The sequence below is a fragment of the Polypterus senegalus genome, chromosome 4, assembly GCF_016835505.1.
Source record: "Polypterus senegalus isolate Bchr_013 chromosome 4, ASM1683550v1, whole genome shotgun sequence".
NCBI lineage: Eukaryota > Metazoa > Chordata > Cladistia > Polypteriformes > Polypteridae > Polypterus > Polypterus senegalus.
Window position 1 is genome coordinate 172,829,765 of NC_053157.1, and position 72,089 is coordinate 172,901,853.

Genomic DNA, 72,089 nt, shown 5'->3' on the forward strand with positions numbered 1-72,089 from the left:
CATATCAGAAACACAGTCCTTGAGTCTAACAAACTTTGGTTTGCCTGACAGATAACCCATTGTTCAGGATCTCATCCACCTGCATATAACTGTGGTTACCCGTTAATAGGGATGGCGGGATGGTATTGAAGACACTGGAGAAATCAAAAAAATATAGTCCAGGTGAGAATAAGCCTTGGTGAAAAGATAAATAATTGCAAACTGTACTCCAATCTTTGTCCGACAGGCAAACTGTAGTGGGTCCAGGTGGACTCATATAGTCCAGGACCATTCTCTTAAAGGTCTTCATGATGTGAGACGTAAGTGCCTTTGGTGAGTAGTCATTAGGTGAAGAGGTGTCTTCTGTCTATGGAACAGGAACAATGCAGGATGTTTTCCAAAGTAGTGGCACTTTCTGGAGCCTTAGAGACAGGCTGAACAGGTGACAGAGGACACCACAAAGTTGGTCAGCACAGGCCTTAAGAACTTGAGGACTGACTTTTCTGGAACGCAGCTTTTTCTATGTGAAGCTTCCTTAGTTGTCTACTTACTTGGTCTTTGGTTATGGACAACCCATACTGGTGGTCAAAGGTGGACTCGTAACTGGCCATTCCAGTTGATATAATTGGAGTTGCTGATGTAGTAGGGATGGTGTGGGAAAACTGGTTATTGGAAGAATGTGGCAGTGGAAGGGATAAAAGGATTTAGGGGCAATTTTTCACCTGTGCCCAGTCCATTTCAGACATCTTTGATGTTATTCTGAGTGGATATGTTTTCGATTTTAGCTTTCCTTCACTCAGCTTTTTCTTAAGCACTGACTTTGTGCCCTTTAGACCCCTTTCCTTCATTTCTTGAAGATGCAATTGCAATTCTCTGTTCCTTTTCTTGTGAATTTGATTGGACTCGTCTGTGTTTGTCGGCATTGTACGCATTGTGCTTCCAGCCGAGTGCTCATTGGTTGTCATCTCTCACATGCACAGGAGCCTGCCCTAAGGCAAGTTCATTGTACGACGTGAACGTCACTGACAGAATATAACTGAATAATAAAAAAGTGCTGTAACAGACTCAAATCAAATGTATGTTTTTATTATATTACAGTAATAATAATAGCTCACTATTCAAAATGAGGAGTACTTGGGGACTCGAACCCGAGCCTTTTGGTTATTAGCCAGCAGCTCTTACCTCTACTTCACTCAAGAATACATATCAATGTTTTGTCAATTAACATTTGAGCTTGGGTTTTCAACTCATTGACAGCAACATAAATTGAATAATTATTTTTTATTTGGTTATTTACTTGAATAAACGCGCACGTGTTTATTTGATATTTGGACTAAAGTCTTCACACGTTATACACTTCACGTCATTATTAGTATAACATGGAAAAAGGTTCTGTTTTAGGTATGTGTTCAGCATTTCTTGCCTCACATTTCCTGCCATCCTACACTTTCCCAGATCTTTGTAGACAAGGAACACACATGAAATGTATGTATTCCAAATAAAGATATATTATTTACCCTATACAACTCCAGGCACCTTATATCACGACAAAACAGTTTGAGCTGGGAGAACTTCAGTTCCATATTGCAGGGGTGGCGGGTTGTGTGGGCAGGGATGGGATAGCAGGCTGTTTGCTGGTTGTACTGATCAACACATTTACTAAACAAAAGATGCTGATGACAAGAGGTGCAAAGGAATTTAAGGTGGGCTGGGATTATGAGTTTTTTTGTATTTTTCAGGGATTCTAGTGTTAAATGACTGGTAGTCACAAGCATGTCCACAACTTGGTAAAATTATGTAAATAACTAAAAACTACTAAAGTTACTTAAATAACTTAAAATCAATGGAAAAGTCATGCACGTGTGATGGTTTGAAGGGCGTTATACAAGTACATCATGTAGATATGATCTTGTGAAGATAAAATAAGAAGTTCTCACCATTGCTTAAACATTGAGGCCTATAAGGTATGCCCTTCATTTGATAGATCTTTCTTTACAAGCTGAGACCCACACAGCATACCTTCCATTTAATAAGACTTCATTACTTTATTTGTAATAATTTTCTATTATAAAGTATATACTATTAATTTGGACAGTTTTAGCATAGATCAAAAAGGATGATTTGCTAAAAGCCAAACAGTGAATTATCAGTGTAATTTTAAACTTAAGTCATGTTATTTTAAGCCCTGACAGTGGTTTCTAAGTTTTAGCATTCGTAGGCTTGGGTAACTCTTTCTACACTACCTCATTATAACTAACAACAAAAGTTAAAGATAAACTCAAACTTTATTATAAGCAAGCATGTCAGTCTGAGAACAGGATATGTTATGAAGCAGTAAAAGGTAAAGAAAAATGTCTGTATATGATGTACAATAATGGTGCTTTAATTTCATATTTTGGAAACAGAATACACCTGCTAAGTTGTTCTGTTTTTTTTTTAAAAAAAGAGATAACAAGTTTGGAGACTGCTGTGTCAGCTCCTATGTGAGCACCTTCCCTATTTATGAGTAGTGTAAAACATTATAATGTCAGAAGTACTCATTTTTTTTCTATAAAGAACAAACGTCTCACTCTTCTATGGTTGTGGTTTTAGGACCGCAGGTGCAGTGCATGGGTTGCCATAGCAACCCAATTTGGAGTGGAAGTGCAGCTGCAGCTCATTACCCAATTAATCCCAGGGGTAAAAGGATAACAAGCTTTAAAGCTATTTTCGTAAACAGTCTTGGCATCCTGTAAAGAGTCTGCTGCCCAAAAGATGTAGCCACATGCAAAAGAGTATAGAGTGATTTTTCTTAAAAAAAGGAAGAAACTATACTTCACAGCTTGGCTGTACAGCACAGAAGATATTTTCCAAATACTTGGAAAGACAATGAATAACAAACAGGATTATGACAGTTTTGGCTACTTATGTTTTCTTAAGGGTAAGAAATACCACTTCTTTGTTCAGTTATAAATAACTTTTTTTTTGTTTTAGACTTTTGTTGTAATATTTGTCCAGTGGCATACAAAACTGTTCAAATGCTTACATTTTAAAGTTGCCATTTCAACTCTTTAATTTTTATATATTAACTTGGAAAATAAGTGTTAATGAGCAACAACATGTGTCTGACATGTGACATAATGTCTATGATGCCAAATTGTTCCCCTGGGGACAAATAAAGATCTATCTATCTATCTATCTATCTATCTATCTATCTATCTATCTATCTATCTATCTATCTATCTATCTGTTGTGCCCTGTAGGGGATACCACTCAGCCCCAAACCCCCAGACACCCTAACCCTAACCCCAACAGTCCCACCTTAACAAAAATGCCTTCATACAGGTTTCTTTTGTTCACAATATAGCACTTTCTCTTCTTTTCTTTCTTCCTTTACTCTTTTCTTTTTCTATACTTCCACTCTCAGAAGGAGCTGGAGTTGGGTGTGGAGGAGTCTCTTTTAACTCCAGACCCAGGAGTACTTCTGGTGGTTAATCTATTGCACTTCTGGGTCAGGTAGGACTATCATGGTCCTTGAAACATCAGTATCCATGAGCTCTTCCTGGAGGCCCATACAGAACCCGATAAGGTAGGCCCATGGGACCACAAGTCACATGCTGACCCGTGGCCATCCATACTTGGTTTTGCCAGACGGGATGCTGATACCATGACTACTGTGCGGACCTTACAGTTTCCCAAGTTTATCCTAGATGCTGCTCAGTGGTTGCCACTTCCAATGTAGCTGCAGTAATATCCTTCCACCACTGCATCCTGGCATGGAAAGAAAATATCACGCCCTCCTCACTACACTTCCAATATCAAGGCCTCCTAGCCAGGTAAGGGACTGGTGCCTACACCCCTGGGACGCCGGTTCATCTATCTATCTATCTATCTATCTATCTATCTATCTATCTATCTATCTATCTATCTATCTATCTATCTGCTACCATATAGCTAATACTGAGTGTGTGAGTGCAAAGTAATCATTGTTATGCACTCTGTGGCAGTAAGCAGTGGCGCTCATGATATTCTCACTATGGTCAGCTAATGTAGTTTTTTTATTTTTTTTGATGGGTGGATGGATGGATGGATGGATTTGAAATGAAGAACTAATTACATGATTGAAGTGTAGACTTTCGTCATTAATTCAAAGGGTTTAATAGAATATTGTATGAGCCATTTACGAATGACACCCATGTTTATACATAGTACCCCCCATTTTCTAAGGCTGAAAAGTATTTGAACAATTGACTGACAAGCTGTTCCATAGCCTGGTGTGAGCAGTTCCCTTTTTATTTCATTATTAAGCAGGTAGAAGGCCTGGAGTTGATTCCAAGTGTGGAAGTTGCATTTGGTAGCTGTCTCATTGAACTCTCAATATGAGGTCCAAAGAGCCACCCATTAAAGAAAAAACAGCCCCACCCCGACTCCTTCAAGAATGTCACATATTTGAACATGCAAATCAATATACATAGCCTCTTCCATTCAGTGTTTTGTTAAAAGACAATGGCAAAAGCACATAGAAGAAAGAAGAATTTCAGTTAATGTGAAGTGGAGGCAAGGAAAAACATACTATTAGTTGGCACAAACAATGGTAAAATCAAAAAAAAGGAAATTGATAGAGTGATACAATGTAGTGGAGAGACTTGAAAGTTCAAGTTCAGAAAGTCGCACAGTGCCCAAAATAAAAAAAAGTGGTCAGATTTCAAAGTCGACATGAAAAGGCAAGTCGCAGCCTATCATCTGTTTATTCTGTTTCAGACAATATTAGAAAAGCTGACCCCTGTGCTAAGGATGTGAATCAATGCGGTGACGGTGCTGCTGTACCCAGCACATCTTTGGGCACAGGCTGTGCACACACCTCTGCCTCGGAAACCACTGGGTGGCCATCTGGCCATGTGCTGATGGATGCTGTTCTGGAGTAACAAAATGCAAGAGTGGATGCTGTAAGAGATGTGGCTAATAAATTAAGAAATATAAGGGTTACTATGTGATATTGACCATAAATTAATCACATTGTTTAAAAAATAAATGCTGCATCTGATTACCTGTTTTTACATTCTGCTAATTACATTCAAATGAAGTTGTAACTCTATCTGATTTGGCTTATCATTTGGTGGGTCATGGTCAGGTTCATCATACCTCATCTCTTCAGGTATGGGCAAGCCACTATTGTGTGCCACATTATGCAACACACTACATGCTTGCACAATGCAACACACTTTCTATGGACTATACAGCAGCACATTAATAGAGTGGAAATGCTTTCTTTCATATAAGCAATTGCATTGGCACCGAGCACCACAATGGATATATTCCTTGCTCTTTACATATCTCTTAGAGATGATTTGTTATCCTTAAAAGGATTGTTTGCCTTTTGCCATACTAGCTGGAAAAGCACCTGTGACTATGTGGAGTTGCTGTTTTTTTAGGCTCTCCTGCTATAGATAATGCAATGCCAGTTTGTTCTTTTGGTGACACATCCCTGGCTGATGTAACTTGTCCAATGGTGTTGCTTTAGCAATGTGCGTGCAGGTGATGGCTCTGATTACATTTGGAAAACTGGAAATTGCTGCAAATTCTTTTTTGATGTTTCCCAGTTCAGTCACAGTGTGAGGAAATCTTATATATGTGGATGACAAGTGGATAATACCATCCCATACAGCTGGCATGATGCGACTCAGTAATGTTTGTGAAGAATGGACAGAACATGCGAAGGAGCAGGTAGAGCACAATTCCTCAAAGTCTGCCTATGTAAAAAGCATGCCAGTTCAGCACACAGCTCTAAGAGGGTAGCTCTTGGAAATCAAAATGAACTTAGAAGCCAGTCATTGTCCTCTATAAATACACACTCTTTTCTAATTCTTCCATTTGCGATGTCTTCTATATGATTATGATTATGATTACATCTTGCATGAAGAAGGGGCCTGAGTTGCCTCGAAAGCTTGCATATTGTAATCTTTTTTAGTTAGCCAATAAAAGGTGTCATTTTACTTGACTTGTCATGATGTTGGAAAGAATGACTACAGATACCAAAGAGAGATAGAGTGAAATAATAAAAGGGGTTTAAAAACAAATTGACATTTAGAGAATGAATGTTTCTGAAAAATTCTGTCATTAGTATGTTGGATGTTGTTCCAAATATAATGGGTAGCATAAACATGGCACTTTTGTGTTTCTAATAGTTCTAATAGTTTTTAATAGATGATTTTTTCAGCTTGACTATTGTTTTCTGGATGACATTTCTACATTAACATTAATTAAAGACCAGAAAAATATTTTTGCATAAATTCCTTAGAGAGAGAGAGAGAGGTTATAACACGTGCTGATACGGCACATTGCCGCACCCACCACATGACAAATCAACTCAGGATCCCAGATTAAGATACGAGTGCAGCCATGCAATGGGTGACACATCAGCACCACTCTAGTACAGATGGAATGGAACCAGTGTGAGGTTTTTATATTGAGGCTGGAGTTCTAATTTGTAACGTCACAGTGACTGACAAGCAATGGGATAAATTGTTCCAGCATTTACACTAGAGATGTCTCCTTTTAAATGAAACTGCATTATGATGTCGAGGTGGCACAGAACTTGTGCAGTGGTGAGCTTTGTGATCGGATGTATCACGTGATTTTAATTTGGCTAAATATTATAACTATTTATAGCTATTTGTTCACTTCAATTCATATTTATAACTCTCTTTTATTCATACATTAGTTTTACAGTACTTACCTTGAGTATGTCAGAAGAAGAATGAGAAGACTCCAAGAAGATAGGCTGAGCATGAACACACACTCTTCAGGAGGAGGTGTAATCAGCCTGTTGTGTTGGTCTGGGGAGGCACACCCAACTGCACAAACCCCAGTTGCAAAAGTGTTACTATCCTGGTGTTATGCCATAGCCTCAGGACATCTGCTAAATCAGCCCGAACTGTGGTGATACAGGCAAGGAGAGAGCATGTATGGTGGTATTGTAAAGAGCTGTACAAAAAAATGTTAAGGGCCCAGTTGAAGTTCAGGAAAAAGATATCAGAAAAAAAGAGTTGTATGCATGTACACGTGCTGGCAAGTATGCATTCATGAAAGGGTACCTAAAGATACAGAAAGCTTTCACCTGGAAAAAAAGTAGCATGAGGTGGATGTTGCATCATCTTTGATAATTGAAATAGACTGGGAGATGTTAAGAAAGACTGGCCAGATAAGTTGTACTTTGATAAAAAAAAAAACGGGTTTGCATCCTGTTTGCTAGGCTTGTCCTCAACCATTAATCCATTTGGCTACGATTACAGATGCCCAGATTCTAAGCATGTGCAAGAGTGTTAGCACATGGGGGATCCATAACCTTGTGTCTAGTAAAAATATTTTCTGCTTCTTGAGTTGAAATTATATCTCTTAGAAGCTTCTTAGTGAAGTTCGCATTTGGCAAAATTATTATGCTAGCATTCTTAATAATCCCTCTGTAACAATTTGCAAATTGAACAAAACTTTGTAGCTGTTTAACAAAATTTTGAATTGGACAATCTTTTATAGCTTGGGCAGTAGACATAGCCATACTTTCTGTGAAATTTGATAACCAAGAAACTGATGTTTGGCAAAATTTACACTGCTCTGATTCGGCAAACAAGTAATTTTTTTGGTATTGGAGAAGACTTTAATTTTTTTTTTTTAATATGACGAACAAATGTAAACAAACTAATATATGTTAAGTCATAAATTGTGTTGGAATACTTCATTTACAAATGATTGGAACATAGTGGGTGTATTAGCTAAGCCATATGGTAGTTCCAAGGGACTTGTAATCCCCAACAGCAGCATAGACAACCATTCATTAGTCAACATCCAAATTTCTAATTTATCTATATCAACTTGTTTGGTGTGCTTCTTAGAATTAATTTGATAATATTGTTTTAGTTTCAATGCCTTGCTTCTTTTTTTTTACAGTAATGTGTATTTAGTTTTAGTTTCATGATCATTGTTAGGCGCATCATATAAAATAAACTATTCCAGAACAAGGAGGATATTGGCCCTCGTGCTAAGGTTGCTGGGCGTAAATTCATAATCTTAGTGGTAGTAGTTAGGCTGAATCTTCAAATCTGTAGCATTATTCTATGCTGGAAACACTGCATTTACTTTTGCCTGAGTGTGTTTCAAAAATAAAATATTCCAAGAAAGAACTTTCTCTTTTTCACATCCACCAAAAAATGATTTCTCTGTATTCCTATTTACTCCAATTGTCCCTCATTTATTTAAAGTAAATACATACACCGTATGTACTGTAGTACCCTGCCCAGGTTGTCACAAGAATTTTCTCTAGGTCTACTTATTTCTTTTTACAGTCTGAAGACATACAATCTAAAAAATGTTTAGGAAAAATTTTATATTTAAATGTTATAGTTGTTAATGTTTACTATTTCCAGTGCTTTGTTTGTCATAAAATATTTATCGTAATTACTTTATAGTATGTGTGTAATTTTTTTTAATCCACTCATCTGAAGATACATTTTTAATTTTGGCAATTTACTTTTTTGGCTGATTTGCTTCATAATGATAATCATCATGGTGATAAGGTGGCCTCGCTTGTCAGGGCAACATATGGTAGGTAAAAGTATCATTAACCATGGGAAGTAATGAAGCATTTCAAAATAATGCCTAATATAAATAGTTGCTCTTTGGTTTCCTAGATGAAGACAATTATAGTTCAAAGAAATTATACTTATCCCTAATCAAAAAAGATCAATGGGGTATTATATTTTCCTAAGACAGATAACATTATAAACAAAAGCATCACAATATTTAACATTAAAGAAGCTGCAGTATATATAATTATTCTGAAGTTATGTATGTAAATATAACAGCATACCTTCATATGATTACAAAATACAAATTAAATTCTGAATATTGGAATTGATTCCCCTTTTCTTTCAGTATTATGTAAACTAAAGGCTACACACATGCTGCATCTATGTAAATATTTAATGACGGTAATAAACATTTAAAGAAAATTGTATCTGACATGGTTAAATGACTCCAATTATTGTGTATCTAATATGTGGTTTAAAATATAGTTATTGGGTTAAAATGTAAGATAAATACAAATATTTCTCAGACAATAGGTAGTATTTACTAGTTAATGATGCATAATTTAAAAGTGTAATATAGAAAATGTTAAATTATTTGTTTAATGCTTATTCCTTATGGATGCTTATTCCTTTTCATATTAGAAAATATTAAATATATGTGAAAATAATTCTACAGTCCACTCTACCAGAGTAGCTTTACTTGATTGCTATAACCATACCAGATACATAGAATTTGATTTGGCGAAGCTCATATTAACAAAGCAAAGCCAAACTACTACATTATAACAGTAGGAATCATTATATCTTAACAAGCAACAAAAAATAATTTTGAAAAAGGTATTTAAACATACTATATGATTCAGCAGACTCTAAGATCAATTTGTTGAGTTAATGCATCATACACATGTGATTAGTTTTGACAGATCAAAGCCATTTACTAGGTGGAGAGACTGAACATAATGTGGTGCAGGTAAGATCTTTAAGCTTTTTACATTTCAGTCAGGTAGCACAGACTAAATCCACTGGACAATGATTTACAAATCTGACAACCCATTTCTATATAATCTGTGTTTTTGTTCTAAGCCATTATTGTCCATGTCTCAAATTTAAAAGATTTCATGTAATGGTATCTTTTTATATATTTGTCCTATTTCATGGCCACCTTGACCCCAATGCATGCAAGTTAGACATTGCATGACTGAACTGAAAGAAGAACTTAGACTCCTAATGCCAATCATCTTGCAAATATCCTATAGCTGACAATAACAAAGGAAACAGTTGCATTTAAAAATAGCTACTTACTGACACACAAAATACTAGGAATATGTTCCCATCAGTAATGTGACCTATTTTTGCACAGTACCTCACCAAACCTATAACCTCATTTGCTTGATAATGTCCTTTCGCCTCTCACCTCACTATAATACCTATACAACCTTGTCATTGTATTTAAGTTGGCAAATGGGTGACCATATTTGCATTCATTTTGGGACTTGCTGATGTAGGTATCAGTCAGGGAAGAAAGTTCCAGTGGTGTGTTTTGATCTCAAATCTGTAGAACTGTGAGAAAGTATATTTTTCACCTTGCTAATCTTAGTATTAACATAAACATGCAAAGCTGATATTTGTTGGCAATCAAAGTAAACAAAAAAAATATAATGATAATTAGCAGTATTTTCTGGTAGTGACTTGCATACTTTGTAGAGTTTTACATTTAGAAAATACAGTATTAGAACAATAGGTTTTTATTTGTGATGAAAGAAACTTTGTGTTGTTACACAAAGATAACTGAATGAAGTTTTACCCCTCTTGTGAAAATACACAGTGAAGATTAAAAATGATGTAGTTTTTGACCTAACTAGAAACTGATTTTACTTAAATTTGGATTAAGACTCCTTTTGCTATGTTTCACTGCAGAAATATAATGTTGAATTTTTTCTACATCATGCAGAATGGGTGAAACTGTTATCACTCCTCTTGTTCATGGCTCCAAGCACCTGGCTTTGAAAATGCTTGTTCAGCTACTGTTTGTATGGATTTTACACACTCTTCCACTGCATAGTGGTGCTCCAGTCCCCTACAAATTCTGAAGATGTGAATTATGTTGATTGCAATGTCTAAAATGACCTTGTATGAGTAAGAGTAAGTGGTCTTAGACTGGTGGCTGGTTTTTGCCTTTCGTCCAACTTAGTTAAGACAGGTTATTCCTCAACAGCACCCACTGATAAAGTAAGCTATTTCATAAAATGGAAAGGAGAACAGCCAATGCAACATTACAGCCATGCAACCAAGCTACATTGTAAATTATTTATTTCTCTGAAAATAATAACTACCATTATGGGGTGATGCTACTGCATCAAAGCTCTGTTAATATTAGCATGTGGCCTTTTAAATGGATAAACATTTTGGCCATTGTATAGTCCAAAACTAACCTAGTCGCACAATTCAGATCATGGTCTGTGGTGTATTTGCACAATATCTTCCTTAGCTTTTTCCCCTTTCCTGGCTACTTCAGATTTTGAAGCATCATCTACCAGATGGGGTGACTTTCCCATTTGCTCACCAGTATCACAGATGCACTCTCTCCTATTCCATCTCCTGTCTGTCTCCTTCACACATTGCTCTTCTCTGGGTTCTTCCTCCTACCACAGACCATATGCAAAATCTCCTCCATGCTCCAGACTTAAGTGTGGCTATGGTATGAGATGGCTCTAAATCCACTCATTTTTTGATATCTGGGCAAGATTCCGATTACAGTAATCAAGGAAGCCTTGCCTTAGTTAAGGAAACTATAAAGAATGAAGTGTCGTTTACAGTTCTTGCATTCCTGAGCATTCTTCTGTATCTCTTCAAAAGCTAAATGTCTATGGCAGCGTGCCAACTGTCCATTCTTTTTAAATGGAAAACACTTTTCCACTACTCTAGCTCAGGAACCTTCCAGAGCCTCATTTTAGTTGGATGTACTGATTTCCTACCAGTCATTGTTGACCTTTTTCTCTCACTCTGAGTATGGAACCAGACCAATGCTAAGTAAAATGTATCTATCCAAGGTTCTATCAGTGACACTGGATAATTTTTTTTTAGGCTTCGCAAATATCAGAGGCAACAGAATGCACTTGTGTGAATGATGGTACCTCCAAGCACATTAGAGGCTGACTGTTTAAACTTCAAACCATTCATTGCATCAATGCTCAGATCATTCCCAGTCGTATTATGCAATCAGCCATTTTGATAAGCACAAACTCCTTCAGCAGCTTTCTTTTTGTTTGTAAAATGAGTAGTATATGTTTTCATATAAATTAGCTGTGTAGTCTAATAATTCTGAACCATGTTTTTGTATATAATTTTCAATTGTTACCAAATGGACATTCAGGCTCACAAGTATATAACAGATCTTTTTAAAAATATCCTTAAATTAGTTCCATAACCTTTATAGATCAGATAAAGATGTGTACTACCACTATTCAGATTACTCAGATGCTGCTGTTAAAGAAATAAAAACATTATTGTTCCTGAAATACTGTTTTACTGTGTGACACACAATTGGTCATCTGCTTTACTGGTCCAGTGTCAAAAAATAGTTACAAGAATTGTCCTTTTTGCTTGGAGCTGGATGTGTGTGTGTTTGGTGGTTTTTTAATGGTTACTAATCAGATGGAAGTGGTGTGTGACATCACATGGTCCATGCTGTGCACTTCCAAAATATTAAATAATGGATAAAAAAACTTTCAAGTAGCGAGTGCTTTGGGTTGTGTATTGACTTTCAGTAAAATGACTCATTAAAGACAATAGATATTTGGTTTCCATCCATCCATCCATTATCCAACCCTCTATATCCTAACTACAGGGTCACAGGGCCAACACAGCCAACACAGGGCGCAAGGCAGGAAACAGACCCTGGGCAGGGCTCCAGCCCAACGCAGGGCGTACACACACCCACCAAGCACACACTAGAGAAAATTTAGAATCGCCAGTCCACCTAACCTGCATATCTGTGGACTGTGGGAGGAAACCGGAGTACCCGAAGGAAACCCACACAGACACGGGGAGAACATGCAAACTCCATGCAGGGAGGACCCGAGAAGCGAACCCGGGTCTCCTAACTGCGAGGCAGAGGTAGTTGGTTTCTGATTTGAAAAATAAGACAGATATTTTAGTTTTGAACTTCACTCCATTTCTCACAACATTTCTGTTACCACATCTAAACATTATAGATGGTGTCCAGCTGTCCATTTATTTTCTGACCGACTATATCCAAGTCAGTCACAGAGGTTGAAGCCTACTCCAACAGCATTAGAAACAAACTGGGAGCCATTAATACACAGGACAGCAGGACATTTCAGGTTACACACACTCATGCTGGGCCAGTTTGGAGTCACACATTTTTCTAACACACGTCTTTCAGATAAGGAGGGAAAACAGAAGCACTCCGAGAAGAGCCCGAATAGATATGGTAAGAAGAAGATCTCTGGGTCAGAATAATGCAATAGAGCTTCAATTTTGTTAGCCTCAATTTCAATAATAATACTGAAGAACCTTTATTATGTAAATTAAATAGAGTGTTCCAGTAATTGGGAACCACAAAGCTAAATGGGCATTCACTGAAAGTTGTGTAGAACAGCTTATGAATAGCCAGATGAGAACTGTGCCACAGGTTTATAGGGATAAGCAAATCATAACAGTGTACTAGAGGCCAAATCTTACTAATGTTATTTAATCAATTACTAAGAAAGTTAAAACTTGTGGAGATCCAACAATACTTAATTTTGTTTACTTCTTTGTGGTTGTTTATATGTAACATAACATTCTCAAACCCACTCAATCCATCAGGGATGCTGGGAGACAGAGCAATTCCTAACAGTGCTGGGTAGAAGACAAGAATCAACCCTGGACAGAATGTCAGTTCATTCAATGCCCTAATTACACATGGCAAGTTTAGTGTCATGATTTGATTAAATGTGGTTAGAAATGTTGGTGGAAAACATAAAGTACCTGAAATAATTCCTACATAGACCGAAACAGGGACCAAGTGCAAACCCCACATGGATAATGACCAGGTATGGGATTCAAAACTGAGCTGCTCAGTTTCTTATAACATGGTTTATTGAAATAACAGGATAAACTCTGACCCCCACTGAACTGGATTCAGTGAGTTTGAGAATATCATGTTTTTAAATCTAACCAATGCATTTCATATGTAATATGGAAGTAATAAATGATGGTAGCAACAGAGTGCATCTGCAAAAGGTAAAAAAAAAAAGCAAAACAGAAAAAACTAAAGATTGTTTCTATGCTGAAAAAATAAAATAAGGTTTAGAGCCAAAATGTTACAGCTGTGCTATGCATTGTATAAAATTATATCCATGGCTTTATTTTAATATTTTTCATCATAGATATACCTTTTAGCTATTGTTATAAGTGTAACATGCCTGTTTATATCTTCATTTTACAAAAGTGATATTTTTATTTAGGATTTGAGGGAGCTGACAAATTAACACTCATTCATACCAAACCAGTTTGGAATCATCAGTCAGTCTAACAAACACCTCTGGGATCTGGGAATAAAACCGAGTACCTGGAGAAACACACCCACACACCATATCAGTTTTATGATCCACATATTTATGAATCAATACAGTTCAGGGCCACAGGGATCCTCTCTTAACAGAATGGGGCACTTGCAGGGTACAAACATAAACTCTTGAGTTGTCCAATTTATTTAACATGCACTTCATGTCTTTAATCTGTGGGAGTAAAACTGGAGAACAAAAAATGACTAATTTATTTTCCTTTGGAAGCCTGTTGAGTGTTATTTTTGCTCATTGGTGACATTAAAATTGCAGTTGCAAAGAAAACACACACAAATACAAGGAATATGTGCAACATGTACACAGACCTATGATGGATTTTGAACCCAGACCCCTTTAACTTTGCATTAGTAGTGCCAATCACTGCAATACTGTATGGTACATAAAATTGACATATGCTCAAATAAAATCAATGAAAGTAAATTTTTGCCTGTTTTTCAGTTCAGTGAAATATTATAAGTCCAAATGAAAATCAGCTAATTCCCCTTTTCTGTCAAAAAGTGAAATTAATCTTAAGAACATGATTACTAGAACTGGTCTATTTAAAGAAATAAATAATAATTAAAAACATTTAATTCAAGGAGAAAATGTTATTGAACTTTTTCCCTTGTGTAATTTTTTTCTAACCCTACATGGAAGATAAGAGCTAGATTCAAATTAATTCAGCTCTTTATTCAAGAAATAGGAAACGTTTGCATTACAAATTTAATTACCTAATTTTAAAGTAGATTAAACGTTTTGGCTCAGGGGTCTTCGTCGCCCTTGTGGGGAACAGCATTTGAGAGGTGAGGTTTAATAGCAGCCAGAATGTTGTAATGGGGTAAAATATGCATGATCCTGGGGGTATGGTGAGGAAATGAAAGCAAATGTGGAAGCAAAAAAAAAACATGCAGAAAAAGAAGGGAAGGCTAATCTTTCATTTAATTAGGTGGCTAATTACAAATTAGTAGGTGATGGGATAAGGTGGGTAATTAAGGCAAAGACTTGACCCCAAAAGCAAAATTACACACTGAGAGAAAGCAAAATTCTCAAAGCTATTTGTAAGCATGTGTTGAGGCTGTTTTTAGCTTGAAGTTACACACACACACACACACACACATATATATATGTATATGTATATATATATGTATTATTCAAACAAGACATCAACATTTATTAAGAGATTGATGTTTGCTAGTATTTTTTTTGTGTTACTACAGCATTTTTCATATATCATATATGCTTTTTTTTATCAATTTATTTTGCTTAGCTATAAAGGAGAAAAATAGATATCCCTTAAAGGGAAGGTTCCTACCGTGTACCTCATGTTGACAGCATACTGCTAATCTACACTAAATTGACATTTGGAAAATAAAATACTAGGTATGTAGAAAACCAAGTACAAACAAACATAGAAAAACAAATGAGAGCCAAGTATAAATGTAAATACTGAAGGTTAAACAAATTACATTTTATTTTCGTCTTCTGCTTTATAAATTTAGTTTAGAGATAGTAAGAATGAAATTGCTTATATGTTTTGTATTGTACTTGACCTGTTTTAACCCCCATTGTTTTTGCAAATTAGAAATCCTACACTGTTAATTTACACACAGCTTCAGCCATTGTGTTCATTCATTTTTAATATTTGAGCTGCTGCTGAGTTTATAAGTATCTTGTATATTAAAAATATTTCAGTATTTGCACTTTTGCATAAAAATTCAGTTTTAATAAAATATTATTTGACATTCCTTTTTAAAGTGACACTTTTATTTAGCATTGCAATTACAGGTTACTTGAAGAGCAAAGGCGGCAGTCTTGAAGTTGGTTTGACTTTCTTTTAGCTACATTTTGGTCTGTTCTAGTTTCAGAACTGGCTAATCCCAATACATACGACACTCAAGTCTATCCCACTGGTTTTCGATGTACGTTTTGAATCAGCCCAGGAAGAAGCACCAGTTTCTTACACACATACTCAGCTTGGAGTTATTAAACAACAAGTTTCACAAATTTAAAATATTACAGGCAACTGAATATTTACATAAAGCTTAACCATTGTACTATACAATGAAGGAAATATTATTTTTTTTTTAGAAATTAGACACATTTATGACAAAAAACAGAAACTTTTCCTAATGAGTTTCTGTTTGAAGCTGGATAAAAACTGCATAATGTAGGAAGTATTTGTTTTTTTTATATTGAACAAAATGGAAATTACTTTTAATAATAAGTGGGAAATGTTACCCTGACTCTAGCCCCCACAGTTACTCAATCCATTTAAACAAATCACTGGTACAGTTAGTCCAATCTATTTTAGGTCAAGCCTACTTCTTTCTGACCAGTTTAGAAACTCCCTTTATCTTAAACTGCATATCTTTGGTATGATAAATGGAAGAGTAACTTGAGAAAGAACAGACAGATTCACATGAAAACTCCATACAGACAAGACCACAACCTGAGTTATGAAGCAGGAGCTCTGCTGTTCTTTTTATGTAGTACTTGATTTTCATAGGTTTCTTAAAAGGGATTAAGGTAACATAATAAGCATAACACATATTAAAAAATTTAAGTTCAACATCAATTTTTAATCAATATATGCTTATTGGTCGACTAAAAATACTAATCAACCCTAACCCACCCCCTTCTGGGTAGGGTGGGGGGTGATCTTGCGGTCATGTATGCATATTATCATCCTGTTGACACTCAGAAGGACCACCACAGGGCGAACTGGAGGTGACTGGCAACATTCTTTATGTTTGAGCACCACCGCGCCCCTGTTGCTTTTGAAGTTAATTAATAATTTAAAAGCATATGAAGTGTTATTAAGCATTCAGTCTGTCACAACTGATTAGTTAGAGCAAATTTGACAAGAACAGGTCATACAGCTTAGCAAAGCGTGTCATTCCTGTCCACCTAATTTTTCCAAAATAGGTCCCCAAAGTCCTATTGCCTAACACACTACCTAGTAACCACGTATCTAAAGTTCGCTGTATGAAAAAAAAAAACTTTCTAACATTTGTGCAAATTTGACCCTTTAGTAAGAGTTCATCTGTATCCTGTGTTCTTGTTAAAGAACTCAATTTAAAATAACAGCTTCTATCCGCTGTTCTATTTGTTTTCCTAAATTTGAACAACTCAATAATGTCACTTCTTAATCTGTTTGTTTAAACTGAAAAGGCTCAGGTCCTTCAATGTTTCCTTATAAATCATATCTCACACTCCTGGAATCAATCTAGTTGCTCTTCTCTGGATGTCCTCTGGACTTCTTGTTTGGACTTTCTCTAGCACTGCTATGTTTGTTTGTTTTTGTGTGTGTGTGTGTGTGTAATATGAGAACAACACCGCATACAATACAATAGTACATTATATAAATTAAGCACAACTTCTTTTGACTTGTACTTCACACATCAGACTATATAACCTTACACAGTGGTTCTCAACCTGTGGGGTAGGCCCCCCTAGGAGGGTGCAAAGTAACAAAAAGGTGGGCGCGAAGATGTGAAAAAAGAAAACAAGAATCAAAAATATGAAAAAAACATCTGTTGAAACCAAAACAAATGAACTTAAACTACATTCTGATACTAGAACAATAAATATAGAGTTAGATAAATGTTGATAAAAGTTCAGTAGGTATAATAAAATATGCATCTACATTTCAAAAAAATGTTAGGGGGGCGCGATTAAAACTGTTATGAAAACTTGGATCGCAAATACTTAAAGGTTGAGAAACGCTGACCCAACATCCTATTAGCTTTCTTGATCATTTCACTGGCTGGATGTAGATAGTGAAGAGTCCACTATGACTCCAGGGTCCTTCTCATATAGTGAAGTTTCAAGTATCCAATTCTTACTTTCTATTTGTAATAATTTACATTCAGTTATATTAAATTTCATTAGCCATGAACTATGAATTGTGCCAGGTTCCATCAGTGGTAATTTAACTGATTCTAGATTCACTGCTTTTCCACCTACTTTTGTATTATTTATAGACTTATTTGTTATCAAGATCATGTATATTAAAACCTGACCTTCGAGAGAAACCATTTCTAACGTTGTCTATTTCAGAGAAAGGTTTTCTCATCATACCACTTTGTATCTATCTATACACTTAGCTTGAATTACCATTTCATTTTATTTAATCACCAGCCTCTCATGTGAAAACATCAAGTATCAAGATAAATAATATATAGTATGCTTTTGATGCTTTCTCATATAATTCCAGATCTCCTCTATCTAAACTCATATTGACATTTTACTAATACATATTTTTTCTTTAATTATTTGCTTTCATTAATTTACCTGTAATGTATTTTAAAGTGACTGGCCTATAGTATTTGGATGAGCCCAATTATCTGTTTTGTATAATTAGACAACATTTGCTATCTTCCCATCTGTAAGAATTTCCCCCAAGTGTAGAGATTTTTGAAAAATACATGGTTTTACATATCTACTCAATTACTTTTTTAAATACTCTAGAATAAATGTTATCTGGTCGCAACAATTTGCTTAATTTCAGCCCTTGTTTTAATCCAAGCAGAATTTCTCTATCTACAATTTCAAAGTTACACTTTACAGTATATTAATAGCTAATGGGAGGCTATGAGCTTCTGTACATGTAGACACCTCAGAAAAATGGTAATTTAGAGCATTTGTTATTTCACTCTGTATATTTTAGTTTGGAGATATGCTCTAGAGAGGAGAGGAATGAAGGTCAGTAGGAACAAGACAGAATACATGTGTGTAAATGAGAGGGAGGTCAGTGGAATGGTGAGGATATGGGGCGTAGAGTTGGCAAAGGTGGATGAGTTTAAATACTTGGGATCAACAGTACAGAGTAATGGGGATTCTGGAAGAGAGGTGAAAAAGAGAGTGCAGGCAGGGTGGAATGGGTGGAGAAGAGTGTCAGGAGTAATCTGTGACAGACCGGTATCAGCAAGAGTGAAAGGGAAGGTCTACAGAACAGTAGTGAGACCAGCTATGTTATATGGGTTGGAGGCGGTGGCACTGACTAGAAAGCAGGAGACAGAGCTGGAGGTAGCAGAGTTAAAGATGGTAAGATTTGCATTGGGTGTGATGAGGATGGATAGGATTAGAAATGAGTACATTAGAGGGTCAGCTCAAGTTGGACGGTTGGGTGATTAAGTCAGAGAGGTGAGATTGCATTGGTTTGGACATGTGCAGAGGAGAGATGCTGGGTATATTGGGAGAAGAATGCTAAGGACAGAGCTGCCAGAGAAGAAAAAAAGAAGGATGCCTAAAAGAAGGTTTATGGATGTTGTGAGAGAGGACAAGCAGGTGATGGGTGTAACAGAACAAGATGCAGAGGACAGAAAGATATGGAAGAAGATGATCCGCTGTGGCATCCCCAAATGGGAGCAGCCGAAAGAACAAGAAGAAGATATTTTAGTTTGCCTTTACAATTCCTAATACACTACAGCTCCTCCTTTGCTGCTCTTTCCCTATTATAATACCAAAGAATTTTTAACATAGTGAAAGATTGATTTGTAGTTAAATTTTTCACTTTGTGCAATATTTCTTTCACACTTTCAGAAGTCTATGCTTAATTAGTTATCTTGTATGTATTATAAAGCTTTTTTCTTCTTTGCAACTTCTTTATTTTAGCTCATAGTGTACCCATCAAGGAATTCACTTTAATTTCTTTCTACTTTTAAATTTCAGGATGTATTTGTCCTTGCTTAAATGTAAAACACTTTCAAAACTGCACCACTGCTCCTTAACTGTGTGAACAAGTACTGTAAAAGTTTCTCCCAGTTTATCTTTTTTAGATTTTTTTTCACATTTGGTCAACATTTGCCCTACTAAAGTTATTGAGTTGGTGATTTGCCAAAACACTGTTAAATATACTATACTATGGTCAAAAGATCTTAAAGGTCCTCATTGATCATTACAGAATAATCAATCTAAACAGGCATTTTCTCTTGTTCTAAGTTGTGCAAGTGTTTAGTATGACAAAACTAACAGTTATCAGAGTTTTTGTTTAAGTCCTGTTATGGATAAACACCCCATTAAGAGTTTGTTATTGGCTTGCACTTGATCTTGTCAGGACAGGCTCTGGTAATACATGCCCCAGAATTCTGAAGACATTTGCTACGCCAACTGATGATAAAGCTATTTCACATGAGAAACGAGTGTACCAGATTTCAAATTCATTTCATAAAGCAGATATTAGTCGCTAAACTTGACAATGATGACCCTATGACCTGTGCAATACATTAAAAGAAGCACTTTAGAATGCATTCCCATTTATTCTATATTTCACAGCCGAATATAGTATTTTCTATGTTAAATTCTTTTAAGAATGGTATTGATTCATTCTCTCTGCATGCCTTCCTCATCATTCTTATTTAACTATGGAAATAAAAATGTATGTCTTTTAGGCTTGAAAAAGAATTCAAGAAATTCTCACATTGTAAATATCTTGTATGAGAGTTTTAATTAAAAGCTGATCTAGAGATGCTCATTGGGGAGATGAAAAGCAGCTTTTTAAACATATTCTCATATGGCCTTCAGGCTTTGGCCATAAACATTTAAAGAGAATCGCAAATGCATGATCGCCACAACATATGTAATATATGGAAATGAAAATTATTTTAAGTATTTTTGGTTTTCTGTCTGCAGTTTTAAATTATGTATTTCAGATAACAGAATGTTTAGGCATAAATACCCAGTGGACAAGGGAACTGTATTTTGAATGGAGCTATGAAGCAGGCATTTAGAAGGGGTGACAATTCCCAGAATGAGCCTATAAAAAAAATGTTTGCATATGTGTGCACTAACGGCTATTTTCACCTATGAAGCAATTTCCTTCTGCAGCTGTGCATTTAGTTAGACAACATTACCATTACTGGAATCATAACTGAACAGCCAGAAATCACAGGGTGGCTGTTCACAAGTCAGGTGAATAGATTAGATGATCCAATCTGGTAATTTAATTCTTAGTCAGGAAGTCGCAACTAGTGAGCGCGTCATGGCTTGTGGCATTGTCATGAAGGATGATCCACTTCTGTTGTCGCCATTCACATCTTCTCGCCCTTCTTTGAACTTCTCATACCACTCAAAGACACTTGACTTTTTCATAGTATCCTTACCTTACGCCACTTTCAACATTGCTAACATTTCAGTAGCAATATGTAGCACGAGAGACATTACACAGAGGTTCTGGGAGTTAAATTGTCACACCTTGTACATGCAGCAGACAAAAAAGTCAAAGTTAGGAGATCATGACTGAATCTGATAAAAATTTGTGAGAAGGAATTAGTCCATAATACAGGGTTTTCCTAGTACTGTTTTTATGTTAATAATGATGGATCTGCTTGTGCCTTCTGTCCTGGATAATCGGTGAGGGGACCTAAATTAATGTGACAGTAATGAAATGAATAGATTAGATTAGATAGATTATAAATGCAAGAAAAGAGTTGAAATCTGTGAAGTTAACAGAAATTCCCATGGTATGTTATCCCAAGCAGGAGAAAATACCATTATAACCAATACTACTTCAGTTTTACAGTTCAGGACCAAGCTTCTGAGAGAAGGCAAAAATGTTTCTATCCAATAGATAAAGATATTAGGTTTCACCCAGTTGTCCATAGCAACTTTCCAAACTGTCATAAAAGCTGCAGGGTATCAACTCTGTCAATGCAGTGAGGCTTAGTGTGGAAGCTCCCAGCATTTTCATTTGTTAAACACTTATCTTAGAGGCCTTCATCATTGAGAAAGATGGTGCACAAAATACTGTGGCAATGTTAGTGAAGGTAAAAAGTTAGAACTGACAAATTGACTAAGTGGTGTGAAGAACCTTCCAAGGAACACATAATATGAGATGTGAGACAGTCAAAGACAGAACTGTTTATTTTGTGGATTTTGAGAAGACAGAAGTGCTGTTTCTGTAGGTTCTATGTAAGTGAAAGAAAGGAAACTGTGTTGCAGCTTTGTTTAAAATCCTTTGGTATATACATGTCCTTCACCTTGAACATCTGTGCATGTTTTTAGATTTAGCAGCAGAAGTGGGGAGTGTGTTGTGATCCAGGCCTAAAAACCTCAAACGTCAAACATCATTATATCAACACACTTCAAAAAGGCCTCAGGAATATAAATCAAAATAAGACCTAAAACAAGCCAGCTTAAAAGGGAGTGGAGAACTACCAAAACCTCTGGCAAAACCGCTGGCACAATGAAAAAAATATTTTCTTAATTTTCTGTATTAAATGAAGTAAAGTCCAAAAAAGAAAAATGCATTAAAAGTTTCAAAGAAGTACAAAGCAAAATAATAAATTATCAAATAATACCAAAAACAAACTAAATACTAAATAAATTAAAGAAAAGGTAAACCTATTAGTAAGCAAAACCATTCCACTAAATCAGGAGAAAGTGCTAAGAATGAGAACAAAATGTCTAAACCAGGAAATCCAACAGAAGGCTAGCAAAACTTAATAAACAAACAGGAAAACATAAAAAATGTTGAACTGCTGGTGTTTGAAGTAGAAGCACCTCCATTTACCCAGGCATTGGACAGAGCTCTCTCATAAAGTGCGTAATAGATGGGATGCTTCTATGTTCTTCACTGTCAAAGAGGTAGCTACTTTAGCTCAATAGGTGCATGATTCTATTATAGTATCCAGATGCTCTTGAAAAGCATTCAGAACATAATTCCAAGGCGGAAAACTTAAAGCTAGTACCATTCATTCTTTTTATAATGTAACTGTACATAATGTAGCACTAAGTACTCCACAGTACAGTTACTCTTTAATTTACATGATTTTAGATAGATAGATACTTTATTAATCCCAAGAGGAAATCCACATACTTCAGCAGCAGCATACTGATAAAGAACAATATTAAATTAAAGAGTGATAACAATAAAGGTATAACAGACAGACAATAATTTTGTATAATATTAACGTTTACCCCCACCCCCCGGGTGGAATTGAAGAGTCGCATAGTGTGCGGGAGGAACGATATACTCAGTCTGTCAGTAGAGCAGGACAGTGACAGCAGTCTGTCGCTGAAGATGCTCCTCTGTCAGGAGCTGATCCTGTTCAGTGGATGCAGTGGATTTTCCATTAATGACAGGAGCCTGCTCAGTGCTGGTCGCTCTGCCATGGATGTCAAACTGTCCAGCTCCGTGTCTACAATAGAGCCTGCCTTCCTCACCAGTTTGTCCAGGCGTGAGGCATCCCTCTACTTTATGCTGCCTCCCCAGCACACCACCGCGTAGAAAAGAGCACTTGCCACAACCGTCTGATAGAACATCTGCAGCATCTTATTGCAGATGTTGAAGGATGCCAGCCTTGTAAGGAAGTATAGTCAGCTCTGTCCTTTTTTACACAGACCATCAGTATTGGCAGTCCAGTACAATTTATCATCCAGCTACACTCCCAGGTATTTATAGGTCTGCACCCTCTGCACACAGTCACCTCTGATGATCACGGGGTCCATGAGGGGCCTGGGCCTCCTAAAATCCACCACCACCTCCTTTGTTTTGCTGGTGTTCAGTTGTAGGTGGTTTGAGTTGCACCATTTAACAAAGTCCTTGATTAGGTTCCTATACTCCTCCTCCTGCCCACTCCTGATGCAGCCCACAATAGCAGTGTCATCTGCAAACTTTTGCATGTGGCAGGACTCCGAATCGTATTGGAACTCTGATGTATATAGGCTGAACAGGACCGGAGAAAGTACAGTCCCCTGCGGCACTCCTGTGTTGCTGACCACAATGTCAGACCTGCAGTTCCCGAGACGGACATACTGAGGTCTGCCTTTAAGATAGTCCATGATCCATGACACCAGGTATGAATCTACTCCCATCACTGTCAGCTTGTCCCTAAGGAGCAGAGGTTGGATGGCGTTGAAGGTCCTAGAGAAGCCCAGAAACATAATTCTTACAGCACCACTGCCTCTGTCCAAGTGGGAGAGGGATCAGTGTAGCATATAAATGATGGCATCCTCCGCTCCCACCTTCTCCAATCTCACATCAGTTTCTCAGACACATTGAATTTTGCAGCAGCACAGTTACCAATTTCTTTTGCTACTTCAATGACGTTTAATTTAAAACCAGCTTCATATTTTCTTCTGATTGAACGCTCCATTGTAGATAAGGGATGCTCTTACAATAAAGGTGTATGAGGGTCTGAGATATAAAAAACACAAATCAGTGCAAACATTGCTTTGGAATAGTTTGGGTATTACCATGTGGTCACATAGGCACAATAGAGAGAGAGAGGTTAGGAGCATGCGCTGATACAGCGCATTGCCACACCCACATACTGTAGAAAAAAAGGGCTGTGTACTCCCTGGTTATTCTCTCAGGTGGGCGTTAGCCTTTATAATCCCTTGAACCAATAGCGTGAGTTTTCCGCATTCAACTTATATGACCGACATTATAAAATACCAGAAACTATACTGTAAAATCAAGTCCCAACTTATCCGTGGGAGAAATTATCCGCGAGTATATATGGTACTTCTTTTATTAATTCATTTATTTTTTGCATAGTCTTTTTCCAATACACATTCACAAGCATGGTACAATACTGTAGCTAATACAGTATGGGATAATAATGGAAGGATATAAATTTTTATTATATTTTTACTCTAGTCTACTAGAGTACAAAACTGCAAAATATTTGAAAAAAAATTAAAACAAAGTATACTATAACTGAATTATTTGAAAACTGAGTGTAGGAATTTATATATGAATCACTCGAATTTTATTTACACAGCACCATTACCAGCAGGCTGTATTTGAAACAGTATGAAAGTTCAAATAACATTATAATAGATTATCATATTTACAGTGCGGGGCAATAAACACACAATAAAAGCAAAATAATAAGTGTAAAGATTTAGAAGAGCAAGGACTAGAAACTTTATAAATACTTGTAAATGAATATATAAAGAGGGGGGGCATCTTAATAGTATGTGGCCGGGCTGTGTAACAACAGTCTCAAAAACAAACAATTTTTGAGGCACTAACTAGGTTGCCCCCTTTACTTGTCTCCAGATGAGATTAATCGAACGTAAAACTGAAACGAAAAAGTGTATCTTTGCGGCACTCCCCGGTCTGGGATTTCTTAATAATGAACAACAGGGTTTGTCTTTGTGGAGCTCTTCCTTGTGGCTTGCTGTAGCCTTAAAAGACACCTCTCCATTATATACCTGGCTTTTATGGCAAGTGGACCAGAAAGGGTGGGGTTAGATGCCCTCACTGGTTGGTTTCTCAGCACTGTGAGAGAAGAAGAAAAAGAGGACATCAGTGGCAGCTCTCTCTCTTGTTTTGGGGTCATTGCATACCTTGACTGGGCATTTTAAGGCGTCTTCCAACACACATGTGTGATAAGTGATAGACAAAGCGTAGAAGTGATAGTGATGGAGGATTTCAGGGCTAGTACTGTTGCATTTAATCTTGTTCATTTTTAATAAAGTTCTTAGATCTGAAGTAAGTTAAAAAATGCACTAAAAATTGAAATTATTTACTGTACGATTTAACTGGTGTGATATAAACACAGACCAGACATCATAAAAAGGTTTGGGGCAGCCACCCATATAATATCCCTAGCTGCAAAAGGTTTGTAGAATTGAACCAAGATGTTCACAACACTGAGTCCAAAACAGAACTGATTCCATGGTGGTAAAATGGCGGCTTTAAAGGCCCATACAGGAAGGAACGTCATCGAAGGGCCGTGTCCCGGAAGTGACATCATCGAAGGGGTGGCAGGGGAAGTGAAATCGAGGAGGCCGGAACGGAAGTGACATCGTCTGGACCGGAAATGACACCATTGAGAAGGCGGGACCCGGAAGTGACGTCTTCTAAAGTGCCGGAAACTAGTAGCATTTCTCGGGATAGGTCTGCAGCCAGTCGGGTAAGCCCTTCAGCTGTCTCCTACTCGCACGTGTGTGATAAGGCCCCCTCTCAGCCCAGACCCATCGGGTTGGGCGACCTGCACCGAGAGGTCGTGAGCACGGGAGAGGTCATCAGCGTTGGTATGGAGAGAGCCCTTACGATGAATGAGCGAAAACTTGTAAGGTTGTAGATCAAGAAACCACCTAGTGACCTGTGGATTCGACTCTTTGTGAAGGGCCATCCACTGTAAAGAAGAATGATCTGACACTAGAGTGAATTGCTGGCCCAACAGGTAGTACCTCAACTGCGTAATCGGCCATTTAATTGCCAGGGCTTCCCTTTTCATACCTGGTCTCTCGATCCAGCAGTTTCCGGCTCAGGTACATGATGGGGTGTTCAACACCATTGACACTTTGGCTGAACACGGCACCAAGGCCTGTGTCCGAAGCGTCCATCTGGAGAATGAATGGGAGAGAAAAAGTAGGAGCAATCAACACTGGTGCTGAAGTAAGAGCTTGTTTTAAGTCACAGAACGCAGCTTCTGTCTTGTCAGTCCATACCACGTTGTTAGGAGCTCTTTTCTTCGTCAGATCAGTCAAGGGTGCTGCTCTCTCAGAAAACCGTGGAACAAACTGGCTAATCCGAGAAATGCTTGAACTTGCCACTTGGTTTGCGGACGGGACATTTTAAAATGGCATCAACTTTTGAACACTGTGGCTTCACGTTGCCCCAACCCACCAGGTAGCCCAAATATTTAGCCTCTTTCAGGCCAAAGAAACATTTATTTGGATTGATTCAGAGCCCAGCTTCTCCAAGTGTCCACAACTCCACTCTGACCTGCTGTACGTGTTCCTTCCATGTGCTGGAATAGATGACGACGTTGTCATCCAGATAGGCAGCACTATACGCATTATGGGGACGGAGCACTTTGTCCACCAGACGTTGGAAAGTCGCAGGAGCCCCATGTAACCCGAATGGAAGGACACGATACTGCCAGTGTCCGCTAGGGGTGCTAAACACCGTCTTCACCTTTGCGGAATCCGTTAAAGGAATCTGCCAGTACCCTTTTGTCATGTCAAGTGTGGTCAAGAATCTTGCTTGGCCCAGCCTTTCGAGGAGGTCGTCCATGCGAGGCATGGGATAAGCATCAAATTGGGAGACTTGGTTAAGCCGACGGAAGTCATTGAAAACCTCCAACTGCCGTCTGGCTTACTAACCAAAACGATTGGACTGGATCAGGGACTAAAACTTTCCTCTATCACTCCTAGTTCCAGCATTCGTTTGATTCCAGCTCCACTTCTACTTTCTTTGCCTCCGGGAGTCTATAGGGGCCCTCTCAGACGATAACTCCAGGCTCAGTCACTATGTCATGCGCAATCAGAGAGGTCCTTCTGGGTTTCTCACTTACCACCTCTAGAACAGACAGGATAGCTGACTCCTGTCTCTGTCTGAAAGTTAATTCCTTGAAGAAATTAAGGTTGTCTATTAGAGCAAAGAATGAGCGTGGCTGAATGGAGGAGAGATCGAGATCCCTGTCCTTCCACAGCTTCAGCAGGTTTATATGAAAAATCTGCTTGCTTGGTCAATGATTAGGTTGTTTCATTAGTCCTTTCCTCTCCTTAATTTCATAAGGACCTTGCCAATGGGCGAGTAATTTGGAATGGGAGGTGGAAACCAACACCATGACACGATCCCCCGAATGGAATTCTCAGAGTGTCGTACCATGATCATAATAACGGGCCTGTGCTGCTTGCGCCTCTTCCATATGACTTTTTAGAATAGGCTGAACTTTTCCAAATCTATTGCGTAATTGTGTGATATATTCCAATATATTTGTAGAGGGAAGAGCCTTTCCTTCCCCACCTTCTTACAAAATATCTAATATATCCCGGGGTTGTCGACCGTATAATAATTCAAAAGGTGAGAACCCCGTAGAGGATTGTGGGACTTCCCGGTGTGCAAATAGAACGAGTGGAAGGAGTTGATCCCAATTCCTCCCATCCCCGCTGACCACCTTGCGAAGCATCTGCTTGAGAGTCTGGTTAAACCTCTCTACTAGACCGTCGGTTTGAGGATGATACATCACGGTCTTTAACACTAGAATTACCAGAGCCTACGAAAAAAACTCATAGGTCCGTCCCACCTTAAATCGCTTCTTAAAACCGTTCTCCCCTCTCCGCCAGCATCTTTTGTTAATCTAAATTTGCTGATAAAAGAAAAGCTGCAAGTAGCCGGCTATTCCACCCCCCCAACGACTTAGAACGTGCACAAACTTCTCCCAGCTCATGCCTTGATTGATTATCTGGGAGTGAAGTGGAGTTTTAGAGTGAAAATAATAGATGTTTCGTTTTTACAGTAATCCATGTAAACACATTTTTAAAACAGAAACGTTTTTCATATTGTAGTAGTAAATGACAAAATGTAAGCATAAACTATATAATGTATGAAGCCTGAAGTCCAAATATCAAACATTTTCACAAAAGGTACAAATATAACAGAACAAGTACGCTTTTATTCAAAAATATAACTACAGAAAAAAGCTGCCTTAGCATGCCACATTGACACATACTTACTACAGCTGCCGTAGCGTAGTAACGTAGTAGCGTAATGGTATCAGCTGCTGACTAGTATTCAAAAGGTCATGAGTTTGATCCCGCACAATTCAGTTTTGAGAAGTAAACTGCTATTATTCTTACTATTTTAGGATAAAAACATACATTTGATTTCAGTGTGTAACAGCCGGTGTAATTTATGATACTTGTAAAGGTTATTTTTTTTTTTTCATTCACTTTTCATTCTCTCAGTCGTGTTCAGGATCCTTCCCTACAATTCTGAGAATGCTGTTTTCACATAAAGATGCGCTATAGCTCTGCAGCGTACTTGTGACTGCATTCTCTTACCAATGCTTGCGAACTGAAGTGCCTGCGTGCACTTTTCGTGGCATTACACATCTATTTTTTTGAGCATGCCCGTGTCGCTCAAATACAGGAACATATGTTGGTGTACAAGAATAAAAAACAAGTGCACTTTTATTCTAGACTATAAGTGAAGAAAAAATAAATCAAGTTACAGTAGGCGGTTGATACGACAGCTTGCGTGGTGCAATGCTAAGAACTACTGATTTCCGATCCGTGCTATATAAAATCATCACATTCAAACATTAACAATTCCCACACACCCTTCCTACATTCACGACATGTGTACTTGTTGCAGTGTACACATCTCTGTGCTATGGTTCCTATTACACTGAATGAGCACCTGACATTGTACTTTCTTCCCTATATAAATAACATTCGAGTATAGCGCGTCTCCAAATAAATCACATTTGAGTTATAGCGCGTCTTTATGTGAAAACTGCAGTGGGGGGAGCATGGATCGTGAACGAGACTGAGAGAATGGAACTGAATTAAAAAAAAGCTAACCTTTACAATTATCATGCATTTACACTGGCTCTTACAGACTGACTGAAATCAAATGTATGTTTTTATTCTAAAATAGTTCAGTACATGCAATATTATTTGAAAACGAACAGCGTCAGATCGGGTTTGAATACACGCTGACGCTGTTACAGAAGGAGTCACCTTATTCAGTGCAGCAGTTTCAACGCACAGTACATGCAATATTATTTGAAAACGAACAGCGTCAGATTGGGTTTGAATATGCATTCGTTTTCAAGTAATATTGCATTAGTGAGATGATGTTTTTACATATATTGTCTCTTTCATTCATCTTGCGGTTTGTAATCAGTGACCGCATGTTTTTTCCCAGATCTTGCCAGTTCGCACAAGTTGCTGTATGGTGGTGTTTCTTTTGTACTCCAGGACATGCAGAGGACAGAATAGTACAGAGCAGTAAGCTCAGCACTATATGCAATCAGACAGACAGACAGGCAGAGAAGGCACTAGATATATAAATAAACAGGGAAGGCACTGTATAATAGATATATAAAAAACAGCTAAGGGGATAGATATATAGATAGGTAGGAAGGAAAGGCACTATATGATAGGCAGACAGGGAAGATCCTATATAATAATAAAATTACTGTTATTACTATATAGATAGACAGGGAGTTCAGGCAGGCAGAACGGTGAAGTTTAAAAATAAAAAAATTTTAACCCCAGCGAGGAATCGGACTCAGATCTCTTGAAGTACAGCAAGTCTGCTGCGCTCTAAGTGACAAAATCTTACCAGTACACCACGGAAGCAGTTGTAAAAGTCTTGAACCTTTTATGAAAGTGTTTATTTGCTCTTTGGCTGGCAGGCTTCACACATTTTATAGTTTATGTCTACATTTTGTAAAATTTATTACTAAAATATGAAAAAGTTTCTGTTTTAACATTGTGTTTACACAGATCACTGTAGAAACAGAACACACATGAAATGCGTGTGTTCCAAATAACAATCTATTATTTCCACTCTAAAACTCCACTTCACTTCCAGATGATCGAGGCATGAGCTCGGAGAAGTTTGTGCATGTTCTGAGTCGGTGGGGGGACGGAATAGCCGGCTGCTTGCAGTTTGTTTTTATCGGCACATTTACAGGACAAAGGAGGCTGGCGGAGAGGTGAGAACGGTTTTAAGAAGCTATTTAAGGTGGGACGGATCTACGAGTTTTTTCGTAGGCTCTGGTAATTCTAGTGTTAAGTGCTTTATTTTCAGTAATTTGGCCATTTCCCTTAACGTTTCCAAGGTAAAAGGCATCCCTTGGTCCATTAGGACTTCTTTAGGGATGCCGACTTGCGCAAAGACCCCTACTAGTTCCCATGCGATTGCTTTGGATGTAGCTGAGCGCAAAGGAACAGCTTCCGGGTATTGGGTCGTATAATCCACAAGGACTAATATATATTTGTGTCCTCAGGCTGAGGGTTCTATGTGTTCCACTATATCGACCCCTATTCTTTCAAAGAGAACATCAAATAGAAGAAGGGAAACAAGAGGAGCATGGTCCTTCCTAGGAATTTGCCTTAATTGACACTCCGGACAAGAAGTACAAAAACGGCGAACCTCCTCATTAATTCCCAGCCAATAAAATCTGAGCTTGATCTGCTCTAAGGTTTTTTCGGTGCCTAAATGGCCTCCAAGGAGGTGAGAATGTGCCAACTCACAAACATGCCGCCGGAAGGTTCGTGGGATTAACAACAACTTCCGGACCTCCCCCTCATGCTCGGGGACCCGATATAATAAGTCATTCTCTATTATGAAGTGAGGTCCTTGTGGCATGGACTGATGTGTGCGTTGGCCTTTAACGAGAACAACTGTGTTTTTTGCAAATTTAAGGGAGCCATCATTCCATTGCTCCCTTTTTCAAAGAAGCCGGTGTTTCTCTAAAATGAAAATGAATTTGGGAGAGAGGATCCGGGTTGACCTCAAGGGTCAGAGATTCATCCCGAACCATCTAGGTGCGTGTGGATGATGTTTCCACCTGCGATGGTCCCGGAGTCTCTTCGTCCTCCTCACAGGCTTCTGTACCTCTCTCGGCCGACTGAGTACACGGCGTGGAGACAGCTTCAGATGAATCATCCTTATCTATAACTAGGCCCAAGTGTGGATTGAGAGTAGTCTGTAGCTGACCGCATTTATTATTAGACCAGTCCCGCCCTAGAATTACTGGAAAAGGTGGATCGGAGGGGACCACTACAGGGAATTTTTTTTTTGATCCTCCTTGAGAAATAAAAACTAGGGTGGATTTAAAGGTACGGACTTCTCCGTGAATACATTTAATACTGGACTTTACTTTCATCCATTGTTGAGGTAAGACATATCGGCGATCAACAATGGAAATTTTGGTGCCGGAGTCGAACAATACGTTGAGTTTGTAACCATTTACGACTACTTGTCCCGTATGTGAAACCATCAGGGGATTAGCAAGGGCACACAAACTGCCCTCCACCCTTCTCCTACATTCCGCCTCGCTCCCATATAGGTTGTCCGCCAAGCAATCCGGGGATTTCAGAACAGGCTCCGGTGTATGTGGAAGAGACCTCTGGTGTAGGACGTAATCTCTAGGGAATCCACTAGAGGACCGTTCTGCTTTCCCAGATTTCGAGGCTGGATTATGTGTTTTTATGAGCTGTATCAGCTCCTCCGTGGAATGGAATTCTCCCCAAAGGGCAAAGTACCGGGGAAGTCCTTGTAAAAATATAAAGCAGGCTATTTGCTGTACTGTTTGGAATGGAGTTAAATCAAATGGCCTTAGCCAAAATGACACCTGTTCCCAGAGGGCCATAGCTTGCCCCTGAACTGATCCCTTAGGATTGAATTTCCACATTTTTATTCTCCTTGCCTGCTGGTCTGGGGTTAACCCATTTTTAGCTGGGTCCTTGGTCCCAATGGGCAGCTCAGCTCTCTCGTCCGAGAGAGCATAATAAGCCCTTTTTGTTTCGTCCCCAGAAGCCAGCCCACGTCTCTAAGTTTCCCCTACACACTCCTTCTGGTAAGATACTAGCCCGGGGTTGCACTTAAGGAGCGGAGCCTGCACTGAGTCTTTCCTGACCACCCGACGCCCTCCCCACCCAGAAACTCGGGACCGATACTTTCCTACCTGGCTGAAGTTTAGGTCCTGTCCCTGTTTCTTCTGGGACGACATCCTACCAGCTACACCACTGTGATATAAACACAGACCAGACATCATAAAAAGGTTTGGGCAGCCACCCATATAATATCCCTAGCTGCAAAAGGTTTGTAGAATTTAACAGAGATGTTCACAACACTGAGTCCAAAACAGAAATGATTCCATGGTGGTAAAATTACGGCTGTAAAGGCCCATACAGAAAGTGACGTCATTGAGGTGGGACCGGAAGTGACGTCTTCTAAGGTACTGGAAACTGGTAGCATTTCTCGGGAAAGGTCTGCAGGGAACTGAGAAAGACGGTCAGTGCACCCTGCCCTCCCCTGGTCGGATGTGGTATTGACATTACTTAAGCCCTTCAGCTGTCTCCTACTCGCACGTGTGTAACACTGGGTTTGACATACATTTACAAAATATGTTTTTAAATGTAATCACCTAAAAAATACAAGATAAAGCTTATGAAAGCTGCTTTCTTTCACTGTCACAGAACTGTGAATTTAGCATAATTTTTCAGCATTAGGTTAATTACTTACCACTTCCACATTGGATGCACACTTTATTTATATTGTGTGTGAAATAGGTGCCATAGATGGGCTGGCATTCTGGTCAGGATAGTTGGTGGTTCCTTTCCCAGTCAAGAGGCCAGAATAAAGGAAGGACTGTCTGAGACTAGTGGAGGACATGTTTCCCCCAGCATACAGGATGGTAGCATCTATTTAGCAGTACTACTGTTGGGATACCTGGGACCTTAATGTATAACGCCGTGCGTAGAATTCGCACTATAACATGACGTAAGCACAAAAGCCGAAATGTGCTTACGCACAGAAAAATCCAGATGCAGGTATCTGTGCGTACTCCAACTTCCAAGTTCTTCCGCTACATAAATCCCCATCTGAGTGAAAACTAATGCACGTGCACACACCTTCTGTCCCACCCCAACTCCTCCCAGAATTACGCCTCTTTGAATATGCAAATCAATATAAATCGCCCTTAAGCTTAGCCTTCTGTGAAAAGACAATGGGAAAAGCATGGGGGAAAATATAAGAATTACCAAGTGGAGGCAAAGGTAAAACATACTATTTGTTTATTTGTTATTTGTTTATTTAAACTGTATAATCTACAAAAGGAAGTTGATCGAGTGACATAACGTGTTGGAGAAACTTGAAAGCTCACGTTCACAAAGTCGCACAGTGCCGGAAATAAAAAAGAACTTGTCAGATATCAAAGTCGCCGTGAAAAGGTGAGTCATAGCCCACTGTCTGAGTGTCATATGAAAGCTTATTAGGGTACAGAGAAAACAAAAAGACACAAAGTGGGAAAAAGCACGAAATGTCAACTTCAATCTCGAAATTTCAACTTTAATCATGTAGTTTATTTTGTCATTAAAGTAGAACATCATAAACTTCATCTTCAAATCGTTTAATTAACCAGTTTCTTAAATCACATCTTAATTAAAGTAGTACATTAAATGCTTTGTTTTGTATGTGATCTTTTATGTGCTTTATGTGTGTGAATCACTACTTGCTTCTTAAACCGGCTCTCTTCCTACTCTCTTCCTACCATTACATTTGTGATATTATAGCTCTGAATAACTAAAATACTGAGATGTATACATTATATCATTTTCCTGATGTTAGGAGTTAAAGCACGTTATTAAACATGGGTTTCACGGCGCAGTGATTGTGCGCGGCCTTCGATGAAATAATTTATTGCAGCAGTACTCAGGAGTGGCTCTAGGCTTATGGCGGCCCTGGGCAGAGAAAGAATCGGTGGCCCTTTCGCCCGCCAATGTCAATATGGTATCTTATGCACGGTGTATAGCCACATCCGTTGCAGACACTGCATAGCCGCCTCGTGCTCATGACACAAGCATTTAACTTTAGTCGAAATTTGCCACTACGTTTTTAGCTGTGTTGTTATTTTCCTGCAGTCCTTGCTTTTCTTTCTCCAAGTAACCGATCACCACACAATCAGCTTTGTTATAGACGTTAAGCCATCTGTATGCCTAGAGCGCCGATTCAAAACATTTAAGGAACATTGAAATATCTTCGTAGTACATGTTTAATTATTCTATCCTTCATGCCAGTCCCAGTGAAGAATATAGATTATGTAAATGAAGTTAATGTTTTATCTGTATAATATAATAAACATATTTTGCTGCATTTCATCTTAAAAATGATATTGTTACCATATGAAAATACACGCTTTATAAAGTGGCGCAGGTTGTGTAATATTATAACTGTAGTGCAAGTTTACAGTGGGGTGATTGTACTTATAAGTACTAACAGTTCTACAAGGAGCAATTGATTGAGTGCGTTTAAAGTTCTTGGGATGAAACTGTTTCTGAACCGCGAGGTCCGTACAGGAAAGGCTTTGAAAGGTTTTGCCGTGGCTGAGACAGCGTGTGCTTGATACTGTATACCGATAATTCTCTTTCCGATCAGATGCTGCTGTGATTCCCCAACTCAGATACAGTGATATAAATACTCTGAGTGGTGCAGTGAGAGTAATATGGAAAAATATGATCTGCTGTGGCAACTCCTAACGGGAGCAGCTGAAAGAAGAAGAAGAAAGTGCAGTGAGAGTAACAACGCTAAAGCAATTATGGTATTTGGAATACTATGGCTATTCCCTGGACCATTATATTGTTATAAGTTAATTACAATCAGATGCATTACACTAATAAACAATATGCGGTTAGTTTCAGTGTATTTATAAAGCTGCGTCAGGAAAATAAAGAGTAACCACACAGGAACAGTAGCACTGCTTTGACGCTGGGTGCCGCCAGTTTGCAAAACCAAGCGGAGAACTTGCGTATGACAAGGTATGAGGTACCGTGAAAAAGTGTGTGGCGTTACGCCAAGTGTAGGTTTTATACATCGTGATTTGAACGTGGAAAAGTTCTTACGCAACAATTCTGTGCGTATGCACCATTTATACATGAGACCCCTGGAGAGCTGCATGGGAGATGTATTCTTAACAGGCCTCCCTGTCTGGATTGCGTTGATGGAAAGAGGCGCCCTTGTCATCTCAGAGTTAAGTTTGAGCTAAACTGCTGATCTGTTGGAATTTAAGGGTGTCAGAATCGGGAGACAGAGGCAGGAATAAGACGAAACTCACTGTGTAAAGGAAAAACAATAATAAATTGTGCTGTGGGGAAAAGTCATATGAAAGCCTTTTAAGGTATTCTGCATAAATAAGTTTCTTTTGAGCCCAGTATTTTTGTTCCCGTAGTTGTGGTCTAGGCTTGGGGTGTGAGATGCCACTTAGTGACTAAAGCTGCATAACAGTAAAAATAATTTTCAACTGTGTAAACTGTTTATTAGAAAGAATCATGGTGGGGTTCAAGTTAATAGAACTATAGCCTTCTCTGTACTGTATAGGTATGTAAAATGGGTTTTAGTATTGAATTGGTTTATATGAGACAAGGATGTAGCTTAGGATTAAACATGTCCTTTTCTACGAACAACCTTTGTTAACTCTGGAGATTTAATCAGACCCTATGTTAAAAAAAAGTTTAATTGCTCCATTTAATGGTATTAATAATTAAAAAACAAAGAAAACTGAAGAGATTCAAGTGGTCAGTTTGACCAATATTCAATCTTAATTTTTTTAAAGGTATTTATTATAAACTATTAAGACAAGATATCTTAAGTGCACAGAAAGGATATTCAATAGGTGCAGAGCTCTAAATAGAAATATCATTAATAAAATACAATTAATGTGAATAGAACATACAGAAATAATTATAAAATGGAATCATAACATTTATATAATTTTTGACAGGTTGCCAATACAGCTTCTGAAGAACAAATGTAAACTGATTACAGCATAATGTATGATTAAGTAATGTAGTAAAAGTATTTTGAACTATTTGCAGTTATATGGGAAGACTACATTGAAATCCTGCTAGCACAGATTTATCATTATCTATCCATAAACTAAAAAATGCATGTATTATTTTCCCTGTATGTGTGATGGAAAATGATGGTCATAAATGAGCTATAATTCCTAACTCAGAAATGACAACTTTTTGATATTATTAATGCATTCCCTAAAGTAAAGGTTAAAATCAAATATTAAACCAAAATCTCTGACAGCAAAAGTAGAACGGAATGGTTTATCTTCCAACAAAGGGTAATTAAATCAAGATTTTACAACAAATTCCTAAATGCAATTAACAGAACTGTTTTTACAAACTTATGTAACTTTTGAAACAAGAACTGAATACTTACCACAAATATTTCTGTACTAGTTAGTATAAAGAAATTTCAAAGGAAATTTGCATATAATCAATACAAGGGAAGTATTTAAATACGAAAAGGAAACCTGTTGTATCAGAACTAGATTTACAGTTCATTAATTGTCCCCCCTTACTAAGATTTGCTTTGAACTACACATTATAACCCAAGAATACTCTCCATTCTAATGATAGTAACACTATTAGCCATGCTGAATATTGTCCACACCATGAGCTAATTATGAGTGTTGTCTGCCCTCAGTATGTAACACTAGAATCCCTGTAGCCCACAAAAATACTCGTAATCCCAGCTGACCTTAAAACCCTTTGCACCTCTCCATCAGCGTTGTTTGTTTTGTAAATGTGTTGATCAGCAGCAGCCTGCTATCCCATCTCCTTGACAGAGCATAGCTCGGGCAAAAAGTTCACCCAACTCAAGCCAAGGCTCCTTATGTGCATATGAGGTTCCTGGAGTTGTATAGGGTAAATAATACAGTATATCGTTATTTGGAATACATGCATTTCATGTGTGTTCCATGTCTACAAAGATCTGGGTAAGTGTAGGATGAAAGGAGATAAATGGGAAGCAGGAAATGCTGAACACATACCTAAAGAAGAAACTTTTTCCATGTTTTACTAATAATGACATGAAGTGTATAATGTTTGAAGACTTTAGTCCAAATATCAAATAAACATGTGAGCTTTTATTTAAGAATATAACCAAAGGAAAAAAAATCATTCGATTTACATGTTGTAGTCAATGAGTTAAAAATCCAAGCTCAAATGTCAATTGACAGAAAGATGCTAAGTATTCTTGAATGACGTAGAGGTAAGAACTATTGCCTTATAGCCCAAAGGTCAGCTACTGGGTTGGAGTCTTGGCACTCCAAGTATTGAGCTGCTACTATTATTATTACTATAATATAATAAAAACATACATTTGATTTGAGTATTGTGATATATGGCCGGTCATTCATCCCGGCCAATACCCCCAGGCCGCCAGATGGAACTCTCCCTGCAGCATGGAGATGCCCCGAATTCCAGCAGGGCATCATGGACAATGGAGTTTTCCTTCACAGCCCTGCTGGATACCATGGGGGCCACCAAAGGATGCTGCAGGAAGGCTCAAGGATTTCTACTCTCCGTTTAGCCCGGAAGTACTTCCATGTCATGAGGACAGAAGAAATAAAGTACTTCCGGGCTGAGGAAGAAAAGGAGTTTTCACCTGACCCAGAAGTGCTGGATAATCACTTGGACTGAGGACTCAGAAGCACTTCTGGGTCAAGGACTATAAAGGACTCTGGGAAATCCCAGATGGACGAGCGGAGTTGGGAAGAAGGGAACAACGTGTCTGGGAGAGGAGGATTATTGTGTATTTGGTTATTGTTGATTGTTTATGAGTATAGTGGAGTGGAGGGTGCTTTGTGCACATTATTGTAATAATAAAATAAATTATTGGACTTTTATCTGGTGTCTGGCGTCTGATCTGAGGGTTCAAGGGGACAACAGCACCCCCTATCTGCCACAGTGTATAACACCCGGTGTAAATTTTGCCTACTTGTAAAAGTTAGCATTTTTTTTATTATTTAGTTTTATTCTCTCAGTGACGTTTACGTGGTACAACAAACTTGCCTCTCCCTCTCTGAGTTGATGGCATTTATCTCCATTCTTTTCAAAAGAGTGGTGATGACCACAGTTGGGGCTGAGGCTGACACCTGCTCAGAATTATTTGTTGTACCGGCAATCAAAGAAGATATGATGTCCCGTGACCGCTATTAGACTACCATATGGCGTTTGCACTTTGACAACATAAAATCTGGTGCAGAACGTGTGAAAAACGACAAATTTGCTGCGATTTCGGACATCTGGCAATATTTCGTTGAGAAACTGTATTTTGAGTTACAACCTAAGGCAAAGACATTCTGAGTCTGTGTTCATAAAGCTTATGGAGCCGTTTCTGGACAAAGGCAGAACCGTAACAACAGACAGCTTCTTCACAGCCCTTTCGCTGGCTAATAGACTGCTGCACCACAACACAACTCTGCTTGGCACCAGAAGTATAATGGGACTTCCACCTGCAGCTAAAGTCACTTTAGTATGCAAGCAATTTGCCACTCTAGTGTTTAGATCTGGCAGTGTCTTACTGATGGCGTATATGCCCAAAAAGAAGAAGCCTTTGATTAAGCCTGTAACAGCTGGTGTAAAGTTTTGCAATAGCTAAAAGCGTATAACCAGACACACACATACATGCTGGTGAATCATGTCTTCTTAGCATCTTTTTGTCTGTTTTCCTGATACACCTTATTTTATTTTATTCTAAAATTTAATTTAATTAGTCTTTACAAAAAGTATTAATGTTTTAATATAACATAATAATTAACACTAAGCATATTTTTTACCAGCAACTTAATAATAATGAAATCACTGCTAATCGCGTTTTTTCTCATCATATTGCTATGGAATTTATGCAATTCTATGTTCTGCTCAGGACAGCTGCTGTCATTAATGAATTACTCTAAATGAATATGTCAAGACAAAGAAATTAATTACTAGTCTAAACCAAACATTTAGAGTTTTTTCTTTGTGGGTAATGCATAATATTTGACTTCACATTTTACTCTGTTTGTAATTTTCATATTTCTGAAAGTCTTGTTATTGCACATTTTATGCACTAATTCCTTAATTTTTATATGTAACTCTAATTAACAAGGCAACAGTACAAATCCAATTACATTTATATAGTGTCATTTATGTACTGGTGTTCTATTAATCTTTTCATTATACAGTCTCAACTGATGCGTAGCCTGTCAAGTACTATTCCTGGAAGACTACATTTCACCACATTCTAAGATATGCATGAGATGGTGCAAATATAAAGGACATCTTATGTGCTCATTCCTTTTCCCAAGGTCAATTAAATATATGGCTCAAACAGCACAAAGAATCCAGGTACATTTAGTAATATGAAAATTTGTCCTTTTTATTGTTATATTTTTGCACCGTACAATTGTAACACTGGAAATGTCTGATTGATATTTAAAAGTTATAAAGTCCACTTTTACTAGGAGGTGCATGGTTTGATCTCTCTTTAGGAATGAATAAAGCACCCACCATATATAGCAAACATAGCAGTATATGATATGCAGAGATAGGGATTAAAAGTATTGGTTTTCACAAAGTTTACTGCTCCAGTGTTTTTAGATCTTTTTGTTAGATGTTTCTATGGTATACTGAAGTATAATTACATGCATTTCAAAGTTTTCAAAGGTTCAAAGGGATTTATTGCCAATTACATTAAGTTTATGCAAAGAATCCATATTTGTAGTGTTGGCCCTTCTTTTTCAGGACCTCTGCAATTCACCCTGGCATGCTGTCAATCAACTTCTGGGCCAAATCCTGACTCATGGCAGCCCATTCTTACATAATCCATGCTTGGAGTTTGTCAGAATTTGTGAGTTTTTGTTTGTCCACCTGCCTCTTGAGGATTGACTACAAGTTCCCAATGAGATTAAGGTGTGGGGAGTTTCCTGGCCATGAACCCAAAATTTCAATGTTTTGTTCCCCAAACCACTTTTTGTTTTATAGCACAGTGCTCCATCATGCTAGAAAAGGCATTGTTCATCACCAAACTATTCTTGGATGGTTGGGAAAAGTTGCTGTTGGAGGATGTTTTGCTACCATTCTTTATTCATGGCTCGGGATCAGGATGCCACCAGTGCAGAGCTTGCTCATGAATGGCAGCAGGCAGGTGTGAGTGCATTTGCATGCACAGTGAGGCAACGACTTTTGAAGAATGGCCTCGTGTCAAGAAGGGAAGCAAAGAAGCCACTTCTCTGTAAGAAAAACATCAGGGACAAACTGATATTCTTCAAAAGGTGCAGGGATTGGACTGCAGAGGACTGGGGTAAAGTAATTTTCTCTGATAAATGCCCTTTCCCATCGTTTGGGGCATCTGGAAAAAAGATTGTCCTGAAAAGAAATGATAAGCGCTACCATCAATCCTGTGTCATAACAACAGTAAAGCATCCTGAGACCATTCACGTGTGGGGTTGTTTCTCAGCCCAGGGAGTGGGCTCACTCAAAATTTTGCCTAAGAACATAGCCATGAATCAAGAATGGTACCAAAACAACCTCAGAGAGCAACTTCTCCGAAGCATCCAAGAACAGTTTGGTGATGAACAATGCCTTTTCCAGCATGATGGAGTACTGTGGCATGAGGCAAAAGTGATAATTGAGGGGCTTGGGGAACAGAACATCGAAATTGTGTATCCATGGCCAGGAAACTCCCCAGACCTTAATCCCATTGAAAACTTGTGATCAATCATCAAGTTGCGGATGGACAAGTATAATCTCACAAATTCTGACAAACTCCAAGCATTGATTATTTAAGAATGGACTGCCATGAGTCAGGATTTGGCCCAGAAGTTGTTTGACAGCATGCCTTGGCAAATTGCAGAGGTCTTGAAAAAAGAAGGGCCAACACTGCAAATATTGACTGTTTGCATAAACCTAATGTAATTGTCAATAAAAAATCTTTGAAACTTATGAAATACTTGCCATTATACTTCAGTATACCATAGAAACATCTGAGAAAAAGATCTAGAAACACTGAAGCAACAAAGTTTGTTAAAAGCAATACTTGGGTTTGGCCACGACTGTACAGTGTGTGTGTGTGTATATATATATATATATATATATATATATATATATATATATATATATATATATATATATATATAGTCGCAGGAGGCTGGAGGCCAGACCCAGCCGAGATGCCTGGAAGGACCGGTAGTCCACGAGGGGGCAACCACCCTGGATAAGGAGGGGACCACGGGGACGGGGACTGAGCCAGGAGGCTCAAACCTATAGGCACCCATGACCATTGCCAGTGGGTGCCCTGAGCGTCATAGAACCTGGGAAGCCTGCACTTCCGCCACACCTGGGAAGGTGGAGGAAGGATCTTCCAGGTGCAAGGGCAGCACTTCTGTCACACCAGGAACAGCATCATCAAGCACCTGGAGCACATCCGGGTGGAAATAAAAGGGGCCGCCTCACTCCAATCAGGGAGCTAGAGTCGGGAGCAGGACAAAGCTCCTGGGACAGGAGGAAGAGAGACAGCCCATGGACATTAAGAGAAAGGCCCGTGAGGAGGGTGATTGATGCCGGAAGGACTGTGTTGTGTGGGACTTTATTTAGTGTAATAAATGTGTGTTTTAGAAAGAATTGGTGTTTGTCTGATGGTGTTTGGACACATGCTCACAATATATATATATATATATATATATATATATATATATATATATATAACTGCTCAAAAATTAAAGGAACACTTTGAAAACACATCAGATCTCAATGGGAAAAAGAAATCCTCCTGGATATCTATACTGATATAGACTGGGTAATGTGTTAGGAACGAAAGGATGCCACATCGTTTGATGGAAATGAAAATGATCAACCTACAGAGCCCTGAATTCAAAGACGCCCCAAAAATCAGAGTGAAAAATTATGTGGCAGGCTAGTCCATTTTGCCAAAATTTAATTGCAGCAACTCAAAATTGTACGCAGCACTTTGTATGGCCCCTGTGTTCTTGTATACATGCCTGACAACATCGGTGCATGCTTCTAATGAGATGACAGATGGTGTTGTGGGGTATCTCCTCCCAGATCTGGACCAGGGCATCACTGAGCTCCTGGACAGTCTGAGGTGCAACCTGGTGGCATTGGATGGACCAAAACATAATGTCCCAGAGGTGTTCTATTGGATTTAGGTCAGGAAAGTGTGGTGGCCAGTCAATGGTATCAATTCCTTCATCCTCCAGGAACTGCCTGCATACTCTCACCACATGAGGCCAGGAATTGTCGTGCACCAGGAGCCACTGTACCAGCATAGGGTCTGACAATGGGTCCAAGGATTTCATCCTGATACCTAATGGCAGCCATGGTGCCTTTGTCAAGCCTGTAGCGGTCTGTGTGACCCTCCATGGATATGCCTCCCCAGACAATCATTAACCCACCACCAAACTGCTCATGCTGAATGATGTTACAGGCAGCATAATGTTCTCCATGGCTTCTCCAGACCCTTTCACTTCTGTCACGTGCTCAGGGTGAACCTGCTCTCATCTGTAAAAGCACAGGGCACCAGTGGTGCATCTGCCAATTCTGGTATTCTATGGCGAATGCCAATCGAGCTGCATGCTGCTGGGCAGTGAGCTCAGGGCCCATTAGATGACATGGGGCCCTTGGGTCACCCTCATGAAGTCTTTCTGGTTGTTTGGTCAGAGACATTCACACCAGTGGCCTGCTGGAGGTCATTTTGTAGGGCTCTGGCAGTGCTCATCCTGTTCCTCCTTGCCCAAAGGAGCAGATACTGGGTTATGGACCTTCTATGGCCCTCTCCAGCTCTCCTAGAGTAACTGCTTGTCTCCTAGAATCTCCTCCATGCCCTTGAGACTGTGCAGGGAGACACAGCAAACCTTCTGGCAATGACGCGTATTGATGTGCCATCCTGGAGAAGTTGGACTACCTGTGCAACCTCTGTAGGGTCCAGGTATCGCCTCATGCTACCAGTAGTGACACTGACTGTAGCCAAATGCAAAACTAGTGAAGAAACAGTCAGAAAAGATGAGGAGGGAAAAATGTCAGTGGCCTCCACCTGTTAAACCATTCCTGTTTTGGGGTCATCTCATTGTTGCCCCTCTAGTGCATCTGTTGTTAATTTCATTAACACCACAGCAGCTGAAACTGATTAACAACCCCCTCTGCTACTTAACTGACCAGATTAATATCCCATAAGTTTCATTGACTTTATGCTATACTCTGATTAAAAGTGTTCTTTTAATTCTTTTGAGCAGTATATATATATATATATATATATATATATATATATATATATATATATATATATATATATATATATATACATTATATATATATCTCATATTTGCATTCATCCTGGCAAGAGAAATGAAATGAGTGACTGTGTTCAGGAATTAATTGATAGCCACTCATTTTAAAGGATTAAACCCTCCTTTTGTCAACTGAGGACTGGATAGCTAGAGTCTTCTGAAGGACCTGCTAAGTGTAAAACAGATTGGTAAAGGAGACTGACCAAAAATAAGGACAAATGCATAACAGATGGTTAGACTAAATCCAGTGAGGTATTGTGGGGTAGGTAATATTTTTTCTTTTTAATTCCATTGTTTAGTTGTTTTTTATATAAATCTGAATATTTCACATTAAAGTAAGACAAGAATAATGTGATTACTCAGTTTTCAGTTATATAGGACATAACCATTTTGAATATTAATAAAATATTCACATACACCAAAAAATTCTTTATTATGCTTTTTTAACCATTTTTCCAGTCAGCGGGTTATTTTTTATCCATAAATTTCTGAGTGTCATTCTCCCATAACTTAAACCTTTAAAAACTCTTTTTATAGATTATAGTAAACCCATATCATTCACTGTCTTTGGGGCAAAATTTGCCACTTTTAAGAGCCATGGCTGGTGGAAGGTGATTAAGTGTCAGGAGCTCACCTTGGGAATCACTTTGATTGTAAAATGTTATAGGTTAATCCTGACTATGTCCCTGTCTTCATGATTGATCCTTGGTAGGCAAAGGAAGCTCCTTCATGCTGTGAATGTTATCCTTTTTAACTTTCTGCTAACAGCAAGTTGTTTTATATGTTCTCTAACCTTGTAGTATTGCATATTCTCTTTCTTCTGCTAGAACTGTTTGAGCTTTTGTTGCCTTTGGGCAAGCTGTAGGCAATATATACTCACTATTGGTTTCTGCAAAAGCAATAATGTCTTCTTCTATAATTTAAAAGCAGCCACTCTTTGGTCACCAACATTTGTTTTTATTATTATTTTTTTAAATATTTGTTATTAAACATAGTTTACTTCCTTAAAATTGTTTCTTTTAAATATATTGTTTAAATCATGGTATTAATATAGATAATGATTCCAATTTGGTGCCTTTTGCCTTTCTTTCATGATCTACAAATCTGACATAACCCAGAAAGTAGCTTGATTTGGATCCAGAGGTATTAGATATGTGACTTACATTATAATTATTTTCAGCACAAACAGTCAGGTCATTTATGCAATTCATTTAGAACAATATATAATGCAAATGATTTTTTTCCAGAGCACATTTTCTGTAGTTTATACATCCACTACAGATGCATCATTAGCGTGATATATTTAAGGCAAGTTAAGTTGCCCAGGAGATGGGTTGTGAAATTAGTAGTCTTTCTGGCACAACTACAGTCTATGCAGGGGCTGAATGACCAGGTGGGCCGAAGTTATCAAAACCCACAATGTTTCTTAATTTTTTTGGGAATAATATCAGTAGTTAAAAGAAATGACATGTACTGCCAGAATATTTTTCCTCAGTCAAAAGAAAAGCGTCATCATAATATAACAGAGATATTTTCTTTTAGGTAAAAATCTCACACGAGCAAGACAGTTTTTTTCACATTCATGAATTATTCTTTTTATTCCTGGCACAGATACATTTGACTTTCAAATCAAGCAAAATGTGTAAGATTTGGTGATAGAAGTATATATTCCCAGCTGCCAAAACCAACCATATGTCTTTCAACAGTGTGATGTTTTAATAGAAAATGTATTGGAAACATATTCGTCATTAAAACAAACCTCAGCATTCTAATAATTAATTATTTAAGTAATTAGCACATGTGAAGAAACAAGCATATATTGACTGATGGGACCTCTGACTCTCATATGTTGTCAGTGCAAAAATGAATGTTGGCTTAAATGTGTTGAGATGGCTAATTGAAGCATTTATTTTTGAAAGAGCATATATACCATTATTTTTGAAATGCAAGTTAGAGGACTCAAAATGTTCCAGATCATTAGATAAATCCAATAGCATTCCATTTAAAATCATATAAGCTGGTGCTCTGATTGCAGAGATGAACATGTAGAAAGCTCAATGAAATCAACATTAAGCAAAAGAGAGTTTAAAGGATTAGATACAACATATAGGAAATTAATAAACTGATGTAAATTGATAATAAGATATTGGGAATACATTATTTGATGTGTTGCACAAGTGCCTGGAATGGTAAAACTATAATCAGGTGAGAGTGGTTGGACTCCGTAAGCACAAAAAAGACTTTCTGTTTATCAGATGTCATCAAAAATAAAATTGAATAGTTTTAGTTATAAACTATAAAGAAAGTGCAGTATAATAGTATGGTGGTTACTACTTCTACATTATTTTTAAAATCCTGGATTTGAATACTAAAGTGGCCACTCTCTTCTTCTATATTCTCTCTTGAGGTCTGCATGAGTTTTCTGGCACCTTCTGTAAAGGTGTGCATATGAGTACATCCAGTAATAGCTTTGTGCCTAGCGTTACTGAGATAGGCACTGGCTCCAAATGACCGTGAACTGGTTAGAAAATGTCTAGAGAATGGATGAATATATTATATACGAGTAGAAATGACCTGCTTACTATAAAGATGGAAATAACCCTAAGAAAGGATCCACCCAAATGCTACCAAAATGTTTATAGAATATAAACATTCTTCATGGAAGAATTGTTTCAATGAATAATGATTTGTATATATTTTTCTGATTTGTGACAAATGTAATGTTTCACAGTTCAAGGTACCTGTTTTTAATTTGAAGCCTATTTATGGTCTGTGTGGTTTTGCACATTATCTCATTGTCTGCTCACCTTTTCTGTAGGTACTCTGGTTTCCTCCTACATTCCCAACATGTTATATCTTATGTTGGCTAGTGTCCAAAAACTATCCTTGTACATGTCAGTGTCAGTATACCATTTCATGAACTGGTATGATTTGCTTATGTGTTATATAAAATGTGCAGGTTAGGTTTTAATCTCCACATTCTTGTGCATGGACAAAACGGAAATGGACTATGAACCTTAAGATTTATTGGTCTAAGCTATGGCAAACTGAGACCTTTTGCATCAAGTTCTTCGTTCAGTCCATTTATTACACCCTGCCCAGTTGATGAAACCTCCTCTAGTGGGGCAAGGCTGACTCTCCAGCATTTTCCTTATGCCAGAGAAGAGGAACACTTGAGCATATCCTAAGCAGTTGCTTGAAAGCACTGAGGGGTATTATTTGTGGCATCAGAATCAGGTGCTTAAGGTATTTTTTAAAAGCCATCTGTAGTGCCAAGGACCAGACCAAGTGCCTCAGACCAAAAAAGCAAAGGATTGCAGTGGCAGCAGTGGGGCTGTTAGAAAAAGCACCTGACTAGCAGATGAAGATAGACCTAGGGAAGCATCTTTCATTGCCAGATTGATTCCCAGACAAAAGACATTGTCTGTTCTGAAATCATCTTACTCTCAGAAACATCCAAGCATGTGGTCATCCTGGGACTCACAGTTTCTTTGTAGAAGAGGATGGAGGACGTCCAAGATTGTAAGGTGCTGGAGGAAGAAGTGCCACAAACAGGAGTGACATACATAATAGATAGATAGCACTGACAATTTAATAAAACAGATCCAGCTTGTTGTGTCAGAAAAAGGAACATGTAGTTAGACATTGGTTCAGAATTACTCATTATTCTGTTGCCAAGTTGAAATGTTTATGCAGCCTCTCCTAGGCAGTAACATGGACAAATTCTACCAGTTTTTCAAAGTCTGGATCACACTTATCAGCTTTAATTATGATGTGCTTGCATCTCGTTCATAAGTCTCCAGACCCTCTCCTGCTTTTACCACTCTGTCTGATCATATCAGATGAAAACTACCCTGCATTTTTAGCATCCAAAATACTGTCACACTGTGACGATGCGGGTTCGCTCCATGCTCCCAACTTGCTTCTGGGAGCCCTCAAACTCGACACCATCAATAATGTCACTGATAAGCTAGGCAGTGAGGCACAACAAAGCAAGGGGATGCTGCAAAAAGTGCAAAGTGCAAAGTGCTTTTACTTAAAACCAACAAGCAAAACAAGGTATTCAAAATAAATTGCAGTGCTTCAAAATAAGTCATTAAATAAATAATCCATTAAAATGAACGAATTAGTGGAGGTTAAAATCCATTAGAAATTTTTTTTTCCCCCTCGAGCTTCTGTTTATTACGGGAATTGGGATCAGATGTGGCAATTAGTAGCTCCTGGCGCCAATCACGGATGCAGCTGACTCCTCACCTGTGCACTTACACATTACGCGTCACCCCGGGATCCACTCTGGCCACACATACCACGCCCCCTCTCTAAGCCACGAGTGCAGTGTTTATTTAAAAAGTGGCCTTTTTGACATGAGCTGTGGACCTTCTACACCACACACACATGTGGGATTACGAGGCAGCTAAAAGGCTTGAATAATTGTAATACTAACTCAGATCTGTGTACTGACTGTCTCTCTCAGTTTCTTGAAGACGGGAAATCCCGCCAGGTTCCAATGCCTCTGATGACGTCACTCCCATTTCCCGCGCCTCCGATGATGCCACTTTCGGTCCTGGTGCATCTGATGACGTCACTTACGGTCCTGGCGCCTCTGATGACGCCACTTCCGATCCCAAAGACGTCACTTCCGGCATAGATGACATAATTTTCCTCCACCAGCCCTTAAAACTAGATAGATAGATAGATAGATAGATAGATAGATAGATAGATAGATAGATAGATAGATAGATAGATAGATAGATAGATAGATAGATACTTTATTCATCCCACCATCATACCTTCACGTATTCAGTTCTGCTTTGGACTCAATCTTGTAAACTACTCAATCATTTCAACAGTTTGCAGCCAGGATCATAATATACAGGTGACTGCCCTAAACCTTTCTAACTGTCTGGAGTCTTTTTGTGACAATACGTTTAAGCTGGATCTCCGCAATAAGCAAATGCCACAGTACCAGGAACAGTCTGTGACTCGCCATGACACATAAAAGTGAATCCAAATTAGTTAAAAGTGGTCAAACATTCCAAATTTATGGAGACAGGCTAGTTCTGATTCCTTTCCACCTTACTTTTATGCTTGCTTCCTATTCTTTCCATCTTTGGATAAGCTGCTTCTCTGATAAGATGCAAGAGTCAGTGGTGATTGCAGAGCTACCAGCTGAGTAGGGGAACATCTAATATTTCCCTCTTTACATACTAAGAGTCTCCTACATTCCCTGATGTTCTGGACAGAGGTAGCCATCAGATTCTTTTGATTCACTTCATTCATGATATGATAAATTTTAAGTTCCCAGCTCGTCCAAAAAGCTGTTGATACGGGTGGACCTCTTGGATCTTCGTCTGCAATGACAGCAGCATATCTTCAACTTAAAAATTAGTTTATAATTAACAGCAATAAGGCAGAAGCCATATCTTCACATTATAATTCATAATGATTAAATAAATTGATTAATAATCTTATCAAAAAAAGATAATAGAATAAAAGATACTTAAAAAAAGAAAATTGTATGCCTATAGAGGTGGGCTGCAGAGGCTTTGCAGCTTTGTTTTTGTATAAGGCCTAGAGTAATTTCAGCATCATAGATGTGAGCAAGAATAAAATAATCAGAGCTATCACAGACCCAGCAGAAAAAGCCTCCAGATGGCTGAGTTTAAGAAGAGTGAACCATGGTCACTTGCTTCTTGAACACTGTCTAGGAACTGGTCACTCCAGATTGGATTGCCAGGGCAATGGTATTTGATGCTGAAAGACCTGAAACACCTGATGACCCCAAGTTACATCACTGACGAAGTGTCCAAGTGCATGTTGTGAAAATCTAAATAAGGAAAGTTCATACAGATGGATATGTTGTAAAAATGTTGCTTTGATGCACAAATGAAACTTTGATTTCGGTTACAAATATGCAAAATATTTACAAATCAAGATCAGTTTACCTCAACATTTACAAAGTCTATTCTAATAACAACTTCTCCATACACATTTTATCAATACAGTATGGAATCATTATTGATTTGATTCTTCAATGACAATCATGGCCCAAGAATCAAGTATTGCATGGAAATAATACAATAACATGAAATTTCAAACAAAAATATATATTCTTTTATTTTGAATTACTACTTTCAAAGCCAATTTGAAGTTTATATAGGCCATATCTCACTTGATTTTTTTATTTTTTAAATTACTGTTGTATAACTCTTGCATCAAGCAGGGAAAAGAGTTTTGCCAAGACACCTTTGTCGAGAGCAAAGGCAAAATGCCAAATAGGCTGAATGACAGCTCAGGGTCCACTGATGACCTGTGATAGAAAATGTTACGGCAGCCTAAACTCTTAAATGGTCTAAGTTACTTTGCATGCCCGAGAGCCTTGAGAATTCACTGCTTCTCTGTGCTGGCAGTGCATGGCAACATCTGAAACACTCTCTAATCTCAGGACTGTGAGGTGTGCGCAGTTGTCAGGCACTGCTAGAAAGGGCAAGTTCCCAGGCCAAATATGCGCTGTTGTCTCTGCCTTAAGACACCCATTAACTGATGCAAATCTTGTATGTATAACACATGCATGGATAGATAATAAGCTATTAAATGTGTGAAGGGATGTGATGATCATATGAAAAAGCTACTGAGGTTTCTGCTCAGCAGAATTTCTAGTAACACTTGACAATAGCAACTGCACTATTATGAATTTTCCTCTGAAACTTATTAAAAACATCAATTATGGACATAATATATTTCTACCAAACAAAACCAAATTAAGTAAATATTGTTCATTTTTAAGACTCGCTTATTTGAAAAGAGCTGTCAGGGGAACACTTGAATTGAACACAAGGTAGGGGATGGTGCCAGTTTATCACAGAGCGCATTCATACACATAACCATAGCCTAGTGTTGTCTGTCAAAATTACCTACACCTCAGAAGAAACCTGAAAAAAAACAACAGATATTGTCAGAACATGCAAGATGTAAAATAGACATTGCCTGTGCCAAGATTTGAATGCAGAACTCTGGAATTATATGTAACCATGAGGTAGCAATGCTAACAACTGCACCACCTTCCACAATCTTGCATCTTGGCTTGCACCTGTGCTGTTGGAATAGGTTTCAGCCCTATTGAAATTGGCACCAGTCATAGAGGTGGTCACGCCCACCCTGTCAGATTGATAAGCCTGTTCATTGATGATTTTTAACAGGAAAAATACCGTCTGCTCTTAAAAGAAAATAAAAATGGTTGCAATCAAACCACAGCTACTTTATTAACTGATAGGACTAATAAGAACATTGCCTCAATCTCATATTTCACATTGATGGTGGCAGAATGCACATACTGTAGCTATTGGTCGAAAGCTATGGAAGGATGTTTTAATCCAGGGGTGTCAAACTCCAGTCCTGGAGGGCCGCAGTGGCTGCAGGTTTTCATTCTAACCATCTTCCTAATTAGTGACCAGTTTTTGCTACTAATTACTTCTTTTCATTAGCTTGACTCAGGCCCTTTAGTTGTTTCTTTTTCCTTAATTAGCAGCCAAACAATAATGAGACACCCCATGTCTGCGTGAGTTTCCTCCGGGTACTCCTGTTTCCTCCCACAGTCCAAAGACATGCAGGTTAGGTGCATTGGCGATCCTTAATTGTCCCTGGTGTGTGCTTGGTGTGTGCGTGTGTGTGCGTGTGTGTGCCCTGTGGTGGGCTGGCACCCTGCCCAGGGTTTGTTTCCTGCCTAGTGCCCTGAGTTGGCTGGGATTGGCTCCAGCAGACCCACATGACCCTGTAATTAGGATATAGCGGGTTGGAAAATGGATGGATGGATGGATGATCATATTACTTCATATTTTATTACATGCAATGAAATGTTTGAAATATTAATTATAAATATGTAAAAACTCATCATTTAGTGCAGATACACAATATCTTACAAGGCAGTTGATCTAAAATAAGTCCGGAATAAATGTTAAATAAAAAATATTAAAATATTACTGTGTTCCTAAACGTTTGAAATTTTCAACATAATTAACAATACACTGGTTCAAAATAAGTGAGTTCTCTTCAGTAACCTCAACAGCTGACTTTTAACTGATACTACCTCCGACATTGAACACTTTGATGCTAAAAGGATTAACTAATCCAAACAATAAACTTCACAGGAAGGTGCCAAGTTTAATGTTCTCCTAAGGTTGTACCCACTAAGATAAACACTGAAAGTGTAGAGAAGACAGACATGACTGTCCTTTATTGCTGTAGCATTCTGAACTGTATAATGAGTATGACATGGGAAGATTTGCACAAGGGACCTATCTAACATACATTTACAACATCAACATTTATTTAGTATTGCTGTGCTTTAGATGTTAAAATGGTTACATTTAATGATCTTAATGTTTACCTTTTAACAATAAAGAAGCAAATATATATTATCACTGAAGTAACATTAAGAGGCAGCAACAACTACATTAATGATGTAATAGCACTAGCACCTAGAAGATGCAATACTGTAGCTTGCGGGCTTAAAGCAATATGAGAAGGAGGAGCAGATAGCACATGAATTGGCTATTAATCTACCTAGCAGACAATTATCAAGACTGTTACAACTTTGAACTCATTTCATCAACATTATATACATAGCAGATTACAATGAAATGAGGCTCAACAGGGGTGAAAACAAGTCTTTGTACTGTGCATGCTGGTTTTCATTTTAACAAAAGTGCTGAGTATTTTATGGTAAAGCTGTCAGTTTCATCAAGAAATTTGCATTTACAATATCACTAATAACTAATAATTTACATCAGCCTGAGAGCATTTGCTTTTTTATATTACAACCACACATTTCACAAATATACTACCGTGTATATGACCATTCAAATGTAAGCTTTGTAAAATGTTAATTTAAATTCAAGGTTTTCTTTGCAATAAGTAACAAGTATAACAAAATGCATACTTACAATTGTTCTCTGAATAAAAATGTAAACAAAAACATAAAAAGGGATATTACCATTGTACAATGAATAAACTAATAGAGAAACACACAAATCAGTACAACATAAATCAATGCACACAAATGTTGGTAATGGCCTATAGTGCAAACATAGCATCTGACAGTCTTAGAGTTAAAGAATATCAGTGAGATAATTGGGGTGCCCCAGCTAGTCATATATTCTGTTACATAATAAATTAGAAGTATCCAAAAATTGTACTCAAGTAAGAGTAGCGTTACTTCAAAATAATATTACTCAAGTAAAAGTAAAAAGTAGTCATCCAAAACATTACTCAAGTAAGAGTGAAAAGATTACTCAAGTACAGAGTAACTGTTTGAACATATTCAATAATTTTTTTAGAAATGTTGTAATAAGACAGACAAAAATATAAAATAATGTGCAAATTTTGCTATTTCCAAATAATAAAATAAAAAAGTGAGTAAAAGTAAATAACATCTTTACAAAATAAAGATGCACAAAAACACAAATTTCCAAATCTCAGTTTTTCACAACAAAGCGTTTGAAGCCAATACCTACAGTATATAACATGTATGTTTGAACAGTGCAAATTACTTACAGTGACGAGATATCCTGTACATTGACAGTATAATACTGCATATTCACTTTGTGGTTTAGTGGGTCCGCGGCTTCAAAAAAAAAAAGGCAGTTTTAAATCCATAAAGCTGTGTCACTCTCCGTTGGTGCAATTCTATAACCACGGGGAGTTAAGGAGGTAGTTGGAGCAAGTCACACCCACACATGCATCGTTCTCAATTGCTTCGTTGGCTTCCTGCAGCGTGTGATTAAGGCCCTCAGAGACGGGAGTGTATATATATGGGTCAGCACAAAAAAAAGAAGGGGGAATCAAAGAAAAGGAGAAAACAAAAGAGCCAAGATGGAGGTCGGCCGAAAGGAGCTTGTGGCTGCTGAGTCTTCGCCGGCTACGTAAGCAATGGGTGAGCCAGGAGAATGAGAAGGAAGTGGGCTGAGATCAGGAGGAGTTAGTCTGCATTTTAACCTCGTTTTTTTAACAGATTTATTTATTGATTTTTTTATCCTTACTTTTCACAATGATTTTTATGTATTTATATATGTACTGTTGTTAGAACACTGCACCATTGACACTCTTGTTGATTTTATTTTTGTTTTGACTGGTTTTTAATAAAAATACTTGAGCACTTTTTCCACCATCCTCTGGCCTCATCAGTGAATTATCCTCTGTGGCGGATAGCTGGGGGTGGTACACAGCCGGGACGCCCAGAAGGACCGGAGAAGAGCTTGCGCCTCCTCCAGACCATGAGGGGGCGACCTCCCTGGTTGTGTTGGGGGCCACGGGTAGATGGCTTGGAAGCCCAACCCTGTAGGGGCCCGTGGTCACTGCCAGGGTGCGCCCCAATGCCTTGGAAGCCCTGGACCTCAGCACTTCCGCCAGACCAGGAAGTGCTGGGGGGAAGAGGAGCAGGAACACCCGGAGGACTTCTGGCTACACAGCTGGTGCTTCCGCCACACGGGGGTGTGTCAGCGGAGGCTCTTCAGGAAGCACCTGGAGCCCATCCGGGCGTGCATAAAAGGGGCTGCCTCCCTCCAGTCGACAGCAAGAGTCGGGTGGAAGTGGACGGAGCTCGGAGGAGAGGAGTGGAGGCGTTCTGAGGACTGAACAAGGCATTGTTGTGCGGCCAGGACTTGAAGGAGTGATTGGTGCTGCGGCACTGGGTTGTGCACTTTACCACTTGTATAATAGAGTTGTAAATAAACGTGTGTGGTGAACCAACATGTCTGCCTGTCTGTGTCCGGGCTGTACACCACACCTCATATGTCAGCTCATCTCGGTCATAACTATCGACAGTGTGGGTTCTGCAGACTCCCATGTGGGAAGAGGGAGTCTGTAGGTGACTGGCATCGTCACACACTTGCCCTCCAAATTGCACAGCTGATAGAAAATAACAGTACAACAAGGCCGCTTTTGCACATACTGTACATGAAGCATCACTTTAACATGACATAACAGGAGTTGGCTCTTAAGGTTCTTGCAGTGAAGCTGTGACCGTTTAGCAGTGAACAGGTGCACTGCATGACTAAAAAGTCTCTCACAGAATGCAGACGCAGGAAGATTGTGTCTGGTCTTGTGACTGCATGGCTAAGTCTGATTGGTGAAACAGTCACGCAGTAGATCCACTGGCGACTTCTCTCTGGCAAAAATATAGTTTAATGTGAAAATGGAAAAAAGTAACGAATTGAGTCTTGCCCAATGTAGAGGAGTAAGAGTAGCGTTTCTTCTTCACAAATTTACTCAAGTAAAAGGAAAAAGTATGGTGCAGTAAAACTACTCTTAGAAGTACAATTTTTTTAAAAAGTTACTCAAGTAAATGTAATGGAGTAAATGTAACTCGTTACTACCCACCTCTGGTTATGTTGCTGTGGTCTATACATCATCTTTATAAACCTGATATATTTCATTGATGATTGCTGTTCCTGATTCCTTATTCATCAAATATCTCTATTGCCCTTTTTGTTTACTAATGTCTGAATAATGTAATACACCATTTGTAGTTAAGGGCAAATTCAATTTTTTTTTTAAATCTGAAAAAACACAAGAGCAAAACAATAAATAAAACTCAAAATTGATTTGCATCTATTTTCCCAGTTCCTTTGGTCACAGTTTTTTTTAAAGAAAAAGGCTTTTACTTTGTATTCCTTTCAGATGCTAGTCTGATTGCTTTTAAAACAAATAACATTTTAATCTGAACATTTTCAAGGTTTGTTTCCTAATAATTCTTCTCATTATTGATTTCAGAATGATCATGTTCCCCACATGAGCTGGGTTTCATTACCATACATCTCTCACCATGTATATTTTTGCCAGCTTGTCTTTTTTCACTTCAACAACATCATCAATTTGCAGTCTGCTTTTCACTGAGCCATTGCTTTTGCTAATATACAGTACAGTTTAACACTTTACTGAATATATATTTGTACTCTCAGTGATCATTTTATTTAGTATGCCTTATAAATATCAGATAATTATTGAGGACATATGCTTTCAGTTCAATTTCATTCTTTAAACACATCAAGGTCTGCAGTGCCTTTGGTGTGTAGTGAGCTCATTATTCTGCATGATTCTGATGTGTCTCCATTTTCTTTCCTTATCACACATGAATAAGTGACTAGGTAACAGTGTGTGTCTCTGTGATCATGGATTGATGGATAGGTTCAGATTCTAGGCCCTACTTGTGTGGAGTTTGCATTTTCTCTCTGTGACCACCTGGGTTTCCTCCAGGTTGTCCAATTTCTTCCCACAGTCCAATGACATGTATGTTAGGTGGTCTGACATTATTAAATTGGCTCTGGTGCATGTGTGCATGTTCACCCTGTGATGGACTGGTACCCTGCCCTGCAATTTTTCCTGCCTTGTGCCTGATGCTTTCTTCGATAGGCTCCAGCTTTCCAGTGACCTTGCTCAGGATAAAGAAAAAAATATATTTTTTACAAGTTTCTGTATAGAATAAATTAATCTAAAGCAGTACATTGCTTTTTTAGATCAAATCAAAATAAAGTGAGCATTTTGAGATTTTAATTATAAATACTTTTCTGATCTAGTAGACTAAAACAAGCAAATGACATGAGCCATGCAATAAGAAATAGAACAATAAAAGTAACTTTATGTTAAAATAGATATAAAAGCAAAAAGTAAGGTTTTCACATAATCGACAAAGAAATACTCTTAGTTACACACTAATACAGTGATCCCTCGCTATATCGCGCTTCAACTTTCACGGCTTCATTCCATCACGGATTTTATAAATAAAATAAATAAAAAAATAAATATCACAGATTTTCCGCTGGTTCACGGATTTCTGCGGACAATGGGTCTTTTAATTAATGCTACACGCTTCCTCAGTTTGTTTGCCCAGTTGATTTCATACAAGGGACGCCATTGGCGGATGGCTGAGAAGCCACCCAATCAGAGCACGTATTACATATTAAATAAAACTCCTCAATGATATACGATATGCTTCCTGCGCGGTGCTTCGCACACTTCAAAGCTCTAACAAAGCTCTAACAGCCTGTATTGATTTTTGATTGTTTGCTTTTCTCTGCCCCTCTCACTCTCTCTGACATTCTCTGCTCCTGACGAAGGGGATATTAGCAGAGGGGCTGTTTACACAGAGGCTGTTTGCTTAGAAGATACGGACGCTCCTCTAAAAAATGCTGAAAAGACTACCTTCACATTGATCCCTTGATTGTGGTGGCTTTATCGCGGTGCTTCATTTACTTAAAAGCCCGACAGCCCTATTGATTTTCGTTTACTTTTCTCTCTCTCTCTGACATTCTCTGCTCCTGATGGCACTCCTTTGAAGAGGAAGATATGTTTGCATTCTTTTAATTGTGAGAAAGAACTGTCATCTCTGTCTTGTCATGGAGCACAGTTTAAACTTTTGACTAAAGGGTGTTATTTCATGTCTAGAGGGCTCTAATAATGTTAAAAAACTTATTTAGAAGGTCGTAAACATGTTTTCTATGCTCTAACTGCGAAAATATTAGCTTTATAAATAAAGAATCCTACTTCGTTGAAATTCATTTATCTGTCTGGAGCGGATTAACTGCGATAAACGAGGGTTTACTGTAAAACTGTGTGGAGAATATTTATAAACAGTGTGGGAGAGTTTCTAAGGGCTTAAAATATATAAAAATAACCATACAAACATATGATTTCTACTTCGTGGATTTTCACCTATCGCGGGAGGTTCTGGAATGCAATGTCTTTGTGGTCCCCACACAGTTTCTTCTGCTCAATACTGTACAAGTTTAATTGTTTGATTCTGAGTTTAGATGTCCTTAAGTCCTGGGATGTATTTGGTTGCTCTCCTCTGCACAGCTTCAAGTGCTGCTACGTCTTTCTTGTATTGTGTGACCAGAACTGCACACAATACTCTAGATATAGTCTTACTAGTGCATTATATAGTTTGTCATAACATTCCTTGTCCTAATTGCAACCATTTGTATGAAATAACTTAACATTTTTTTGTCTTAATTAATTGCTTCTGTGCATTGATTAGTACTTAGTTGATGAAAATGTTGCATCAACATATACCCCTTAATCCTTTCCAGAGGTTGCTTCCTGTATGACAGTTTATCCCATCTTGTATTTATTATGTTCTTTTTGCCCATGTGCAGCACTTGGGCAAACAGAACATAACTTACAAATACAAGATAGGAGATGGGTATTTTTTCCTATCATGTTAAAATTAAAAGTCCTGAAGTCTTTATAGATACCAGTATCTATACTTCTCAGACTGTGACACTTTTATTTCAACAAACTAATAGTTAATTATGCACACCATCAAAACACTTGGTGGTGTATGTCTAGTACTGACATGATTTGATAGCAGATTTCAATATATGTACATTGTCAAGCATGCGTAATGCGGAATCATAGGGGCTGAAGTGAGCATCGACTCCCCTAAAACTATCCCCTAAGAAACTTTTCATCCTGTTTACCGAATACATGTTTTTATTATTTTACTTAATTTTATTAATTAATATTTAACATGGCTCTCATAACTTCATTTTAGTGTAACCCTGATATTCTGTTTATTCACATTTAATTATCATTTTTTTTTCATTGCTCCAAAATCCGTACTAACCCCTACTTTCTCTGCTGTTCTTTTTCCGGTTTTCTGTGGTGGCAATCTGCACCACCACCACCACCTGATCAAGGCACTGTGCAGTCCCTATATTGATGGATTGAAGGCCAGAGGTCCACATGACCATCATCATTTAATTCTTTCACATGAAGCCTGTAAACCTTGAGGACTGATTTAGTTCATTTATGTTAGGTAGAATGCCTAGTGGAGGCTGGGTGGTCTTGTGGCCTCGGAACCCCTGCAGATTTTGTTTTTTTCTCCAGCCCTCTAGAGCTTTTTTTTTATTTATTCTGTCCTCAATGGCCATCAGACCTTACTTTATTCTTTTTTAATTAGTATTGCCTAATTTTATTTTTATATTTTTAATTTTTTCTTTCTTCATCTTGTAAAGCACTTTGAGCTATATTTGTATGAAAACATGCTATATAAATAAATGTCGTTGTTGTATTGCCCACTGCTATTAGGATGTCTCTGACTTTGGAGGGAATGTATCTACAAGCTCTTAAAAAGCAGCAGGCTTATAACGATAAGGTGCAAAACATAAACTTAGTAACAAATATACCAATTAGTTATGGGGTAAACTACATTAACTAACCATTTATCAGGTGAATTGAGCTTACTAATGACTATGAGAAAGTTTGCTTGCTTGAAAGTTTGTTTGCTGATGACATTTTGATCTGTAGCGATAGTAGGGAGCAAGTTGAGGAGACCCTGGAGAGGTGGAGATATGCTCTAGAGAGGAAAGGAATGAAGGTCAGTAGGAACAAGACAGAATACATGTGTATAAATGAGAGGGAGGTCGGTGGAATGGTGAAGATGCAGGGAGTAGAGCTGGCGAAGGTGGATGAGTTTAAATACTTGGGATCAACAGAACAGAGTAAAGGGGATTGTAGAAGGAGGTGAAAAAGAGAGTGCAGGCAGGTTGGAATGGGTGGAGAAAAGTATCAGGAGTAATCTGTGACAGACGGGTATCAGCAAGAGTGAAAGGGAAGGTCTACAGGACAGTAGTGAGACAAGCTATATTATATGGGTTGGAGACAGTCGCACTGACCAGAAAGCAGGAGACAGAGCTGGAGATAACAGAGTTAAAGATGCTAAGATTTGCATTGGGTGTGACAAGGATGTATAGGATTAGAAATGAGTACATTAGAGGGTCAGATCAAGTTGGAGAGTGGGGAGACAAAGTCAGAGAGGATGTTAAGGATAGAGCTGCCAGGGAAGAGGAAAAGAGGAAGGCCTAAGAGAAGGTTTATGGATGTGGTGAGAGAGTACATGCAGGTGATGGGTGTAACAGAACAAGATGCAGAGAACAGAAAGATATGGAAGAAGATGATCCACTGTGGCGACTCCTAATGGGAGCAGCTGAAAGACGAAGAAGAATGACTATGAGAAAGTCATCCCTGAATAATTATGTTGTAGTGCTGTGTTATCTTATCCCGATTAGTGTTCCGTTTTGTCCTTGTGTACTTGCCATTTTTGTGTCTTGCTGCTTTAAGAAACAGATATTGCCATCTTAATTTATAGTGTGCCCCATGTTGTGTGCATCACTCGTTAAATATAAATATATAGAGAGCTAAAAAACAAATCTGTTGTAAAATATTAGCTAATATCTATACAATGTTATTATGTTTTTATTTAATTATACACTACTAAGCCACAACATTAAAACCACTGACAGGCGAAGTGTATAATTGTATTGCTTATCTTGTTACAATGGCACCTGCCAAGGGGTGGGAAATATTAGGCAGCAAGTGAAAAGTCAGTTCTTGAAGATAATGTGTTGGAAGCAGGAAAAATGGACAAGCATAAGGATCTGAGCGACTTTGACAGGGGCCAAATTGTGATGGCTAGATGAGTGAGTCAATGCATCTCCTTGAGTTCTTGTGGGGTTTTCCTAGTTCCTACCAAAAGTGCTTCATGGGATGTCAACCAGTGAACAGGCTGGTGATACGTGTGGTTAGCAAACGTTAACCTGTCAGGTCCCATCTCACAGAAGAACTACTGTAGCACAAATTGCTGAATAAGTTAATGCTGGCCATGACAGAAAGGTGTCAGAGCACACAGTGCATCACAGCTTTCTGTATACTGGGCCTAGACACTGAAGTGGATTGTGTGGGTTCAATAAAAGGTGGACTTTAACAGAATTAGAATGCTAGCATTTATATTGCCACTGTATACATATTAAGTTTTTATTCAGAAAATAATATGCTGCCAAAAGTTATAATTTTTGGAACAAATGATTTAGTAGCATAAAGACAATATGAATATGTTAGTTGTGTTTATGGGTGCAGTCTACTTTTAATTAATACCGAGATTTTTGTTCTGTTAATGAGTAAAGCTTAATATATTCAGAGGAGATACTCATAGGTGCACCTCAATGATCAAAACTTATGTTGTCCTAGTATAATCAAAATTAAATTTCTTTACATTTCTTGTAGCATACACAGAGAGAGCTACAGGTATGTATGGATAACAATGGAGTCATAAAAAAGAAAAAGAAACACTTTCATATTAGAAGCTAATGTATGGCTAATGACCTTGCTGTGAGAATCAAGTCTGCTCAGGCTTTTCAGCAATTCCTCCTATCTCTGATTACATTTTTTTTCACCAAATGCAGGAAACCATATGCCAGACTGGGTCACATACGGTATAAGTAGGTAAGAAAGGCATTTGAGATTTCCTTCAGAATGTTAAGTTTATATTTTTACTTTGTTATTGTTTTTCATCTTGATGTCGGGATGCATTATATTGATGTTCTGAGCTATTAACTGTCTTACAGTAAACTTATAATGAAACTAATTTAATAAAATTATGTACATGTTGACTGACTTCATTCCTACTCTGGGATTAACTTTTCCTGGATCCTGAAAAACAGTCTGATGGTGCATTTCCCGTGACAATGTCAAGGCCTCAAGAGAGCACTCTTATATGACCTGCTACATAGAGTCATCTATCCCATCACATGAATTTTCACTTCTTACAGACATTGTTTTTGTATTTTAGTGTAACAGCTAAATAAATAATTGCTGACTTCCTAGCTGCAGTGGCATGAATATATTAACTTCAGTTTATATTAACTGGTAAACTACCCCAGTTAATCCATCACAATGCATGAAGTTGGAACTGCAGTTTTCATATCTTAGGAATGTAAATTGCATTGAGAGTAAACATACTAATACTGTTAAGCCTTTAATTTGGCCAAAACATGAGGAGAATATTAGAAATGTCACAGCCCAGATGTGTAGAACTCAATTTATGTTCCTTTTCTCCAACAGTGTTTTAAAGCAGACAGTGCTTCATTAGCTATTTGAGTGGTATGGATAAAACAAATTAATTTACTTTTTATATTTTAATTGCAAAATGAAACTGTTTATGATAGCTAGTTTTGACTTGTATGCAATTACAAGTAGATGTATTTGTTGTTTTTATATTAAATGATAAACCATTTTAATTTCATACCTTTACGCTTAAAGGCTTTTGAGGACTAATTTGTTGCTTAGATTATAATAAAAACAGAGAATTAAACTATGCTTATGTAAATTGCACAGGCTTCATTCTTCTTTTCAAGTGATGAATGAAAGCATGAAATTAGTAAGTCTACAGTTTTGCTCTCTGGCTGAGTGCAAAAGTCATGCATCATGACATTAAGATTTCAACAAATCTGGTGGCATGTCACACTAGTAACATGACTGTCATGATTTGGTTCCATTTAATCAACATTGCACATTATTTTGTTCGTATCACTTGTTTTCAGGTATTTTTCCTGTTGATTTCATATTTATAGTACATCTGTTATTTAACAGTTGGACCAGTTTCTGACTACAGACTTACCTTGTGTCTTATCATTTTTTGTCACTCATAGAAACATTGTATACATTTATCAGATAGGATACAACATAAAAGTGATCATTGCATGTAAGTCTAAAAACTTAAATCATTGTCTTTGGTAAAATTGTGAACCTAATTTTTGGATAAAATGGCAAAAAAAAAAAAAAAGAAATAGTACACTGTATTAGCTCTTACATTTGTCAAAAGCTCATTACTAGAGTAGATTTAAAGCACATGCATTATAAATCTGAACAACAAGCAGCCTCGGTGACCTCTCTTCCCAATTACCACACAAATTTTTTTATTTATTTTAGTCTAGAGGATTTCTATGTTAGTTCACCGTGATGGTAATGACATCATAAAGTAAGTATAAAAAAGAAAATGGCAGCACTTGATTTCAGATGTTTAATAAATCTTGATTTCTATGTTCAGTGTAAAATTGGGTAGTAAAAAGGCAACTTTACAATCCATTAGCTCACACATTTACTTTGGGTACTGCTTCTTTATGTTGTGAAGTAAAATGAAAGTCTGGGGTATTTTAAATGTAATTCTCTGATCTCTTTACTACTTTAACCAAAATATAATGATTTAATCTGCTTGTGTGAATGTTTTTTTACTGTGCTAGTAACTCAGCAGTTATATATACACTTTACTTTTTTGTGAGCATTTATATACAACCTATAGAATTTATTGCAAGAAATATTTCATATTTAAACTGGATTATAACAGCCTTTGTACTACAGCCTAAATCGTGATAAATGAAAGACAATGTCACACATGCGCATCAGAGGATCACCTTCCTGGTTTATCAGAGGTAAGCGATACCACGCCGGGCAAAAGTGGGCACTGTCACTAGCACCGTTGTGTTTTTTTTTTTTCTCTCACAATTGTGGGAAGACATCCCAGAGAGGGCAAATGACTCCACCCCTTCCAGCTGGAATCCTCTAAAAGTGAGAACACCCCAGAGAATGCCATCTCATTTCAGACCAGAACGGAACTCCTGAGGAAGACCCGATTTATGGAACTAGTAATCTTAAGAGAAAAGTTAGACGACTTCTTTTTGTTTCTGTTTAACTGCCATTAACACCATCAAGTGTACTTTTTGTTTAATATTGTTTGTGTTGGATTAATAGAGATGACCTTGCTGGCACCCCAACACTTCCTTGATACCCATGAGTGTCCTTCCATTCATCCACAACAAATATATATATAACGCAGGGTGTGTTTTGAAGGACACTTTTAATTTCCAGTTTTACAAAATCTCACAATCTAAAAACATGGTTACCTTTCAGTGTCTACTTTAGGATGGATTTCAGCTTACTTCAAGTAAGCATTTATTTTTCTGTACTATTATATTATTTTGTTTCTGTTATGTAGTATACTCTGTGGGGACTGGACAATCTTTTAGCCTGGAACCCCTGCAGGTTTTGTTTTTTTCAACTGTCCACCCTCTCCATCTCACCTTTATCATCAGTGTTTCATTTAGAAACAAACAAAAAAAAAAATACTAGATTTAATGACTCTACTTCTCTTGATTATGTATCTTACTTTTGTAAGTGCATACTATTTATTTATCTTTTGTATTCTAGTTATTCATTGTCATTCTTACCTAAATTTAATTTGTTTTTTGTTATATATAACTACATCATTGACATGTTGTAAAGCACTTTGAGCTGAATCCTTTGTATGAAAATGTGCTTTAGAAATAAATATTATTGTTCTTGTATAGGATGCTGTACAATACTGTTGAGTCATTTTTTTAGAATTCTTTTGGTAAGGATAAGCATGTCGCTTTGTAATGAAAATTTCTTTTCTTAAATCACTGTGAAAAATGGCATGGCTGTAGATCATTTCGTCTTCAAAGACTTTAAGACACAGGCACAGTGTTGCATATTTCATTTAAATATTATTATTCATTCATTGATTTTCTGACCCACTCTTTTCAGTACAGAATAATATATGGCTGAAATCAATCCCAGTAGCATTGGGTGTAATTTACCAATCCATCTAACCATTGAGTCTTTGAGATGCAGAAAACAAACCAGAGTAATCTGAAAAGTCTAAGTGGGGTGTATGTACTAACTTCAGACAGACAGTGAACAGCCATGAACATCAAACTAAGACCATGGCGTTGCAAGGTAACCACTCTGACACCGTGTCACCCATTGGACCAGTGCATGATCCCATTATTATTATTACATTAATCACTGAAGTTTCATTTTTACCACATTTCCCAAAGTTTATATCTCCGTTCACAAACTTCATTCAGAACTGACTGTCAAGTTTTAATGCAGCAGAACAGTTATTACTATGCTTCACATTGCTAAAGAACTTCATTGCCTGATTCTTTGACAGCATAAAATGTTGAAAGGAAAAAATAATTTCTTTGAGGTCAGGATTAATAAAAAAGGTACATTCTGTGCATATGTCAAAGCACTCACACATGCTGCATAAATGGCTCTCTCTTTCTGCAGTTTGCAACCAGATTTATTATTTAAATGTATTCTGCAATGTAATTTGCATTCCATTTATTTGAAGGGAAATGCATTACTTCTTTTTTTGTTCCAGTATTTAATCTTAAATGAATGGTACAGTGTTATTTTTTAATCTCTGTCAGTTTCAGTCAACCTCTGCATACCAAAAGGTTGAAACAGTTGCCTTTTTTCCCCAGTTGTGAATTTCCAGTAAGTGTATAGCATAATAAAGCATTCTTACATAATTACACAACTCCTGTGGATGGGTATGATTTCCTAGTATAATTGTCTATGCTGAAAAATTACATTTCTCGAAGTCTTTTTTCTCCCATGAACTACATAAAATTCAGATGTTTTTACTTCAAAATATTTCAAGCTCATTACTGCTGTTCATTTACCCAGGATCTTTCTTTCAGTGTTGCACTACTATTGTAAGCCATGTTTTGTTATTATATTTCCTTTCTGTACATTCAGTCAAGAATCACTGAGACAACATGTACAATCATACATTTTAGAAAAGAACTTTACACTGTTTTCACTGCACTTTTTAACCTGCTGTTCCCTTTCATCGTCTTCATAAGTATAACAAAGCTGCAAGAGCTATGTCATCTCCCCGACTCAGCTGTGGATAAGCTTGTGGTGCTGCAATCTTTCTATTCAAATGAATTATTGATTAACAATAATATTTTCCAATTTACTTTCTATCCACCAACATAATAATCCTTTTAAAATCCCTCGGGGTTGTTGTTGATGTTTGTGCGTGCGTGCATTTTACATGGAATATGTAAAAGTATTCTTTCTTCCTTGACTGTTTAAGGAATGTTCATTCACCTCTAATTTAAGTGAAGGATGTTTTATATCAGGACTTCATTTCCCTTACTTTTATTTTGCTGACATTTTCACACAATCCTCTATGACCTACAGAATATGACTGAGCTGATCTGAAGTCTTTTACTCTTGGGAATATGTTGCTTACTTTCCCCTGACATTTCACTTTTGCTTATGAGTTTCTTCAGAAATGTAAATACAAACTTGATTTTTTATTTCCCTGACAGCAATGGCTTATATGGTCTCTACTCTGAAGGTTGTACTGAAAAAAAATACTGTTGCATTATACATAATGCAAAAAGCAACATATTTCTTATAAAGGCTTAAAATGAAGTCAGTTGCTAAGTCTATTACAAAGATATGGAGCTGTGCAAGCTTTATAACGAGAAACTCAGAGTGTGAGCATATTGCACCTTCAGCCTTTGTCATATTAAAAGACAAAGAGAAAAATATACACATCAAATACATTATATTGTATATTTTTCAAAGTGCTTTACCTGAAAAATCTCTTACTTTCTTTGAGCTGTTTTCTTTTATGTTTTGCATCACTTCTAAATCTCTCCATAAATATATATTTTTTTTATTTTTACTTTGTTCATCCTTTAGTATAAAGAGAGTGATTCACAGTTTCCTTCACAAAGCTTTGAAGCTTTCTGATGTGATTTAGGGAAGGAATTTATAGATTTTAAAATGAAAATATATTGAAAAATATGTCTTCTCAACCAAAACTAACTGAAATAAAACCTGTGTTAAACTCTGAAGTTTTCCAAATTGCTGGTCCAAAGGTCTTATTATTTAGCATTGCACAATAAAATTATGTTCATGCCTCAGAACTGAAACTAATAGATGGAAGCAGCTCATTAACTGTCATCATGTGTCTAAGCCTTCATGAACACATACATCAAAAACAAACAAACAAATAAATAAATACATACATTCTCACACCCAGGGTTGTGGTAGGCCACAGTTTATGCAGGCAGAGTACAGCACTGGCCTGGGTGCCAGTCTTTCATAGCATTCACACACCCACACTCATACCCTCATGTAGCCAATTGTTAGTCAGCATTTAAACTTGAATGTACATTTTTTGAATGTGGGTGGAAAAATGAACTGCCCGGAGTAAAACCCATTCTGTCATGTGAAAAATTTTTCAAAGACAATGAACTGGTGTTGGACTTAACACTAAAATTATCAAAGTCTATGACGCTGTTCATTTTCAGATAATATTGTATTGGTGTGATGATGTTTTCTGATTGATATTATTCAGTTCATAAAATGATTTCTTCAAAATATCACATATATTTGTCTCTTTCTTTTTTTTCCCGGTGCTGGGTTGACATCATGGACCTGAAGGTGTGAGCTTATTTAGTGCGAGCAGGAGCACGCAGGTGGCCGATTGCTGTGTGTTACAACATGCCTGACCTGGCAGCGATGAATGCACATGTACTGTACAAGGCATGTAGGGATCCACTTAGAAAAGAAGAGTGTTCTTGGCTCACCTTGCAGAGGAACTTCGTCATCATTTCTTACAAGAAAAGGCGATAGAAAAAGAGAATGCAACTTCGACAAGTTTCTGTTCCAAGACTGCCGCTTCCCCCAGGATAGCAAACTCAGTATGTGTCAGGTGCCCCTTCAGTGTAATAGGAACCACAGCATAGAGAAGTGTGCACAATGCAACAGGCACACATGTCATAAATGTAGGAAGGATGGTCCATGGGTGTGTGGGAACTGTTAACATTTTCAATTGGATGATTTTACATAGCGCGGAACTGACCTCTCTGTGCTATTCTTTCCTCTGCATGCCTGGAGTACAAAAGAAACTCCACCATGCACCAAAATGTGGAGATTGGGCAAGATAGGAAAAAAAAACGCAATCACTGATTACAAGGCATGCAAATGAATATGAATAATGTGAATAATGTTGCATCAGTGCCACAATGTTTTTTTCCGAAATGTACTATACAGGTCATAAACTTAATAATTCCAAATATCATATATACCTATGTCTCGGTTTTTTTGTTAGTGTGGCTTTGACATCATGGAATATAAGGTGCATATTAATTCAGCGTGAGCAGGAACACTCAATAAAACTGAATAAAAAAAAATTCAAGTGACAGTGAGATACAAAGAAGGCAGAAGGCAGATTCACAAGTGTTTGTGTGTCAGCTTTTATCCCTCCAGATCAGAGAATTTCCAGTTTTCAATTTTTTCAAAACACCACTCATATCTACAGTTATTCCCAGTTTTAAATAAAAACTAACAATTTCAGATCGGGGTGGTGGTATCATGATCGTGACTGAGAGAATAAAAGAAAAAAAAAACACTAACTTTTACCAGTACTATAAATTTACAGCGGCTGTTACAGATGCAAATCAAATGTATGTTTTCATTGTATAATATTAACAATAAGAGCAGCTCCCTGCTCAAAACGGTAAATCTGCAAGGCAACCAGGATCAATCCTGCGGCCTCTTGATTACAAGTCAGCAGTTCATACCACTATACCACGGAAGCTGTCATTTTATCCTTGTACCTTTTGTGAAAGTGTTTATTTGATATTTGGACTTCAGCCTTCACATATTATACAGTTCATGTTGACATTTTATCATTTATTACTAAAACGCGAAAAACGTTTCTGTTTAACCAATGTGTTTACATAGATTGTTGTAGACAAGAAACACACATAAAATGCATGTATATCTGCCAGATTTACAGTAACAGGTTGTAATAGAGAATGGTGCAAGATCATTGCACTTGTTTGTTTTCAGAATTTAATGACTATTACTGCGTAATTTCTTAATTTTAGCAGACTAGAAATTATAAACTATAAATCTTCTCCCAGTAGCAAAAAATAAGCCTGTGTTGTTCTTGCAACTTTCCTGACAATGGTTTAGATTTAGAAGTAAAAACTATTAACTATTTGCTTGTGTGGTGATTTGTACATGAGTCTAGCAAAGTGAATCATTATTATTACAAATTGTTGGTAAATAGTAAAAAAAAAAATAAATGTTAACATATGTTATAAGTGTTATTTTGCTGATATATATCCGGACACTTCTACAAATAAGTCCACAATTTTGAATATATACAGTACTTCCTTGAACATCTGTTATTTTGGGTAATTTTGTTTTTCCATTATTTTGAGTAATAATTATTACACCAAATGTGTTATGTTTTGCCATTTTCATTACTTTTTGCAATGATCCTGATGATTGGAATATGTTTATGACTATTTGCCTATTAACCAATTTTGCATGTCCACTTTTTCCATTATATCCAACCTTCTCGGGCAAACACCTTCTCAAAGAACTTCACAGATACAATAATTTACATGTAATTTTAGAACTGGAGTAAAAGTTGGATAACTGACACACCATGTGTCAAAGGCAACTCTAGAACTGGTAAACTTTAATTTGGCCACTAAAATAATACTATAGGGCCTTGCAGTGGCAGATTTTATCCTGGTAGCATCGTGTGTAAGGTAAGATCAAAATACAACATATTTCACATGCCCAGAAGTGATCAAATTAAGCCATTTTAGGATCTCCAGATAAATCAGCACAAATGTCCTAATATAAATGGAGAATATTCAGACTGACAGTAGTTCACTTACTAGAGTTAAACACACTATGATCTGCTTAAGGCAAGCTACTTGATAATCTTAATGGACACCTGAGTCTTTACAGTCTTATTTCTAGGATGTTACTTCTCTTTCATTTAAAGTAAACTTTTATAGATTAAGTTATGTACTGTATATGACTGTTCCTTTAATTTTTTAAATTTAGCCTGTTTTTTCAAAATGACATGTATGTGCTATATTCAATTCCATCACCTGCAATAAACAAATACTTGTAATTAAAATAGTTATAGTAATGTGTAACAACTTTGGCTTAAAGAACCTGTTGTATTAAGCAAAACTGCACATCCATGAAGAGTATGATTGCTTCAGTTTTAAATATATTGCATGAATTAAATCAAAACCTGTTTAATATTTATATTTTTCTCTCTCCAGCTCCACCTATACTGTACTTTGTTACCTTTAATACACATTCTTTTTTTACCTTGCTAAAGCCTGAATAGTCTCAAGTCTTTGCTATGAGAAATTTACATTTCTACAAGCCTATAAGAAAACAGCACACTTTGTTTCTGGCTGTAGTGGATTACACATCTAGAAGCCTCTATGTGACTAATCCTATTGCTATTGTATATTTTTAAAAAGGGATATAAAACCTCCACAAGAATGACTCACTAAATGCACATTACCCTTTTACTATAACTTTAACACTTCCTTTAACTTTTCTCTTTAGCCCTAGATTGCTTCTTACTACTACGTATTAAAATTTTAATGTATGAAACTCACACTAATTCACACAAGCCTTCACAGACTTCTGCTTTTTCACACACAGCTCTGAAAATCCAGCCATCAGTCTGTCAAAGCACGTGGAAAAGGTCTGCACATGTACAGATGTAAAAACAGCAGAAAAAACAGGTTTTTTTGCAATTCTATAAAGAAGAAAACATTTATAGAGGCAAAATAAGCACTCTCTAAAACTGTCATGACCTTTATTGAAGAGTCAGTAAATTATTATAATTAATATTTTGATTAACAGAGGTTAAATAAAACATTTGAAACAATTTTGAAACCAGAAACTTCTATCAAAATAAAAGTGTCACTGTGACACTATGGGGAGCCCAGAAGGAGAAGATACCAATTTAACAGCAGCACCTCTGCCAAGAAGTGACAGAGACACAGGGGACAAGTTCAGGTTTACAGTCCTGTGTAGATAATGCAATAAAACTGTTACTTAAATAACTCCCACAAACTGGTGACAATAGTTCAGTACTAATAAGAAAAGACATGTCAACACCCACATAGGTCAGGAAACTGACACTTTTAGTGAATATTTTATTCTTCTGGTAACAAAAGTAAAGTTTTGACAGAGCTAATTATTACAGAATTCAGATTCAAATTTGAAATATTACTTCACTAAATGAAGTTATCTCTGATACAAAAGCACTATATAAATGTAAAGAATTATTATTATTATCATTGCTTAATTATGCTTGATTTGTTTTTGCTCTTACCAATACATCCATCCATCCATCCATTGTCTAACCCGCTGAATCCGAATAGGGTCACGGGGGTCTGCTGGAGCCAATCCCAGCCAACACAGGGCACAAGGCAGGAACCAATCCTGGGCAGGGTGCCAACCCACCGCAGGACACACACAAACACACCCACACACCAAGCACACACTAGGGCCAATTTAGAATCGCCAATCCACCTAACCTGCATGTCTTTGGATTGTGGGAGGAAACCGGAGTGCCCGGAGGAAACCCACGCAGACACGGGGAGAACATGCACACTCCACGCAGGGAGGACCCGGGAAGCGAACCCGGGTCTCCTAACTGCGAGGCATACCAATACAATTCCAGATTAAAACAAGTATGGTGAGACATCTGGACTGTAACTCTGCTTTGACAAACTCAAGCATAATTATGAAAAAAAAAACTAGATCAAATGACATCTAATTATAAAATTAATTTTAAAGAGGCCTTGGATACTGAAGTTCCCCTTAAAACAATATTCTATTAACTAAAAAAGAGGACTCCTTTATAGAATCATGTCTAATTTAACATAGTGACAGGTCTTCTGAACTGCATGGACAGACCAAATTACAAGGTATACAAAAAACACTCTTTATTGCCTGCTATGGCTCCTATTCTATATTACCAGATGACAATAAAAACAATCCTCCTATACTGTTCTGAACCAGTCTAACAAATGGGAATTCTGTACTACAATATGAAATACCCACAACCATTAGCAGTTCAGAACTTCTTCAATGATAATTAAATTTAATTTGATGACAGAATGGGAAGTTAGACTTATTACTAATAAAACTAGTAAAAATTCCAGTGAGTGATCAGGGTTCAGGCAGTGCCTATTCTTAGCATTATTAGTATTTAATTACTGACTGGCAGAGTTCCCAGACCCCTAAAGGTGCCAGTACTGGAAATATCAGAGCTTGACCCACATACACTTCACAGTTTTAGATTGGTTTCAAATGTACTATTTCTTTCTAAAAACATAATCATAGTGTAGCTTTAGGCCGGAGTTATACTTCACGCGACGTATGCTGCAGTGGATGCTTCTGCTACGCAAGCGTTGTAGTGTTCATACTTGCGCGCGTACTTTACGTAAATCTGGAGGAATCCACCAGGTGGCAGTGCGAGATATTATCACGGTGAGAACATGTTCGGCTTCTCTGTGTTTTGAATTGCCTGGAACATTCATTAAATTATGATAACACTTTACTGCAATATCTCTGAAAATTAAGTTTATTGATTAAATCCATCAATCCAGGGATGTGTCCATTCCAGCAAGCATTGGGCACGAGTGAGAAACAATCCCTGGACGAGACCTCAGCTCATCGCAAGGTGAATACAAGCACTTGCATACACTAGCGTCATTTTAGCGGCACCAAATACCCAAATCTGCATATCTTTGGAAGAAAACTGGAGCACAGTGTGGAATACAAGCAGGAACTACCAGCAAAATAACTCCATGTGAGACAGCAGTGCTATAGCTACACCACCGTGACACCCCCATGTGTGTAATTATTAACAGTATTCATTATTTAAACTAAATTATATGTAAAATGTAACA